The sequence below is a fragment of the Lolium rigidum genome, chromosome 3 (assembly GCF_022539505.1).
Source record: "Lolium rigidum isolate FL_2022 chromosome 3, APGP_CSIRO_Lrig_0.1, whole genome shotgun sequence".
Lineage (NCBI taxonomy): Eukaryota > Viridiplantae > Streptophyta > Magnoliopsida > Poales > Poaceae > Lolium > Lolium rigidum.
Genome location: NC_061510.1, coordinates 240,182,011 through 240,254,099, shown reverse-complemented (window position 1 = coordinate 240,254,099; position 72,089 = coordinate 240,182,011). Strand labels below are relative to the sequence as shown.

The 72,089-nt window shown below is 45.0% G+C and overlaps 2 protein-coding genes across 2 annotated transcripts; one reads left to right on the top strand and one right to left on the bottom strand.

Moving 5' to 3' along the window:
* Positions 1–13,573: 13,573 nt before the first annotated feature.
* On the top strand, positions 13,574–18,575 carry LOC124696247. Its single transcript, XM_047229000.1, has 4 exons — positions 13,574–13,903; positions 15,234–15,417; positions 15,507–15,699; positions 18,406–18,575. Coding segments are annotated over exons 1-4 (549 nt in total). The 5' UTR covers positions 13,574–13,901.
* Positions 18,576–57,473: 38,898 nt separating this feature from the next.
* Positions 57,474–62,739, bottom strand: LOC124696245 (ankyrin-3-like). The gene is made up of 9 exons (XM_047228998.1): positions 62,685–62,739; positions 62,411–62,596; positions 61,312–61,411; positions 60,425–60,545; positions 59,958–60,046; positions 58,255–58,354; positions 57,834–58,004; positions 57,663–57,742; positions 57,474–57,586 (listed from the first exon to the last, which is right to left on the bottom strand). Exons 1-9 carry the CDS (start codon positions 62,737–62,739, stop codon positions 57,538–57,540), a joined length of 951 nt encoding a protein of 316 aa, XP_047084954.1. The 3' UTR covers positions 57,474–57,537.
* Between the last annotated feature and the right edge of the window lie 9,350 nt (positions 62,740–72,089).

Genomic DNA, 72,089 nt, shown 5'->3' with positions numbered 1-72,089 from the left:
ATAGGCATCCGGACTTAAAAATCCGGTGTTGACAAAGTTGGTATCGAGCCATTGTTTGACCTTAGAAGACCTTAGTTAGAATGGGCGTTCTGAAAAATTTAATTTTTAAATCAAATGAAAGAAAATATTTGTGAAAAACTTACTATACTCTTGTCTTAAGACTTTGCCAAAATGTGATGAATCATGTTCTATCTTATTTGAATCAACTTAAAATTTTGCCACACTTTGCACTCTCTAACTTACTCATCCAATTCTCTTTCAGATGGCGTTGCCCCACAACACCAGGTTTTACCGGTTGGGGAATGGTGGCAACATGCGTTTCGAGCAGGACTTAGACGCTTTGTACGAGGTATCTCGGACGCCCGCACCGGAGTTCCTTGGAACTCAAATGGACCACCAGCCAGGAAGGAAGCTGCGGTGGGTCATCAGCTGCGGATCTCGAGAGGCAAGAAGGAGTCTCTTATTTCTATGAGGATCCGAGTTCTCTCGTCATGGAAAGCAAGCGGCTAGATGGACTAGCTAGAGCCATGCGAGAAGCACTTGCCCGTCCGTGTGGGCAGCATGTGATCTGCGCTTTATGGGACTCGCTTTGCTCATTTTGCAAGGCATGACTCCATTGGAGGACCCAGGGCACCGTCACCCCACCGGAGGCTGAAATATCACGTGGAGCACTCGGATACTATGCTACACGACACCCGAGAAGGAGCGCTGGACAACTATCGCGTCTACGCCAACCGGATTCGCGCCCACCTAGCGCGGAAGGCCGATACCGTCGGGACCCTTGCCTACGAGCGCAAGATACTTCGCCGACTAGCCGTGTCAAAAAGGACGCTATCATTGCGCACCTCCGCACAAAGATAGTCTCCTTGGAGGCCACCGTCGAGGCCCAAGAGGATCAGCCGAATGAGATGGAGAGAGGAAGATGAAGACCCTCGGGGAGAAGAAGCCTTCATGAGTGATGGCGAGGACTTTGATGACACGGATCCGGAAGACTACGAGTTTCGGAAGCCGGGGAAGATAACCACACCCGATAGAGGTGGATAGTGAGCAGTAGTTTCACTTGAGCACATGTGTAGGTGTGAGTTTGTATCAAGATCCCCTTGTATCATAGAGCGATGAATGGTTCTTAAAACCAACGGTGTGTTAGCTTTGTAATGTGTGATGTTTGGTATGAATGAAAAAGTGTTGTTGGTTTTACCCCTTCAACACTACTCAAATTTTCAAGTTTTAAACTTTTGAAACTTCTTGAACTTTAACTCAAACAAACCATAGAAATTTCCCTCTTACCTTATCATCCACCTCCGATACTCGAGATGGCCCCACCAACCGCTAGCGCCACCCAAGACGCCATGATGCGGATGCTAGAGATGATGAGGGCGGACCGAGAAGCCGAGAGAGCTGAACGCCAGAGCCAACCTTGCTGCACCTGCGGCTGATTGCTCGGAACAACAATGGCCATGGAAACCACGACCACCCCGGGTCAAAACTGAAGAACTTTCAAAACACCAACCCACCTATTTTCAGCAAAACCGAAGAGCCCCTCGATGCTTCGATGACTGGCTCCGGACAATGGAGAACAACCTCGAAGTTGCGCAAGTTGAAGCCACAGAGAAAGTCACTGTTCGCCACCCACTACTCCGTCGGGACCTGCACGAGCCATGGTGGACCGAGCGTCCGCGCAATGAATGCTTGGACGGATGATGACCCGGGAAGACTTCAAGCTGAAGATTTAGCAAGTATCATGTGCCCCAAGGATGATCAAGATGATGAGAGACGAGTTCCGCGAACTCAAGCAAGGCGGAATGTACGTGGTGGAATACCGCGACAGATTCCTTACTCTGTCAAGAGTACGCCCCGGACGAAACCGACACCAATGAGAAGAGGAAGGAAAGATTTCCGAACGGACTCCACGACGAGATGCGAGCTGTCTCTGGTCAACATTCCCCTTGCTCGACTTAGAATCCACGAGTGGACTCCGCCATCCGGATGGAAGGGAAGCTTCACCAAGCCAACGAGAACCGCAAACGCCGGATGATGAACCAGCATGGGTCCAGCAATGCCCGAAGTACCGCAACAACTCATCCGGAGGATTTACTCCCAAATACAACAAGCCCCATGCCCGGAATTACCGCCCAAACTACACCAACAACCAAGGAGGACCCCGAAGCCCGGAAACCACAACAACAACAATCACAACAACACCATCAACCCCAACAAGCAACCACACCAGCGGGAACAACAACAACAACAACAACAACAACAACGGCCCAAAGACTGGAAGCAACACCGTGCCCCTCAACCCCAAGGACAAGTCAACCATCACTTGTTATGAGTGTGGAGTGGTTGGGCATTACTCCAATGAGTGCCCCAAGAGACTCGCCAAGATTGCGTCGCAAGCACTTCGCTGCACCTGCTCAGAACCAACGCCGCTTTGCCGCAAGAAAGAACCGAACAACAACGGCCGCTACTACCACATGACTGCCACTGAAGCCCAAGAAGCACCTCGAGGCTATGCCAAGTATGTCTTCTGTTAAATCATATCACCCAATCTCTCTTAGGAACCTAACTTTTCTTAAAATCTCGGGACGAGATTTGTTTAAGGGGAAGGGTTTGTAACACCCCAAATTTCAAAACAAAGAGAAAATGAATTTCCTTTTTCCAAAAATGTGAACCAACAAAAACTTTTCTTACATGGAGTGCTATGTTTAGTGCTCATACCTTTTACTTGTGTTTTTGCCATGATGAGTGTAGTTATGCTTATGTGATAAACCCTAAAAACCTTAAAGTGATCAAGTGAAGATCACGAAACCCAATAAAATAGAAGAGAAAGAAATCAAATAAGAAAAACCCTAAACCCTAACCTTCTCAAAATCTTTTGGATCTATTTTGAGAAACCCAAAATAGAAGAAAAAGACATATGTGGGCATGTGGCCCTAATGAGTAAATTTTTAAACTCTACCTTTCTTACTTTGATAAATGGTGGTGAACCATTGCAAAACTTACTAAACCCTAAACCTCATCCCTCTTGTCATCAATCTTTGAAAAATAAAATCAAAAGAAAAGATCTTATTTAAGAAAAAGGCATATGCAAGCCTATGGCTACTTTTTAGAAATGATGAGCTTTGCTTTGTCTACTTTAAAGAGATGAATTGAAATACCTCCACACACTTAACCAAGCACTTACCAACCCTTTTCAAGTCAGAAACAAAAGAAAATCCAACATATGCATAGAGGCATATGTGGCACTTAGCCAATGTTGCAAATCTTGACCTAGACACCCCCATTGTCTCAAAATGGTTTGAACCTTTCATCCAACTCAATCTAGCACCAAATAAACCTCACCCTTGTCAAAGTGAAGCAAAGAAAAATAAAATAAATAAAAATTAGAAAGTCACAAAACCCTCACATAAGGCTTATGCCATTTTTATAAATTTTGACCCTAGCCCTATTTGGTCTTCACCATTAGTTGAATAATGTTATTAACACTTATTACCACTTTTGGGACTCAAAGAATCACCATTCAAATGAAATCCAAACACAAATTCCACTCACATATGATAATGGTCAATTTTGACAATTCTAGTCTGATCACCACTTTGAGCCCTTGCCATTCAATTTTCTCAAACCAATTCTTGCTAACTCTTTGCACCATTTCAAAGTCAACATCAAGGTGAACAACTTTGGTGAAGATCACACTGCCAAATTCATCCTTGATCAATAGCTATGCTCATCCAAAGTTGCAACATTTTAACAAGTGGAACAATCTCACACTTGTCAATTTTTGCAATTCTTGAATTCAAACTTTTTCACCACCACCTAAAATCATCTCTGGTCAATTACAACTTATCTAAACCCTCACATTTCAAAAACATTCACCATTTGAATTATTTCAAATTTGGACAATTTTGTGAATTCCAAAATTGGGCACTATTTGCAACTATTGCAAATAGTGATTCTACTCTAACTAACCTACCCCAACCTACACCAATTGGTCCCCTGGTTCCCTCTCTCACTAACACCAGCATAGAAACCCTAGGGAGAGAGAGAGAACAAGCTAGACATGGCCATACCGGCCATGCCACCACCTCGATCCACCTCCCCTCTCTCCATTGCTCCTCTGCCCGGACCGCCTCGCCACAGCCGCGCCACCACATCTCCTACGCCACCCTAGCACTACCCTCGGTCGACGAGGACGACGACAACGCCTGAACGACGCGCGCCCAGCACACGCCCTGGACGCCGCTCGCGTCGCGCCAGCACGTGCATGGACGCACACTGGCCACGCGCCGCGCCGCCACCCTGCACTCGCCCTGGCCCCGCTCGAGAGCCGTTGAGCATCACCTCGCCACCACGACGCCGCCAGACACGCCCTCGACCACGACCCGCACCCGCCGTCGCCGGAGAAGCCAACCCTGCTCCGCCGCGGGCGCGACAGACGTGGAAGCAAGGCGACCAAACCAGCCGCCTCCTACCCTACCTGTCGCCATCTAGAGGACCACCGTGACGCAAGGAACACCACCACGCCCTCGCCTAGCTCGACCAGCCGCCGGAGACGCCGCGCGCATGTCGACTCCGTCTCTGCCCCGCAGCACCCTCCCTCGCCTATAAAAAGAGACCTCTCCTTGTCGATCTGAGCACACCATCGCCTTCCCCTCTTCTCACTCGACCACCAGAACCACTCCACCGTCGACATTAGCCACTGACGCCGCCCAATTTCTACCTCACTGCCCGTGACCGCCGCCGAAGCTCGCCGTCGATTGGAGCCGCCCCAGGACGAGCCGCCGGTACCAGGAGAACCGCCGTCGTCCACATCTACCTCGCGCATATTGCCATCCCTTGCTGGAGCCGCCGTAAGCTCTCCCACCCCCTACCTGAGCCGCCGGTGAACTCCCCTCTCGCCGGCGGGACGATGAACCTCGGCCGTTAGATCTCAATCTAATCCTACGCTCCACGTCGCCCCATACCGTTTCGGGTTTTAAAGGAGGCTGACAGGCGGACCCCACCCTGTCAGGCAGCCCGCGCGGTACTGGACCGTGGCTGGGCTGGCTCGGGCCGTTTTTCAAATCTTCTGGCCCGTTAGCTTTTCCCGCCGGCCTTTTTATTCAAACTCAATTCAAATAATTCCCAAACATTTTCCTCACAGCACAAACTTTGAATTTCAATAGATTCAAATTGGCTAAACCAAATTTAGTGAATTTCATATTGTTAGAAAGCCACTGAAATTCTCTACAACATGCCACTGGCCTCATGGTCAGATTCTGTGTAGAATAAATGTGAGAAAAAGAACAAGACAGGGACTTTTCCCTATTCAAATAATTCTTAAAAATCAACCAAAATAGTTATTAAGTTAATTCCAACTCTAATAGCTCACATTTGACTTACACTAATTGTTTCTGCAAGAAAATGGTGTGGTCACTTTGCATGATCATGCCATAGTTAAATGAATGGATAATTTGACTAGTTTAACTAGTTGATATTGTCCAAAACTATTAAAGTAAATTGTGTGAAGTCTTATACTTCATTTAAGCTTGTCTCACATGCATTCATGGGATGTTTGTACCTCTGGTCCAAACTCTCTTATATGAATGGCTTGAGATTTAAATCATGTGTAGTAGTATTTAAATGGTATGAGGTGACCTACCTCATTTAAATCATTTTCTCAAATATTGATGATGAATGGTTGACCTAGGTCAATACCCATTTCATGTATAATTGTTTGAGAAATTAAATCTTAAGAAGATTTCAATGAGAGGAATTTATTTCTCAAGAACCCTAAGGAAACTATCATTTACATATAAAATACAAAGAAGTGAATTCCTTTTAAACCCCACAACCCATGCACTCTAGTTAATTTACTTGTGTGCATAGAGTAGTTTGTGTGATTATATGTGATGTATGGAATAGCCATTGAATTAGTGAGTAATTATACTCGTATTCAAATTTAGACGGTAGCATCGGAGAGTACGCCGAAGAAGAAGGATACTACCAAGAGGAGGAGGAGGAACAGTTTGAGAACTATCAAGGCAAGCTAATATTCTTGCAAAGTGCAAAGCCCCTTGGGGCAAGGCACCATGTCTCTTATCTTTTCTTACATGAACCCATCCCAAGTTTTTACTTTACAAGTTTTTACTTGATTTCTAAATGAGTTACTTTTATAGTTAACTTTGGTCAAAGTACAAGTTGGTTACTAGAGTAGTGAGTTAGTCTCTTCCAAGCAAAGCAAGATAGCACCCCTCATGGATTAGAGCTAGTGCTAATGAATTAAAAACTTGACTACTCTAGATGGGAACAATGTGAATTTGAAACGAATTTGAAACCTTGGAATGATGATGCATTCCATTGAAGGATTTTTGAAGGTGAATATGAACAAGAGAAGATGGTGATTTTTGATAAAACAATGATGTTGGTTTGAATGCGATACCTTTCCAATTATCAAGTACCCCCACAATACCTGATTATGGGTAGGGCTTAACTGGAAGTTTATGTGTCTTAGTATGGGTTCCCTCTAAACAAGCGTCATCGGGGTTATGCCGAAAGCTGCCTCTACCACAAAAGAAACGATACGATATGATGCGAAATGAGGTGAATGTCCGGCCCAAGCCCTGTGCAGTTCCCAGGCTGACTGTCTGTCTTCACTGGGAGGCCAAGCTCATGGGGAGAGGTGCTCATACTAGGATTCGTAAGTGAAAGGTTATGGTTGATGATCCGCGTCTGTGTTACGATGATTCGGGAAATCCCGACGGATGAAATCAAATGTTGTGGCACAAGTGTGCAACCTCTGCAGAGTGTAAACCTATTCGAATAGCGCGTCCACGGTTACGGACGGTTGGAAAGGCCATACAGTTTCCGATGTCATATTTTTGAAAATGATGTTGAAAGGTGATGGTGAAATGACTTGTGGTGAATTGAATTGAAATCACCACTTGAAGGGTGGGAATGACACTAATGTTCCCACTTGAGTTAGTTAGCACTTGAATAAGCTTTTCTCAAACTTTGTGAACTAAAACTAGCTTTACGCAAATAAACTAGAGCTTAGCAAACCATACTAGAATGTCTAGCACTTACTTTAGTATTAGTTTGCGAGTACTTAAAGTACTCACGGCTTTGTCCCTGGCTATTCAAATGGCCAGAGTATGAAGATGAACAAGGAGATGACCAGCAGGACGCCTACGACAACTAAGCGCCTTCCGACGTCAAGCGTTGGCCTGTGGACTAGAGAGTCCTTGTATCTTACGCTTCCGCTATGTTGAACTATGAACTTGTGTTGTTCGTTGATCGATAGATCAACTATTCGTGTAATATGGATCATGTGATTGTAAGACTTATGGTATGTAATGAATGATGACTGTGATACTTAACTATTATGCCTCGCAACAACAATATTCCTGGGATTGCGATGTATGACATAATAGGCATCCGGACTTAAAAATCCGGGTGTTGACAATTCAGCCACTGCTACCTCCTGATCTCCCATGGCACCTTCATCTTCGTCTGCATCAACCAGAGTCACCACCCGCTTGAATTTGTCCTGGTAAACATCTGGGTGGCGCTGTTCATATGCGGTCAGCTTCTGCACCATGTGCGCTAACGAAGGGTAGTCTGCTTGGGAGGCCACGTCCTTGATTGATGATGAGAGACCCACCACCGCCAACTCGACTGCTTCTTTTTCGCTTATACGAGCCGAAAAGCATCGGTTCCTAATGGTCCTGAAGCGCTGGACGTATTCCGCCACTGTCTCCCCGCGCTTCTGTCCTACTTGCGCTAGATCGGCAAAACCAACATCGGAAGCCTCTGAGTGATACTGCTCATGGAACTGTTCTTCCAACTGCTTCCAAGTCTGGATGGAGTTCGGTGGTAGCGATGTGTACCACCCGAAAGCCGATCCTGTGAGGGACTGTGCGAAAAACCTCACGCGCAACTCGTCTGACGCTGAGATCGTGCCCAGCTGCGCCAAATATCGGCTCACATGCTCGATGGAGCTGGAACCATCTGATCCACTAAACTTCGTGAAGTCCGGGAGCCGATATTTGGGTGGCAGCGGGATCAGTTCGTAGCTGTTGGGGTACGGCTTGGTGTAGCCGAACGCCTTCCTTTTCGGCATCATACCGAACTGATCTTTCAGAATTGCACAGATCTGATCCGCTGTGATGGCCGTAGGTGTCGAACCCTGAAGATTCGCCGGGGTGGCATACTTAACCAGCCATGCTTGTTTTTCCGGTTCTAAGCCAACTGCAGGAGCTGGGCCTTGGAGGTTCGTCGGGGTGGCGTACTTAGCCAGCCATGATTGCTTCTCAGGATCGGCTCCTGACGTTCCTCCCTGCCGTTCCAGAGGCCGCCGATATTGCAGCCTGGTTCGAGAGTGCCCAGGCGTTGCGGTCCGAGTATGTATGCGCACGTGTATCCGTGCGGGATCTCCTTAGGCGGCTCAGGTAGGAATTGGTAGTCCCTAGGATCACCACCATCCTTGTAGACGACATATGCCGATGAGTTCGGCAGTTCCGGTGCTACCCATGCGAACGGCTGGGGCTGGAGCGGCATCTCTCCTTTGAAAGTCCCCAGAGCCGGTCCCGACGGGGAGTACCGGTGACTCATGATTTCCTGGACGACGCGCAGAGCGACACGCTCCAAGGTGTTCACCAGGCTCTCAGAGTGGCGGTGCAGCGAATGAGCCACCATGTAGTTGATCTCCTGCCGCAGCGACCTGGTGCGTTCTTCTGACGGAGCGGATAGGTCCACTCCATCGAGTGCGCCTTCGGGTGTGAAACCCTTCCACCTGACGCCATGGGTGCGGGTTCGGTGGAAGGAGCCGATGAGTTCGGCTTCGAGGGTTGCCTTGATCTCGTCATGTTTCTTCTTGAGCTCATCAGGCAGATCCGCGTACGTGACCGGAGTGTCAGGCGATTGTGGGTTCGAGTCCCACCGGGCGTGCCAGAATGTGTTGACGTCAGAAACCCACTGGCGGGCAGAGACGGGCAACACCGTAGAGCCGGGAACAACTAGGGCTGCGGCTGGCCCTAGTCCCTCTGAGCGACGGCCCGCAAAGCCTCCTGGTCGCACGCACCGATGTTTATCACAAGGGCGTGCCACCTGACCTATACCTGGTCGGGAAGGTGTGGATGATGCCTCGCTTAGTTTCCTGCAGGGCACACACGTAAACGTTAAATACGAGCCTCGATCGGCTCTCGGGTTATCTCGTGAATCGGCTCAAAGAGCCGATCCACCCATGATTCGGACGGGGTGTCCGAATATATGGTGGTCCTGCTTGATCAATGTAAAGCTAATGAGATCTACGACGATTTAGGGTTTTCACCGCATAATCGGATCATCCTACTCAGGTTCGGGCCTCGCGCTCGCGCACGGTGACCGTAAGCCGATCCTAGACAGGGCCTAAACACCAACACGAGGTTGATCCCCGGAACATCCGTTCTAGGACTAGCAAACGTCACCCTACACGCCGCTGGATCCTCCGCCCCTTGTAAGGCCTAACTATTGCAGATATTAAACTAATCCTTGTAGAACAAGGAGCAATCGTAACGGATCAGATCTACTAAACTATGATCAAGCGGGGTGCCGCCCCTACACCTAAGATAGGTGTAAGGGCGGCTAGACACGCAAGGGTTGCACTACGAAAGCATGCAGCATGAAGAACAATGCTAACCCTAACATGTCTAAGATAACTACGTTGCTCGCCATCAAAAAGGCTTCAGCACGAGCAACGCATGAACAACGTAGGCAGGCTTGTGCTGCCTAGATCGCAAGATGCGATCTAGGCAGCATGATGCTTACCGGTAGAAACCCTCGAGACGAAGGAGTTGGCGATGCGCCGAGATTTGTTTGTGGTTGAACGTTGGTTGTTTTCTATTCCATAAACCCTAGGTACATATTTATAGTCCAGCGGACTTTCTAATGTGGGCGTGCACCAAACCGTGCACGAGTAAGATTCTAACTTCTAAACTAAGATGCGATCTAATATGTTACAGATACATGGGCAATTAAGCCCAACTTGGTATAAAAGGCCGATTCACGTATCTCTTCTATATATATATTCTTCAAGTCCATCTTGATCGCGGCCCACCTCTGACTTGGTCAAATTCTGGTGATAACAGGTCCGGAAGCATCCGGGCTGTGGATTTGCTCCGGGCAAGATTGTGAAGGTTTGGAGGCTACCTCAAAGTCTACCACAAGTGAGTGAGCTATTCCTTCGTGGGATAGGCTCCGGAGAATAGGGTGAGCCTTCGTGGCGTGGGGAATCCTTCGTGGGACCTCCACCCCTCCAAACGTGACGTACCTTCTTGCAAAGGAAGGGAACACGGGAATACATCCTCGTCTCCGCGTGCTATCGGTTATCTCTAACCGAACTCCTTACTTGTGATTTAACTGCCTGTGAGAGCCTTCGTGCTCGAGTTAGTTGTATCCTCATATAGGTTGTTTCACCTAGTTTGCATTAGGCTCACCTTTATATTCCGCAAAGCCTAATATTGCAAACAAAGAATAAAAATCTGTAGAAACCTATTCACCCCCCCTCTAGGTTTACCATCTCTATACTTTCATGCTTCGATAGAGCGGCATCAGCTCCACCAGGGCAGCCCAGTGTGCTCCGGCCTCCGCGCGTCTGCCGGCGGCCACGGGACCATTGATTTGTTTCCAAGCCCATGCAGCCTAGGGAGACTCGGCACCAGAGTGCAGCCTGTGAAGCAGCTTGACTTGGAGACATGTGTTCGACTCTTGACGCCCATGCCACCGTCTTCCTTCGATCGGCAGATGCTCGTCCAAGCGACCATGCATTTTGCACCGGAGGCACATCCCTCCACGTTCCAGAGGAAGGCGCGGCGGAGCGCGTCGATGGATTTGAGCAGGGCTGGGGGAAGCGCAAGGGACCCCATTGCATACGCATGGAGCACATCCAGCATAGCATTCAGCAGCACGAGCCGGCCACCGGCAGACAACAGGAGAGAGCACCAGCCAGAGAGATACTTGTCGACTTTCGCAATGAGCGGGACGAAGTGAGCCATCTTGAGCTTGTTGCAGGTCAACGGTAGGCCGAGATAAGTCTGTGGGAACCCCTCAACTCTGCAGCCAAGCGCCTTCTGCATATCATCGACAAGAGCAGCGCCGCAATGCATCGGGACCATGGTGCTTTTGGTGAAGTTGATCACCTCCCACTCTTTTAATGAGACACCAAAATATTAAATCTGGAATTTAAATCCTGGTGGCTAAAGGTACCACTTCCATGTAACCATCCAACCAGGTAATCTAAATAAATTTGATGGCTAACATCTTTACTATTAAACGCCAATGAGACCGTGGTACGTCGCTTTGAAATTGCACCTCGATTTGGGAAAAATTACGGTAGTATGCCACCGCCAAAACACATGACCGGTTCAAATTTTCTTCTTTCCCCTTCACCTCCATCGCGAATTTTTTTCTTTAACCCTCCTCTGCCTCACGCTGCTGCGAGACCGGTAATCCAATCTCCGTCGGGGCAGCAACAAGTTAAGCAACCGACGGGCTCGAGCTTCGGCGCCGACCACCGGAGAAAACGCGAATAACGCCGCTCTGTATCTCGCGTCCTGAGTCTGTTCCGAGGAGGTCGCTGTGTGACCCTCCGTCGGCTCGGAAGGGGAACAAGGAGGATAAGACGTGTCTGGACGGCCGGCTTAAGCTGCAGGGATGCCGTTGGGCTGACGGCCCAATTAGCCGCGGAGGAGCGAACGACGATGTCCGACAGCTGCGGGACTCCGTAGTCAGGGGCATCAGCGCAGTCACGCCGGCCGAACCCCAGCTCGCCGGAGACTGAGCGCGACCTGGCCAGATTCCCCGGTGGCCCTGCCACCGAGCTGGTCCTCGCTCACTCCTCAGATGCCGCCTCGGACATGTCGTCGGTGGTCAACGACAAGCAGATCAGTGCTGCAGTATTTTGGTACCGGTTGTTGGGTGAGCTCGTTGCGGGGTGCTTCGCTTTGGGCGAAGATGGTAGAGGTACGTGGGCGTGTAGTGAAGGCGGAAGTGGCAAGTGCTGCCTTGATTAATTTGATGGATAAAGTAGTCGTATTGATTGCTACAGAATTCCCGACGGTGAGGTGTTCCACTGCTTTCGCTGCTTGACCAAGATAAGATCGAGGGATGGAGGACACCGTCGAGTTGGAAGGAGATGAGATCGAGGGATAGAGGATGGAGGGCGCCGTCCGACCAAGCCGCTGCTGCGGTTAGCGACTTCACGGGAGGGGATAGCACCGCCGGCTTTCTGGGAGGAATTGATTGTGGTGGAATCAGGCCGCCGGCCGGTGCCTGCAGGTTCGGTCAAGTCACGAGAGCACACAGAGTCCTATTGATTTGGGGAAAGGGACCAGACAGAGGTGAGGTGGAAGACGAAGATGGGGGGCAGCAACACGTCGCGTGCGTGTGTGTGCACCCACGGGATGACACGCCCGGCACGGAACTAGGTTGTGGACGTGTGTCTGTGTGCGTGTGCTGCCAATCGTGTGAACGCCCGTACGATTTCTGTCATTTACAGCGGCCACCATCAGCTAATCGTGCATTTTCACTGAGCCCACACAAATTCGCTTGATCCAATTCCATGGTTTAAACCATTTGACAAACTAAAATGGAGTAGCATATTGGGTTGTGACTATCCCAAATATCTTTTCTTAGATTTAAACCAAACATTCTAAAAACCTTTAAATTATTTGGGATTTAATGTGACATGTTTTGCGCTCCCACCAAATCGCATAATATGCATATGCCACCACAATATCTGTTAGTTTAATTCTTTTTGTTTTATCTACCGAACCGGCCAAGCTCCTGCCACCGAAAAATTCAGCATGTATTATTTCTAAATTTTTTTTAGGTATGTATTATGCCTAAAGTTAGTAAACCGTAGCAACGCACGAGTATTCACCTAGTAGTACTAGGTTGGAGAGGTACGATCAAAGTGGTACGCGCGCGCCGTGCCTTCTCTGTTCCCCTCCCAACTCCAAAGCTCTCCACGAAGGAAGACCCCAATCCTCGCTCCGCTCCGCATCGCAATGCCAGCCCCTGGCGGTGGCGGACTCGGGCGTGGTGGCGGCAGCGCCACCTTCCGAGTTCCCTTCTCCCGCCGCCACCAAGCCGTCCACTTCAAAGCTCTCAACTCGCGCCGCGGTCGTGGTCGCGCTTCCAACTCCCGCCGCGGTCGCGCTCGCAACTCCCGCCGGGGTCGCTCCGGCCCGGGCCCTTCCGACTCCGAGGGTCGGCCGCAGTCTCCATCGTATGTCCATTTTATGTATGCTCCATCATACGCGTCCTGTTTCTGATATAGTTAACAGAAAGGGCGTTGATCGAATTGCTCTTCATCGACGGAGGATTCTCCTTTAGATATAGATTCGTTGCATTACGATTTTGTCTGGTAGATTGCAAGTTGCCGGTAGAAACCTATCAACTCGAATTTTTAGTTTATTTCCTCCATTGCACGGTCATAATAATTTTTTTGCGGGAATTTTTTTTATGACATTGATCTGTTAAGATAAGTTGCTCTTAATTCTGCTCATCGATACTGCTCAACCGTCTCACTTATACAATTCAGGTGTCAGGATCATGTCGCTGAACAAACACCTGTGTCGAGCTCGAGCAAGTTGCTTGGCACATTGAAGGAATCGTCCACCGCTACCACTTCCTCGTCCACTCCACAGGCTCTACTTCGTGACACCACAGAGACATCGGCATCATCAGGGCGCTGCCTTTCCTCATCTCCTGGTCCAACCATTCTGTTCCACCAACATCCTGATTGGTATTTGAAATTTTACATCAGGATCGATCGCTCACGATCTTTCCACACATATCCTGATGTGGGTGGACCATTCGAGAGCTTACAAGCAGCTGAAAATGCTATTGACTGCCATCTTCATGGCCTCCAGCATGAGACGATGTAAGTTTTCCCAACTTTTTTTTTGTATTTTTCATTAGTTCATTCCTTTCTCCTGTGCGCATTTGCATTAGCACTTGATTATTTTCAAACCGCGCTACAATCTACATACAAACATGCTTCCATGATCCACAATTCGCTTACAGTTTTTACAGCATATGGACCTGACTTAGACAATAGAAAAGCTGTCAAGTTGAAACTAGCCAAAATTTGCTCTTCTTTTGAAATTTCTGCGGTGGTACCCCTTAAAGTTAAATATACAGTTACCCTATTTGTAAGTGTTGTTGAAGTAGTGCATAAGTCACAAGCATACTCCCTCCGTCCACAAATAAGTGGACGCGCGCGGTTTTCAAGAGACCTTATACTTTTTGTAAAAAAAATTCCTCATTCCTTCAATCAATCAGCTCATTAATTAAAAAGATGCTTTGATTTAGGCACTAATAAATGTTATGCATGCTAGTAACCAATAAAACAATATTGAGAAACCAAAAATAATTAATGAAGGCTGAGATCAAGGCATGCACTAGGGGCCTAAACGTAAAAAACATACCAAGAAGTCTAGATGTACACTTATTTGTGGATTTTTTAGAAGGCTAGATGTCCACTTATTTGTGGACGGAGGGAATAGCTTACAACTAACAAAGTACATATAGATGCTGCCGCTTTATATGTAGTAGTATTATTATCTCAACTGTAATTTGTACAGTTGGATTGGTTAAACTATTAGCTCTGTTTCCCCAGGTACTAAAGAATAGTCCATCGCAATAAGTACCATTAACTAGTCAAAACAGTGCAGTAAAAGCACACTGCGCTGGGATCCAAAGATGAATTACGGATGCTTGTTAACAAGAATAGATAGTGTTGCATCTTGAACTTATATGCATGTAAGCAGTTCAGTTGAGTGCGTTGCATGTATTCATTACAGCATGTCATCTAGAGCCATCATTTGTAGTAAGGTAGGCTATACGGCTTTCTACTATTAGACTATTGCTATTTACAACCTTTTCTCTATCTTTTTTCTTCACATTTAATACATAGAGGCGGGCTCTTGCATGAGAGCACACTCCCCTCATTTTTCATGTTTCTCTCCTCCACATGTGCAAAAGTGCCACGTAAGCGGGCTATAAGCCCCTTATTATACTTGCTCTTACTATCATGTTTATTATGTTACTGCCTAGAGGTAACTTGGGGTCATTCACCCTAGCCCTATTTCAGGCTGAAAACGTGTCATCTCTTACTTCTTCTGATCCATAATACTTGTCACTGAATCACATGTATCTAGACACATTTGAAGAAGTACAGTATATGCTAATTATAGCTGTTGTGTAATTAGGCGCAAGGAATCATTAGACAAGCTTTCTCCAATGGATTGGCTTATACAGCGGTCTCTTTATTGGCCTGATGGCAGCAGGAGAAAATATTCAGATGCAGCTGCTTCTAAGAATACTCTTACACAAACGGGACATTTGCTTAAAGCTGTAGTGGACAAGTACAACGACGATCACAAACTTTCTGGGGTTTGCTCTCTCCCTCATTGCCTCCTTGGTTATATCTTATTTTTTAATCATTTAACAATTGCTGATCTTATGCATGTCTTTGGTTTTAGGATTGTGCGTATGAACTAAAAGATGTTCTGAACTATCAAACAATTCGGGAGGGGAATATTTGGTACAGTCATTTCAACTTCACTACAAAGGCAAAAGGAGCTGGTGTTGTCGACAATCTATTTTTTGCTGAAGTGGTGCAAGGAGATGAAATGGTGGTCACCTGTTTCTGCATGATCAATACTGATGCTAATGGTATTCTATGCGCATCTCTTACTTTAAGAGTTTAAATATCACAGGCTCATGGTGCATGTACACTTACTGTTTAAATGTCTCTGGCTGCAGTATTTTATTTTTTACTGTATTGTTTTGTTTATTCCTCATGTCATGTTTTCCTTCATCATGTCCATTAACCTTGAGCTTAACATTTATACAGTCTTTGATGAGCAATGACTGCATGCACATGATTTTTGAGCTTGATAATGATCTATGAACTAAAAGATGTTTTGAACTATCAATGTTAAGCTCAAGGTTAATGAACTATCAATGTTTGATGAGCAATGACTGCATGCACATGATTTTTGAGTTACAACTATTTATTAGCACTAGACTCGCAACAGCGAGAGTAAATTATGCTCTATATAACAGGGTCTAAAGTCACATAAAACAAATTATTTTGTCATATAAACTTATAGATGAGCTCAACTTTTCAAGAGGAGCTTTGGCAATTTTATCTTTCCATGTTATTATTAGTTCTGATGCAAGCCTAAAATAAAATATCAGCTGGGCTGCTGGAAGCAAACAATAAGAAGGCATTATACCTGGATCAAACAACATTACACTTATCTCATAAATTCTTTGTTGGAGACATGCAAAGTTTACTGAAGAAACTGAAATATTTTTTTGGTGAGTGTTATGTTAGGATTTGAACAGACATTATGTTTCTCTGATAATTATTCCTATCATTGTAAATAGAGAACAACTAATTAGTGTCTATAGTTCAAAACACGATTTGTTGTATGCAAACCAATACTGGGGCATCTTTGTGCGCACAATTTATGATAGAAGAAAAGATAAACCAATTTTGAGTCATGATGCAAACTTTTTTTGTAGCAGTAAAGCATACCAGATACCACAAGCACGTATGAATCAAATCATAGTAGTTAATGGAAATACGGCAACGTTAAGCATGATTTACCTTCGCCATGCACGTTTATCCAATGTATTTTTCATCAAATGATATCTATCTTCTCATAAATTCTTGTGAGTATCCAGTTTTATGAATCATACTATCATGATACAATGTATTACCACTTTTGGTGGTTTGTCATTTTTGCAAACACTTGGTGGGTATGCTGTTGCTGAATTACGTGCTCAAAAAGGTAACAGAAAAGGCATCTATGAACAATAAATCATATCATTTCAGAAACGAGTTAGTTAAAACTACAGAACCAATAGCACTGAAGTCATGGCACAGATCTACAAATACCAGAGAATGGTATTGGGATACTAAGAATTAAATCATTATCTGAGCTTTTCAATTTATATCACTGTTGATACTGCAAATATCGATACGTAGATAATGTTGTAGCCCATACCCATAGCAAGGGGACTGAAGCAAAAGGGGGTCAGTGGGAGCAGCCAGCGGAGGAGGAGGAGGACATGTGGACCGGGGGGTTTCGACGGTGCTAGATCAGTGGAGAAGGCGACCATGCTCTAGCAGAGAGTAACGTCGATAGGTTTTAGAGACGGCTGGCATGTGGTGGTGGTAGGGGGGGGGGGGTCGATGGTGCTAGATCAGTGGAGGAGAAGGCGACCATGCTCTAGTTGAGAGTAACGTGGATAGGTTGATAAGGGCATGTACAATGGTCTTGATGGCTACCGTCTATATTGCTCCTCCATGTCACCTCTAGGCAGCGATAAAGACAGGTTATACAGTGGTCTGTCTGTTTGAAGTCTATAAGGATTAGGAAGCAGTTACAGCAGCAAATAAACACTATGATCATTCATATGTGATTAGCAGGGTAATTGCTGCCGGGTGTGCATCTGCACCGAGACACCGATTGAAATTGAATGAGAGAACGATTCCAATCTGCCAAAGGCGCGTGATGTGCAGAGAGTCATGCGACCATAGGCGGCGACGGTGAGTGTTGCTTCACAGAGCGGCAACGAGAAGCTCTGCACCCCGTCCATGGCAACCATACAAAGGTGGATCGATTCTGATTCGTCACAAGCCATCAGGGATCAACAGTTTGTATCCATTCTTCAAATAGAAAAATCACGCAACACGACCACCGCGGCCTTGAAGTATCTGCGTGAGGGCTGGAAATCTTGGATAAACATTGTGCTCAACCGCGCACGTGGATCTCCGCCATGGCGCAGGGAATCATTGGAACTCCGGCGGTTCCTTGTCGGCAAAGCTGCTAGGATGGAGAAAATACGGAACTTGCAGACACCCTTCGTACAATGGTAAAAACCCGTCGATAGCGTCCAAAATTTTAGCGCTGCAGACCGTCTGTTATCTTGCTGACGGCCTTCTTCTCTCTCCATTTTCTCTTAGCGCCACATCATCAAAAATCCTAGATGTCAACCCTTACAGACAGCTGACTAGATATCACTGTACATGCCCTAAGGGTATCAATATAGCAGTTAATGGTTGTTAGTATGGTTTGTCTATACTTGATGTATAGATTTGTTTGGTTGATTTTCTGGTGGTAGTAATTTTTACTGCATTGTTTTGTTTGTTTGCTCATCATGCCATTTTTCCCTTTATCATGTTCGTTATCCACAAGCTTTTTCCCTTTATCATGTTCGTTATCCACAAGCTTAGCATTTATGATTACCTGTGTGCATGTGCATGATTTTTTTTTTGCCTTCAGTTACTCAACGATTATTATCATGTTTTTCTTTGTTCCTGGATGGTGAATGACAAGTTCCCTCTCCCCTCTATTTCTATTAAAGGTCGCTGCTATGGTTGTATAAATAATGGAAGTTTTGGTATGAAGCACCCCAAGGAAGCTAACACATACAATGCTGGTCACCCGGCCGCTTATTTGCTATCTGAATGTACTGGAGAGAGGGATGTCTCAAGTGATGATGATGATGAGGAGGAGGAGGAGGAAGATGTATGATCCTTTATTTTCCTTTATTTATTTGCTGACGAGCATTTCGGTTTTTTGTTTATTTCTTATTAATTACATGGGTATCCTCCCTTCTTTTTCAGGTGAAGGCTGAGGTGGATAGACTAAGACATATTTACAAGGTAAATATGTCTTGTATAGTATGATTTGTAGTGAATAATGCTTGTTATTGCATTGATTTTATTTTTTTGCTTGTGTATCTTCTTTAGGCTTGTAAATATGTTTTGTATAGTATGATTTGTAGTGAATAATGCTTGTTATTGCATTGATTTTAATTGTTGCTTGTGTATCTTCTTTAGGGCCTTGATGATCCACTTTACCTGAAGAAAATATCCACATCTCCGTATGCAACAGCTACTCTCATTGAAGACTAAGAGGGTGTGGCATAGTGGAACGTCATATCCCCTTGAAGTTTGATGTTAACTTTCTAATACATACTTGCTATTTTCTTTTGCTAAGCATTCACAAAAAAGACATCTTATATTGACATTCTGAGAAACCATTTGGTTTGGGCTGGACCTATTTGTAACAAGTAATTAGCCACTAGTTTCTGGTTTCCAGTTTGTGTTTTGTATTATTAAAAGCTGTGAATGAAGTGGGCCACACTTGATCCTTGCCTGTCAATGAAATTTGAAACTAAGGATTATTGAAGAAGTTTTACTTTATTGGTGAAAGAACCAGGAAAATATTACTCCTGGTTACGCTGAGGATTTGATGTTGTCTTGACAAAGATGGACCATGTGGGATAGGTACTCATGAAATTGAACGCTGGAACTGCAAAATTCGCCAAAAAAGAGTACATGAGCCCATCGGCGTTAAAAAGCATAAATATGTTCACACCCTCACTCATTCACATGCACAAATCAGTAGGGGCCCGATTGGTTGGCGGTAGCATTTTCCTGCATTGGGCAGAGCTATGTTTAACTGGGCTAAATTTATATATCTGAATGAAAGTTTGTTTGGTTCCTAACAAATTATTTTCAGCCCGTTTGTGCGTTTTGTTTGGTTACTAAATACTAACTAAGCTGCAATGTGCGTGTAAACTACACGTTGGCCTGATTGGTAATCTACTAGATCTAGTTCTAGTTACCATTCATTCCACATGAAAGTATTAAAGTTTCTATATATCAAACTATTATAAATTCATAATGGAAATGTTTCAAATTCCCCAACTATGTGTCAAAGTTGAATTACATTTGAAATGCCAATGTTTTGAAGTTTGCATGAAATCGAAATGATGTATGCGTCATATTTTACATCATCTGAAATTTATCGTGTCTTATTTTACATTGTTTGAAACTGATGCCTAAGAGCATCTCCAACAATATATGTATTTCACCATGCCGCCACGTCTTCCGCACAGCTTCGGCCCCACCACGCGTCTGTGCGCCCTCGCCACCACGCCATGCCGTCGCGCCGAGTGGGCTCGTCCGGCTTCCGCCGTGTCCACGGAAACGACACCTTCACCGTCGAGATCCGCACTGGAGGATACCGCGTGCCGCTCGGGAGTTGGCCGAGCGCGCACCTGACGGATCGAGCATACGATGCTGCGGCATGGCGCTTGTGCCGTCCCCTCTGTGACATGAACTTCGACGATGTTTCATGTTGCGAGGAGGTGGAAATGGTCGCTGGCGAGCCACAACTCGTGACGCGTGAGCAACGCCACCTCAACCGTCAAGCGTAGCGCCGCCTCACCGTCTCCAAGGACAGCGAGCGTGCCATGGAAGCCTAGAAGAAGGCTTTCCCCGAGGACATCATCACCGTGTTATCACCAGAATTTGACCAAGTCTGGAGATGGGCAGTGATTAAATGGGCTTAGAGAATTTACATGGAAAATATTCCCGAACCGGCCTTGTACAAGAAGTTTGGGCAAGATTGCCCGTGTATCTGTAAATTATGGTAGGATACGTGTCGGTTAGAATTAAGAGATAGAGTTTAGCTCGTACACGGTTGGGTTTATTCCCAAGTTAGAAAGTCTACGGACTAAAAATATGTATCTAGGGTTATTGAGAAGGAGGACGATCACGTTCACAACAAATCAATCTAGGCGCATCGCCACCCCTTGTTTCGAGGGTTTCTCCCGAGTAAGCAGCATGCTGCCTAGATCGCATCTTGCGATCTAGGCAGTATCAGTTTATTCGTTTTTGGTGTTGCTCGTGCTGCTGAAGCCTTTTTGATGGCGAGCAACACCCTTATCTTAGGTGTTTTGGGGTTGATCACAATGCTTTCACGATGCATTTGTTTAGCTATGCTTCCCCTCGATATCTAGCTGCCCTTACACCTATTTTAGGTGTAAGGGCAGCACCTTGCTTGTTCATTATTTAGTAGATCTAATCCGTTATAGTTGCTCCTTGTTCTTCAAGGATTGGTTTGATATCCGTATGATTAGGCCTTATAAACGGGTTGAAGGATCCGGTAGTGCGTAAGGTGTGGTTTACTAAGCTCTAGAGGGATTGTTCCGGGGATCAACTTCACGTTGGTTTTTAGGCCTCTTTAGTGCTGGTTTTCTATCATCTTACGTATCTGTTAGGCTCAGTTACGCATAGGATGTTCCGATTATACGGTGAAAACCCTAGACTATCGTAGATTAGCTTAGCTTGATATTGATAAAGCATAATCCCCATGTCCTTATAAATCTAACATGAACCATGGGGCAATCGGCTCTTTGAGCCGATCCACAGAACAACTTAAGAGCCGATCGGGGCACGTATTTAATGTTTACGTGTTTGCCATGCAGGAAACTAGTCGAAGCAATGCATCACCTTCCTGACCAGGTATAGGTCAGGTGGCACGCTGATACGTCTCCGACGTATCGATAATTTCTTATGTTCCATGCCACATTATTGATGATATCTACATGTTTTATGCACACTTTATGTCATATTCGTGCATTTTCTGGAACTAACCTATTAACAAGATGCCGAAGAGCCGATTGCTTGTTTTCTGCTGTTTTTGGTTTCAGAAATCCTAGTAACGAAATATTCTCGGAATTGGACGAAATCAACGCCCAGGGTCCTATTTTGCCACGAAGCTTCCAGAAGACCGAAGGGGAGTCGAAGTGGGGCCACGAGGCGCCGCCACACTAGGGCGGCGCGGCCCAGGCCCTGGCCGCGCCGACCTATGGTGTGGGGCCCTCGTGTGGCCCCCCGCGTTGCCCTTCCGCCTACTTAAAGCCTCCGTCGCGAAACCCCCAGTACCGAGAGCCACGATACGGAAAACCTTCCAGAGACGCCGCCGCCGCCAATCCCATCTCGGGGGATTATGGAGATCTCCTCCGGCACCCTGCCGGAGAGGGGATTCATCTCCCGGAGGACTCTTCACCGCCATGGTCGCCTCCGGAGTGATGAGTGAGTAGTTCACCCCTGGACTATGGGTCCATAGCAGTAGCTAGATGGTTGTCTTCTCCTCATTGTGCTTCATTGTTGGATCTTGTGAGCTGCCTAACATGATCAAGATCATCTATCTGTAATACTATATGTTGTGTTTGTCGGGATCCGATGGATAGAGAATACTATGTTATGTTAATTATCAAGTTATTACCTATGTGTTGTTTATGATCTTGCATGCTCTCCGTTATTAGTAGAGGCTCTGGTCAAGTTTTTGCTCTTAACTACAAGAGGGAGTATTTATGCTCGATAGTGGGTTCATGCCTCCATTGAATCTGAGACAGTGACAGAAAGTTCTAAGGTTGTGGATGTGCTGTTGTCACTAGGGATAAAACATTGATGCTATGTCTAAGGATGTAGTTGTTGATTACATTACGCACCATACTTAATGCAATTGTCTGTTGTTTTGCAACTTAATACTGGAAGGGGTTCGGATGATAATCTGAAGGTGGACTTTTTAGGCATAGATGCATACTCGGATAGCGGTCTATGTACTTTGTCGTAATGCCCAATTAAATCTCACTATATTTATCATGACATGTATGTGCATTGTTATGCCCTCTCTATTTGTCAATTGCCCGACTGTAATTTGTTCACCCAACATGCTTTTATCTTATGGGAGAGACACCTCTAGTGAACTGTGGACCCCGGTCCATTCTTTTATACTGAAATACAAATCTGCTGCAATACTTGTTCTTTACTCGTTTTCTCGCAAACAATCATCTTCCACACAATACGGTTAATCCTTTGTTACAGCAAGCCGGTGAGATTGACAACCTCACTGTTTCGTTGGGCAAAGTACTTTGGTTGTGTTGTGCAGGTTCCACGTTGGCGCCGGAATCTCTGGTGTTGCGCCGCACTACATCCCGCCGCCATCAACCTTCAACGTGCTTCTTGGCTCCTCCTGGTTCGATAAACCTTGGTTTCTTTCTCGAGGGAAAACTTGCTGCTGTGCGCATCATACCTTCCTCTTGGGGTTCCCAACGAACGTGTGAGTTACACGCCATCAAGCTCTTTTTCTGGCGCCGTTGCCGGGGAGATCAAGACACGCTGCAAGGGGAGTCTCAACTTCCCAATCTCTTTACTTTGTTTTTGTCTTGCTTTATTTTATTTACTACTTTGTTTGCTGCATTATATCAAAACACAAAAAAATTAGTTGCTAGCTTTGCTTTATTTACTATCTTGTTTGCTATATCAAAAATACAAAAAAATAAGTTACTTGCATTTACTTTATTTAGTTTGCTTTATTTACTACTGCTAAAATGAGTAATCCTGAAGTTGAAGTTCGTTCATTTAAGCAACAAGGGGGAGAATGTTTAAAAGATGCTTGGTATAGAATTAGTGATGCCCATAATAGGTGCACTAAGAAACACTCCACCACTATCTTACTCAGGAATTTTTATGTTGGTATCTCTAGTTGGAATAGATATGTTCTTGATTGTCTCGCGGGAGGTAACTTCCTAGGCGCTCCCGCTTTAGAAGCTAGTTGCATTATTGAGAGTTTATTTGGAACACCACCTGTTAATGAAGTTAAAATTGAAACCTCTCTTGAAGATGTTATGAAAAAATTGGAAACCATAGAGAAAAATTTCCCACGTGTTGAAACTAAATTGGAAATGTTACTTGATAAAACTGATGAACTTGATAAATCCTTAGGAGGAATTGATGAAAGAATTAGTGTCCTAGGAACCTGTGTTGACCATGATAATCAAATTAATAGGATTGGCGAACTTGAAAAAGCTATGGGAACCTTGGGTTCAACCTTTTCATCTTTAAAGTTTAGAGAGAAAGCTTATGTGGGAAAGGAGCAAAAGTTTATGTATGTCTCTAAAATGCCTAAACCAAAGAAATATTATTATAGGCCTAAAATTGACAAAGCCCTTAGTGCCACCTCAGATGGGGGAACTTATAATGCCGATGCTCCATCTCTCGATAACACTTGATATACACTTTCTGCGCCTAGCTGAAAGGCGTTAAAGAAAAGCGCTTATGGGAGACAACCCATGTTTTTACTACAGTATTTTTGTTTTATATTTGAGTCTTGGAAGTTGTTTACTACTGTAGCAACCTCTCCTTATCTTAGTTTTGAGTTTTGTTGTGCCAAGTAAAGTCTTTGATAGTAAAGTAAGTACTAGATTTGGATTACTGCGCAGTTTCAGATTTCTTTGCTGTCACGAATTTCGACCTGCCTCCCTGTAGGTAGCTCAGAAAATTAAGCCAATTTACGTGCATGATCCTCAGATATGTACGCAACTTTCATTCAATTTGGGCATTTTCATTTGAGCAAGTCTGGTGCCTCAATAAAATCCATCTTTACGGACTGTTCTGTTTTGACAGATTCTGCCTTTTATTTCGCATTGCCTCTTTTGCTATGTCGGATGAATTTCTTTGATCCATTAATGTCCAGTAGCTTTATGAAATGTCCAGAAGTGTTAAGAATGATTGTGTCACCTCTGAATATGTTAATTTTTATTGTCCACTAACCCTCTAATGAGTTGTTTCGAGTTTGGTGTGGAGGAAGTTTTCAAGGATCAAGAGAGGAGTATGATACAATATGATCAAGGAGAGTGAAAGCTCTAAGCTTGGGGATGCCCCGGTGGTTCACCCCTGCATATTCTAAGAAGACTCAAGCGTCTAAGCTTGGGGATGCCCAAGGCATCCCCTTCTTCATCGACAACATTATCAGGTTCCTCCCCGAAACTATATTTTTATTCGGCCACATCTTATGTGCTTTGCTTGGAGCGTCGGTTTGTTTTTGTTTTTGTTTTGTTTGAATAAAATGGATCCTAGCATTCACTGTATGGGAGAGAGACACGCTCCGCTGTAGCATATGGAAAAGTATGTCCTTAGGCTTTACTCATAGTATTCATGGCGAAGTTTCTTCTTCGTTAAATTGTTATATGGTTGGAATTGGAAAATGCTACATGTAGTAATTCTAAAATGTCTTGGATAATTTGATACTTGGCAATTGTTGTGCTCATGTTTAAGCTCTTGCATCATATACTTTGCACCCATTAATGAAGAAACACCTAGAGCTTGCTAATTTGGTTTGCATATTTGGTTTCTCTAGAGTCTAGATAATATCTAGTATTGAGTTTTGAACAACAAGGAAGACGGTGTAGAGTCTTATAATGTTTACAATATGTCTTTTATGTGAGTTTTGCTGCACCGTTCATCCTTGTGTTTGTTTCAAATAACCTTGCTAGCCTAAACCTTGTATCGAGAGGGAATACTTCTCATGCATCCAAAATCCTTGAGCCAACCAATATGCCATTTGTGTCCACCATACCTACCTACTACATGGTATTTCTCCGCCATTACAAAGTAAATTGCTTGAGTGCTACCTCTAAAATTCCATCATTCATCTTTGCAATATATAGCTCATGGGACAAATAGCTTAAAAACTATTGTGGTATTGAATATGTACTTATGCACTCCATCTCTTATTAAGTTGCTTGTTGTGCGATAACCATGTTTCTGGGGACGCCATCAACTACTCTTTGTTGAATATCATGTGAGTTGCTATGCATGTCCGTCTTGTCTGAAGTAAGAGAGATCTACCACCTTAATGGTTGGAGCATGCATATTGTTAGAGAAGAACATTGGGCCGCTAACTAAAGCATGAATCATGGTGGAAGTTTCAGTTTTGGACATATATCCTCAATCTCATATGAGAATAATAATTGTTGCCACATGCTTATGCATTTAAGAGGAGTCCATTATCTGTTGTCCATGTTGTCCCGGTATGGATGTCTAAGTTGAGAATAATCAAAAGCGAGAAATCCAAAATGCGAGCTTTCTCCTTAGACCTTTGTACAGGCGACATGGAGGTACCCTATTGTGACACTTGGTTAACACATGTGTATTGCGATGATCCGGTAGTCCAAGCTAATTAGGACAAGGTGCGGGCACTATTAGTATACTATGCATGAGGCTTGCAACTTGTAAGATATAATTTACATAACTCATATGCTTTATTACTACCGTTGACAAAATTGTTTCATGTTTTCAAAATAAAAGCTCTAGCACAAATATAGCAATCGATGCTTTCCTCTTTGAAGGACCATTCTTTTTACTTTTATGTTGAGTCAGTTCACCTATCTCTCTCCACCTCAAGAAGCAAACACTTGTGTGAACTGTGCATTGATTCCTACATACTTGCATATTGCACTTGTTATATTACTCTATGTTGACAATTATCCATGAGATATACATGTTACAAGTTGAAAGCAACCGCTGAAACTTAATCTTCTTTTGTGTTGCTTCAATACCTTTACTTTGATTTATTGCTTTATGAGTTAACTCTTATGCAAGACTTATTGATGCTTGTCTTGAAGTACTATTCATGAAAAGTCTTTGCTTTATGATTCACTTGTTTACTCATGTCATTACCATTGTTTTGATCGCTGCATTCATTACATATGTTTACAAATAGTATGATCAAGGTTATGATGGCATGTCACTTCAGAAATTATCTTTGTTATCGTTTTACCTGCTCGGGACGAGCGGAACTAAGCTTGGGGATGCTGATACGTCTCCGACGTATCGATAATTTCTTATGTTCCATGCCACATTATTGATGATATCTACATGTTTTATGCACACTTTATGTCATATTCGTGCATTTTCCGGAACTAACCTATTAACAAGATGCCGAAGAGCCGATTCTTGTTTTCTGCTGTTTTTGGTTTCAGAAATCCTAGTAACGAAATATTCTCGGAATTGGACGAAATCAACGCCCGGGGTCCTATTTTGCCACGAAGCTTCCGGAAGACCGAAGGGGAGTCGAAGTGGGGCCACGAGGCGCCGCCACACTAGGGCGGCGCGGCCCAGGCCCTGGCCGCGCCGACCTATGGTGTGGGGCCCTCGTGTGGCCCCCCGCGTTGCCCTTCCGCCTACTTAAAGCCTCCGTCGCGAAACCCCCAGTACCGAGAGCCACGATACGGAAAACCTTCCAGAGACGCCGCCGCCGCCAATCCCATCTCGGGGGATTCTGGAGATCTCCTCCGGCACCCTGCCGGAGAGGGGATTCATCTCCCGGAGGACTCTTCACCGCCATGGTCGCCTCCGGAGTGATGAGTGAGTAGTTCACCCCTGGACTATGGGTCCATAGCAGTAGCTAGATGGTTGTCTTCTCCTCATTGTGCTTCATTGTTGGATCTTGTGAGCTGCCTAACATGATCAAGATCATCTATCTGTAATACTATATGTTGTGTTTGTCGGGATCCGATGGATAGCGAATACTATGTTATGTTAATTATCAAGTTATTACCTATGTGTTGTTTATGATCTTGCATGCTCTCCGTTATTAGTAGAGGCTCTGGCCAAGTTTTTGCTCTTAACTACAAGAGGGAGTATTTATGCTCGATAGTGGGTTCATGCCTCCATTGAATCTGGGACAGTGACAGAAAGTTCTAAGGTTGTGGATGTGCTGTTGCCACTAGGGATAAAACATTGATGCTATGTCTAAGGATGTAGTTGTTGATTACATTACGCACCATACTTAATGCAATTGTCCGTTGTTTTGCAACTTAATACTGGAAGGGGTTCGGATGATAACCTCGAAGGTGGACTTTTTAGGCATAGATGCATGTCTGGATAGCGGTCTATGTACTTTGTCGTAATGCCCAATTAAATCTCACTATATTTATCATGACATGTATGTGCATTGTTATGCCCTCTCTATTTGTCAATTGCCCGACTGTAATTTGTTCACCCAACATGCTTTTATCTTATGGGAGAGACACCTCTAGTGAACTGTGGACCCCGGTCCATTCTTTTATACTTGAAATACAAATCTGTCTGCAATACTTGTTCTTTACTCGTTTTACGCAAACAATCATCTTCCACACAATACGGTTAATCCTTTGTTACAGCAAGCCGGTGAGATTGATAACCTCGCTGTTTCGTTGGGGCAAAGTACTTTGGTTGTGTTGTGCAAGTTCCACGTTGGCGCCGGAATCTCTGGTGTTGCGCCGCACTACATCCTGCCGCCATCAACCTTCAACGTGCTTCTTGGCTCCTCCTGGTTCGATAAACCTTGGTTTCTTTCTGAGGGAAAACTTGCTGCTGTGCGCATCATACCTTCCTCTTGGGGTTCCCAACGAACGTGTGAGTTACACGCCATCACACGCCCTCGTAAGCACCAGGACGCGTGTGCCAGAAGGCATTGCGGGCCGTCGCCCGAGGGACCAGGGTCAGCCGCAATCCTGGGAGCCTCCCGGCTCTACTGTGTTGCCCGTCGCTGCTCGCCGGTGGGTTTCTGACCGCAACACATTCTGGCACGCCCGGTGGACCTGTATACCCCTTCGGAGGAACGTAGCAGAGCTCTGCGCCAGGAAATCAATTACATGGCGGCTCATTCCCTACACCGCTATTCGGAAAGCCTGGTGAATACTCTCGAGCGCGTCGCGGTCGTGCCAGAATGTGTTGCGGTCAGAAACCCACCGGCGAGCAGCGACGGGCAACACAGTAGAGCCGGGAGGCTCCCAGGATTGCGGCTGACCCTGGTCCCTCGGGCGACGGCCCGCAATGCCTTCTGGCAGATCTGCGTACGTGACTGGTTCGCCAACCACCTCCTCCGCAGCTTTTGACATGGTTGCTGCAGACGTCGATGTTGTTGCAGAGTGTCCCACCGAGCGTGCCAGAATGTGTTGCGGTCAGAAACCCACCGGCGAGCAGCGACGGGCAACACAGTAGAGCCGGGAGGCTCCCAGGATTGCGGCTGACCCTGGTCCCTCGGGCGACGGCCCGCAATGCCTTCTGGCACACGCGTCCTGGTGCTTACGAGGGCGTGCCACCTGACCTATACCTGGTCAGGAAGGTGATGGATTGCTTCGACTAGTTTCCTGCATGGCAAACACGTAAACATTAAATACGAGCCCCGATCGGCTCTTAAGTTGTTTCGTGGATCGGCTCAAAGAGCCGATTGCCCCATGGTTCATGTTAGATTTATAAGGACATGGGGATTATGCTTTATCAATATCAAGCTAAGCTAATCTACGATAGTCTAGGGTTTTCACCGTATAATCGGAACATCCTATGCGTAATTGAGCCTAACAGACACGTAAGATAATAGAAAACAAGCACTAAAGAGGCCTAAAAACCAACGTGAAGTTGATCCCCGGAACAATCCCTCTAGAGCTTAGTAAACCACACCTTACGCACTACCGGATCCTTCAACCCGTTTATAAGGCCTAATCATACGGATGTCAAACCAATCCTTGAAGAATAAGGAGCAACTATAACGGATTAGATCTACTAAATAATGAACAAGCAAGGTGCTGCCCTTACACCTAAAATAGGTGTAAGGGCAGCTAGATATCGAGGGGAAGCATAGCTAAACAAATGCATCGTGAAAGCATTGTGATCAACCCCAAAACACCTAAGATAAGGGTGTTGCTCGCCATCAAAAAGGCTTCAGCACGAGCAACACCAAAAACGAATAAACTGATACTGCCTAGATCGCAAGATGCGATCTAGGCAGCATGCTGCTTACCCGGGAAAAACCCTCGAAACAAGGGGTGGCGATGCGCCTAGATTGATTTGTTGTGAACGTGATCGTCCTCCTTCTCAATAACCCTAGATACATATTTATAGTCCGTAGACTTTCTAACTTGGGAATAAACCCAACCGTGTACGAGCTAAACTCTATCTCTTAATTCTAACCGACACGTATCCTACCATAATTTATAGATACACGGGCAATCTTGCCCAAACTTCTTGTACAAGGCCGGTTCGGGAATATTTTCCATGCAAATCCTCTAAGCCCATTTAATCACGGCCCATCTCCAGACTTGGTCAAATTCTGGTGATAACACACCGACGCCGAGTTCTGGACGCAGAAGAAGGCCAAGCGCCAGCGCTACCGCGAGGATCATCGGCGGGGCAAGCAGTTTATCAACGACCAGCTGTACGTCAAGTGCACCATCGCCTACGATGATCCGTGCTGGGACGACCTGTGGACGGAGAGCGAAGACACCGCCTCAGGGACGACAACAAGTACTTCTTAGTTTTATTTGCTTCTGTTTGATCTTCGATTCCATCTGATTTTCACAAAATGTTGTTTTGCGAGCTGCATTATCACGGCGTCTGGTGCGTTGAACTTTCGCGCGTCCGGTGAAGTGTCCGCGCGCGAAACCGCGACGCCTGTTTGAGATGCTCTAATATTCGTGCTTAAAAAATAGTAAAGCACAAAAAAAAATTCTTACCTATATATGTCTGGCCGGTCATCCTTGATGAGCTCTCATCACATCCAGATCTTAGGAGAGATCAAGCGAGAGAAGATTGATTAATTACGTCTCCACTCTCCATACGTGACAGCCGAGGCGACCACGAGCCCCTTCGCAAGACAGGACAAAGGTAAGATTGACGTGCAGAGGTTGGTGAATCCATGTGCGTTGTGGCTGTTGGACAAGACTTGTTGCCTTCGACAATGAAGATGGATTAGTACCGACCACACGTAGCTTAAGATTGCCAAATTTATTCCGTTGATTCACGCCATGGAAATTGAGCAAGATATGTGGCCGCGCTAATTAAAGCTGCAGCGATTGATCCTACATGCTACTTCTGGTAAAGGACACCCTATGAAACCTTGTGTTATCTGTTGTCATGGTGTATCTACCATATATTAGTATCAAGACAGTGTACAGGTGGAGAGGAAAAGGGGCACAATACCAAGATATGATACGAATCTCAATATTACTAAAAGAAAAATCCGCTGCAACGCGCGGGCATCGTGCTAGTATATATAATTTAGATAAGTTCGATGCCTAAAATACATCTTATGTTGGAGAGGTATGATCAAAGGTTAGGCGCGCGCCGTGCCTTCTCTGTTCCCCTCCCAACTCGAAAGCTCTCCCTGAAGGAAAACCCGAATCCTCGTTCCGCACCGCAATGCCACCCCCTGGCGGTCGCGTACTCGGGCGTGGTGGCGGCAGCGCCACCTTCCGAGTTCCCTTCTCCCGCCGCCACCAAGCCGTCCACTTCAAAGCTCTCAACTTGCGCCGCGGTCGCGGTCGCGCTCGCAACTCCCGCCGGGGTCGCTCCGGCCCGGGCCCCTCCGAGGGTCGGCCGCAGTCTCCATCGTATGCCCCTTTTATGCTCTCCATTATACACTTTCTGTTTCTGATATAGTCAACAGAAAGGGCGTTGATCGAATAGCTGTTCATCGACGGAGGATTCTCCTTTAGATAGATTCGTTGCATTAGGATTTTGTCTGGTAGATTGCAAGTTACCGGTAGAAACCTATCAACTCGAATTTTCTACGTATTAAGCAACGGCAATAAATAGTTTACTTCCTCCATAGCACGGTCATAATATGGTTTACACATTGATCTGTTAAGATAAGTTGCTCTTAATTCTGTTCATCATCCTGCTCAATTGTGTCTCACTTATGTAATTCAGGTGTCAGGATCATGCTGCTGAACAAACTACCACTTCCTCGTCCACTCCGCAGGATCTACTTCGTGGCACCACAGAGATATCGGCATCATCAGGGCGCTGCCTTTCCTCATCTCCTGGTCCAAACATTTTGAGCCGCGGACATCCTGATTGGTATTTGAAATTTTACATCAGGATCGATCACTCAAAATCTTTCCACACATATCCTGATGTGGGTGGACCATTCCAGAGCTTACAAGCAGCTGAAAATGCTATTGACTGCCATCTTCATGGCCTCCAGCATGAAATGATGTAAGTTTTCCCAACATTTTTTTTGGTATTTTTTATTTTCAAACCCCGCTACATACAAACATGATTCCATTGTCCATAAGATGTTCACATTTTTTACAGCATATGGCCCTGAGTTGGACTATAGAAAAGCTGTGAAGTTGACCACAAAAACCCTAGCCTAAATTTGGTCTTCTTCTGCAATTCCTGTCGTGGAACCTTTTAAATTTTACTAAACAGTTACCGTATTTGTAACTTGTAAGTGTTGTTGAAGTAGTGCATAAGTCACAAGCATAGCTCAAAATTTTACATATAGATGCTGTCACTTTGTATTTATATTATCATCTGAATTGTAATTTGTTCAATTGGATTTGTTAAGTATTAGCTGGATACACCCACTTAGCTCTGTTTCCCCAGTTTCTAAACATTGGTCCACAGCAATAAGTACCATTAACTGGTCAAAAGTCAAAACAGTGCAGTAAACTGAGCTGGGGATCTGAAAATGAATTATGGATGCCTTGTAACAGTAATAGATAATGTTGCATCAGAAACTTATATGCATGTAAGCAGTCCAGTTCCGTGCCTTGCACGTGTTCATTAGTATCATGTGCTATGTTACAGCCTCTAGGTAACTTGGAGGCTGTTTCACCCTAACCCTATGCCTGGCTGATAACAGGGACAAATCACTTAATATGGCTGTGTATACTCCACCTTTGAGGAAGTACAGTATACTAATCATTGCTGTTGTGCAAGTAGGTCCAAGGAATCATTAGACAAGCTTTCTCCAATGGATCGGCTTATACGGCAGTCTCTTTACTGGCCTGATGGCACAAAAAGGAAATGTTCAGAAGCATTTGCATCTGAGAATACTCTTACAGATAAGGGCCATTTGCTTCAAGCTTTAGTGGACAAGTATAACGAGGATCACGATCTTTTGGGGGTTTGCTCTCTCCGTCACCCCCTCGGTGATTATATCTTTTTTTATTCCTTTAACAATTGCTGATCCTATGCATGCCTTTTATTTTAGGATCTTGCGTATGAACTAAAAGATGCTTTGCATTGTCAAATAATGTGGGAGGGCAAGAGGAATATTTGGTACTATCATTTCAATTTCATTACAAAGACAAAAGGAGCTGATGGCATTGACATTCTATTTTTCGCTGAAGTGACGTGTATAGAAGGAGATGAATTCGCGGTCAGCTGTTGCTGCATGATCAATACTGATGCTAATGGTACTCCATGCTCATCTCTTACTTTAAGAGTTTAACTATCACAGGCTCATGGTGCTGGTACACTTACTTTTTAAATGTCTTTTGTGCATGACGTTATTTTTTACAGTATTGTTTTGTTTGTTCCTCCTGTCATGTTTTCCTTCATAAATATTTTGTTGGACCTATGCAAAGTTCATGAAAAAAATGGAATACTTTTGGCGAGTGTTGTGTTAGGATTTGAGCATACATTATGTTTTGCCCTTTCTTAGGTTGCATTAATTATTTTTACTGTATTATTTTGTTTCTTTACCCATCATGTCATGTTTTTTGTGAGAAAATCTCCAATTTGGTCCATGAAGTTGCCCCGGATGTGCGCTTTGGTCACGAACTTGCAAATCATGAATTTTGCTCACGTGGCTAATTGTCTTTTTGCAAATTGCCCCCTAAAAAGTCAAACTGAGGACTGGAAATTAGAAAAATCAAAATTTTAGGGGCCAATTTGCAAAAAAATGATTGGCCACGTCAGCAAACTAATGCAATGACAGAGTGACCAAAACACTCGCGCGGGGTAACTTCGTGACCCAAAATTTACGATTTGCAAGTTCGTGACCAAAACGCACATCCGGGACAATTTCATAGACCAAATTGGGGGTTTTCTCTTTTTTTTTTTTTTTATCATGTTCGTTATCCACAAGCTTTACATTGATGCAGCCAGTGTGCATGTGCATGAATTTTTGCCTTCAGTTACTCAACTATTATTATCAAGTTTTTCTTTGTCCCTGGTTGGTATGCTGCAGTTAAATGACAACTTCCCCCTCCCCTCTCTTCCTTCTAAAGGTTGCTGCTATGGTTGTACAAATAATGGAAGTGTTGGTATGAAGCACCCGAACCAAGCTAATGCATACAATGCTGGTCACCCAGACGGTTATTTGCCATTTGGGCATAGTGGAGGGTGGGATGCCTCGGATGATGATGCTGAGGATGTATGATCATTTATTTTCCTTTACTTGCTGTTGAGCATTTAGGGTTTTTGTTTTTTTGTGTTAATTAAATGTGTACCCTCCTTTCTTTTTCAGTTTAAGGACGAGGAGGATAGAATAAGACATATTTACAAGGTAATGGCGTTGGGTACACTGTAATTTCTAGCGACATTATGCCAACTATCGCATTGATTTTATTCCTTGCTTGTGTATCTTCTCTAGGGCCTTGATGATCCAGATACCCTGAAGAAAATTTGCACACCCTCTCCGTATGCTACAGCTACGTTCTATTGAAGACTAAGAGGGTGGCGTAGTGGAACATCTTATGCCCTTGAACTTTCTTGTGACTGGACACCAGGTTTTTTTTCTCGAACGAATTTTCTGGTAACTGACCGAAAACTGGAAATTCCGGTTACCCCTGAGAAAATTCTGCCCATGGAGGCAGCAGATCGTCAGAAACTACAGCCTCCATGTCTACCACCTCATGCCCCAACGAGCAACAGCCTGGTGCCAGTACCGCCAGCGTGTGCAACCCCTTGCTCTACCATAGCAGCTTCTTCAAGCATTCTCATTTCTCCATCTACCATCTGTGTGCTTGTCTGTTCTCGTTTTTTTACAGGGCCACTTTTGCATCAAATCTGTTAGTTTTGTCAACTAATGTGGTCTTAAATCATCCAGAGTCTTGGAACGTAGTAGTCATTCTTGCAGAAATTGATCAACGGAGATTAGCATGGTAAAGGGAGGGACCGAGTGAGACAGCTAAGGCCCCTAATCCTGCAATCTCTTGTAAATGCACTCCTTTTCAATGTCAATACAAAGACATGCAGTCATTTGAATGTTCTCAAAAAAGGATCAATACTTTATGAATAAGAATATTGGCAACTTCTCTCTATCCAATAAAAAGTGAGACGCTCCCGTGGCGCTCCCCAGGGCGCCGCTGGGGAGCCGATCTCCCTCCTTCCACCGCCCCTCCCCCCGTTTCTCTCCCTCCACCGCTGCCGTCGGCGCTGGCCACGGTGGCGGCGGGCCCCGGCGCCAAAGTGCCTGGGGGTTTGTTGGAGGCGGCGACCGGCGATGGCAGCTGCGGCGGCGACCTCCGGCTTCAGCGTGCTCGGCGTCTAGGGCGGTGTCCCTGGATGTGCGGCGGGGGCTCCTCCACCACGGCCTCCGGCGATGGATGGTGGTGGCGGCGGCTGTTGGATCTTGTGCCCGCCGAGATCCATCGTCGGCTTCTACTGGCGGCGCGAGGAAGGGGGCGACGATGTGCGGGGAGAGGATGGTGTGGTTGCGGCTTCCGCCGTCCACCGAGTTCTCCTTCGTCACCGTTCATCAGTGGATGGCGGCGTGGGGGCCTATTCTTCTGCTTCGGGTTTGAAGGTGGTGGTCCTAGGGTTCTTCTGCAAAGATGAAGACCTACGGATGCTGATCCTTTTCATCTAGCCGGAGTGTTGAGTTCCGGAAGGCTCCGCCGGCGAATGCATCAGCGCATATTTTGCCTGTAGTTTGCTGGATCGGGTGGTATTCGGTCGCACGCACCCATGCTTTTATTTCGACCGTTTGGTTCTGGAGGGAGCGACGCGAAGCTCTTTTTCGGTGTTGACATCAAGTGACTATGGATCCATGATGAAAGTCGGAAGAAGAGAATTTCATGAAGGCTGGTTGGGAGGACTAGCTAAGGGAGGTTCAAGTCTCCGCGCTGTTGAGGGACTTGTTTGGTGTTCCGGGCTTCACAACAACAGTATGAAAGTGGAGGCGACAGCACAGGTGAAGTTCAGAGTCCTACCTTTCAGGGTGAAAACCCAATGTCTGGCCTTAACTGGTTGTGCCTGGCAATGACCTTGTTGGAGGCATTGTTTTGAGAGTGGAGACTATCTTCAGGGTGAAAACCTAAGATCAAAATCGGGCGACGCCGGTGTTAGAACATTGTTCTCTTCTTGAAGGCGTCGTTTTTGGAGAGTCTGTATTTCAGGTGTTGTCTTGGTGGTGGATGTATTGTTGCTGTTAGGCCCGAGATAATGTAGCGGGACTTTTGTGTTTCTTAGTTTTCTTTTCTATTTTTTGGTTGTGTGCATCCGTAGTGCCATTAGGGTGGTGCGTTGTTGCAGAGGCTGGGTGTAATTGGTATCTTTTGATATTAATATATTCCCTTTATCGAAAAAATATCCAAATTATTGAGGTGTGCTTTTAGTAGTGTGATTTCAGTAGCTTTGTTGTGTATTTAATAAATATTTCATGTCCATAGTAAACCAGGAGTTTTTTTTACCAATTTAATGCCTCTAATAGCAAATTACCTCTCTTGTTATAATTAAGGAGGTGCCATGGTTATTTCGTTTAGAATGTCTCTTTTTTGCATGACTTCTTAAGAAATAGGTTCCTAGCTTGGAATGCTCTTTTTGCATGGCAATGGCATATTTTTTATGCAAATTTGCGTGCAGCTTGGTCTGTTTAAACTATAGTTGGTAATCGGCTAAGGGGGATTCCTTCTAAACATAAATGTCATTTACTTTCCAGGCGTAGGCCATCTCGAAGAGCTTGCGCTTCCGCTGTCGTTACATCAATGACCCCCTCAATCGGTATCCTACATGCCGTCAAGAATTGGCCCGAGGAATTCCGAATGATGCAACCTGTCGATGCTTCTCTTAATTAAGGAGCTGGTGAGAGGATCGGGTGCAATAATATATAGGGATTTCTATTTTCCTGCCCCTGGCTCCTTAGTTGTACTCAGTTTTTCCCAGCTCCTTAGTTTTTCCTCAGTTTTCCCCAAGCCCTTGTTTGAAACCCGCAGAAGCAGCTCAGACGGCAGGATTCCCGTTTAATTGACCGTTCTGTCACGTGTGGGGCCGCGTCGTGTGGGGCCGCGTCGCGTGGGACGGGACGAGACCGTGTTTGGTTGCACGTGAGCAGGAGCTGGGTTCTGTCTCTCTCGGCCCCAAATTGGCATTATTAAGAGCACCTTTGTCCCCTCTTTCTCTCTGTCCTTTTCACCAAAATAGTATCAAATCTAGAGAAGCTTGCATTTCTGTATTTCTTCAATTATTTGTGTCTTTTGGCCCTCGTTGTTTGCCCAATATGGCAGCAAATCTAGTACTCCCTCCGGTCCATATGTATGTAGTTAAATCTAGAAGCAAATCTCCGGGGTAATGTACGATAAATTCACGAGTCATAGTAAATAGAGAAAACAAAGACCAACAAAATATAGTAGAATAGGGATAGATAATAGGGATCCCTCTCTAGATAATAAGCTGCATACACAGCAGCCAACATAGTAACAGGTTCGAGGTTCTTGACAGCACCATCATATTAACAACATAACAACAAGGGATCCCTAGCTAACAACAAAGGGATCCCAACAACAAAATGGGAGGCAGCAGCAGCACACGTCCAGGACTCCGCCTACCCCATCTGGCTCTCCCTCCACTTGTTGCTGCAGCTCCCCTTGGGAGCCTTGGGCTTGAGCGGAGGCATGCGCCCGGCGGAGATCTCCACCCGCTGCATGCTGCGGAGGTGCATGCCGAGCGCCCTGTGCTTGGCGCGGAAGGAGTAGACGTTCACCGTCGTGCCGACCTTGGGGAAGGTGTTGCTGATGTTCTCGGCATGCGTGACGAGGCAGTTGAAGTCCGTGGCGCCGAGTCTCCTGGTGCAGAAGGGGCACCTGTACACACCCTTGGCGAAGTAGGAGATGTACTGGCCGACCTGCAGCCTCCGCAGCACCTGGCGAGTCTTGACGTCCTCCTCCTCGTCGTCGCTGCCGACGTCGCTGCCAGACATCTGATCCATATCAACCAGAAACTATGAGTGAATGAGTTGCAACGATGACGAACGTGCATGATAATAAAGTTAGGAAAAACAGAGTCAGCCTCAGTTAGAGTGGGCATGATTATATATCTACAGGGAAGGTGTAAGCGAACCAAAGCTCTTGCACAACAGATTTGTACATAGCAATGGTTCGCTGAACCCTCCCTGTAAAAATTTGTGCCCAACGATTCATCATAGGCAAAGAAACAGATTCCAGATCTGAACTTGAACACATTCCAGATTATTTGCAAAATTAAACGGTTGATATCTTTTGATTAGTGCATAAAATAACTGATTGAGATCCCATGATTACTTGCATAAATTAACCGATTGAGATCCAATTATTACTTGCATAAATTAACCGAACGGCCGAACCCCAAATCTTAAAGGAAATCAAGAAGTGATCAAAACAAAATGGAATAAAATCGGCGCAAATATTAGCCCAATACTCATCCATCTACAGATCCATCTACACCAGCAAAAATAGGGTTCAAAAAGGAGTGGGGAAACAAAAAAGGAAGCAAACCGTAGTTACCTCGTTCCATGGGTCCTCCAGGAAGGTGTCGTAGGGGTTCGGGGGCCGGACGTACGGCACCGGCTCATAGGGGTCAAATCCCGGCGGGATCTGACTGCCACCGGCGGCAGCAGCCTCCGATGCACCGGCGGCGGCGGCGACGTCCGTTGAGGGGACGGCGTCGAAGAGGGAGGCGTCGCGCTTGGAGCTGACGGCACCGTCGATGATGGGATTGGCATTCTCCTTGTACATCTCGCCGGCAGAGGAGAGGGAGAGGGAGAGGGTTTTTTGCTTGGGAGCTTTGGAGAAGATAATGGGACGTGAGAGAGGCGTCGTTGCGTGGGCGAGTGAGAGTGACAGAGATAGTGGGAGGAGGCGTCTATAAAGGCGAGGGGTGGTTAATGCGACCCGCGTCCTACGCGTCCACCACTGCACGTCTGCACGACTTGGACTTCTGCAATGCGACACGCGTCCACGATTGCACGTCTTCGACTTCTGCACCGCGACCCGCGTCTACGCGTCAACAATTGCACGTCTTCCATTTCTGCACCGCAACACGCGTCCTCGAGTCTAACCCTGGAAATTTAGATATACTCAGATATAACCTCGAGTCATATACTAGCATTTTTTGTGTGCTCAGTTTTCCCCTTGAGTGCTAATACTGGCTAGTGCAATATGCTCAGTTTTACCCTCAAGTGGCTGGTCAACAGACAGTCAACAAATGGGATTAACTAGTTAAATGAGTCATTTAATGTGCAAAAAATTTCGAAAAATAGTGGCACATACTCATGCAGCCTTTACCACAAATTGCCAGTTCTCAAAACATAGATAAGTCATAGATAAATCAAGTTTTACCACAAATTGCCACTTCTCAAAGGCCTTCTCAAATCACCTAGTAGCTATGAAGGTGCATGGTTTTACACAATAAGCCCTTCCCAAAACAGCTTTCCCCAAAACATACTTTGTCTAAATGAGGCCACAATTCTCACACTCATGTATATTTGTATTGCAAATAGTTTGAGGTAGGCCAAGATGGGTTTCATTGTACAAAACACGCATTTTCCATTTTTTAAATCTCATATTTGAATTCCTTAGTCTGTTTATTATACAGGTGCCCTTGGTTTCTTGATACTACTCAGTTTTGCCCTCTCCCTCCACAAATTCTCGCAGACGTGCAACATTGCTCTGATTGGTCTAGCCCATGTCACGCGGATCGTGCCCGCCGACCGTTGATCATATGATTTAACGGGCAGGATAACCCCTCTCTCTCTCTCTGTCGGCGGTTACCTTCCACTCTCTAAGTATGCTAAAGGGCGGTTTTCTGTATTCATTTTCACGCGCTAAAAATTATAAACTCTTTTAGGCATTACTTTTCACGAAAAAAATAATAAACCATCACCGATTTGTTGTAGCCATTAATTTTCACGAAAAAAATAATAAACCATCACCGATTTGTTGTAGCCATTAATTTTCACGCAAAAAATAATAAACCATCACCGATTTGTTGTAGCCATTAATTTTCACGCAAAAAATGATAAACCATCACCGATTTGTTGTAGCCATTAATTTTTACGCAAAATGATAAACCATCACCGATTTGTTGTAGCCATTAATTTTCACGCAAAAAATGATAAACCATCACCGATTTGTTGTAGCCATTAATTTTCACGCAAAAAATGATAAACCATCACCGATTTGTTGTATCCATTACTTTTCACGCAAAAAAATTCCTTTTCAGAAGGTCGAAAAAACCTAACTTGTTACAAAAGCTGGTTTCAGTGAGACCTAACCAAATTTGGCATACATGATGCCATATCTATAACAACAAGGAATATCTAAAAGGGAAAGTTTCACAAAATTTCAAATTTAGGGCGAAAATGATGCCATACATTATGCCATAACTTGTTACCAAATCTGAAAATCTATTGGGGATTATAAAGGGAAATAAAAAGTTCGAAAAATGTAAAAACGAAACAATCTATCTATCTATGTATAGAAGATCAGCTGTATGAAATTTGAGGTCATTTAGAGAATGTAGAAAAAATCACCTTGTTAGAAAAGCTGGTTTCAGTGAGACGAAACGGCATGCGTTTAAGCAAAGTGATTTTTTCGAACATCTCCAAATGACCCCAAATTTGCCATACATGATGCCATACGTGTAACAACAAGGAACCCTATCTAAAAAGTGTCAAAAAAGTTTGCCCAACCGTATAACTCTATCAAAAAGAACCTCACCATGGCGCTAGTATAATTTTGGGCTTAGTTACAAGGGTCCCTAGTTACAAACTTTCGTTACCTAACCTTCAACATGAAACTTGTTTCAAATCACTTTTGGCGTACAAGAAACAAATCCCACCTTGATTCGAGCACCACAGCCTCCAAACGATGCCGATGCCGATATCGGCATGGTCAGAACGACTATGCTCGCCGCCACTGCTAGGTCACCGTCGGGATGCACCGTCAATCCCGTCCCCTCATTCGATCACTGACACACCAGAGATACCGCCAAGGCCAATGCCGAACGTACATGCTGATGCCAATGCCGAACATGCATGCACGCCGCTGTGGGCACGGCCACGCCGCCCCGCTATGCTGGACGCCACAGACCACCGCGAGGTCTTTCCCTCCGCCACCACACTCTTCTAGCACCCATCTATACGCGCCAGAAAGGAGAGACACTAGTTTTCTCTACATTGCTCGCCTTCGTGTCGGACATGGTCAGTCAAAGTTTTGAGGTAGTCGTCGATGTCGTCGACCATTTCTTCTCTTCTTTGCATGGTTAAACGCGTCTAGTTCATATCTATCTAATGCGTCTGGTCTCGCCTCATGCAGTTCTTTGTGGACGTCGATCTCATCTCGGCACCCCGCAGGCCACCTCCTCCGTGCCATCGCTGTAGAGCTCCGTTTAAAAATCTATTCCTACCCGTGTATTGCCCATTGTATCTGCGCCATGGCCCACTTGTCATTCGATATACCGAAGCCCCACTCGTGCGCGTTTTGGTCAGGGATACACCGATGCTTACGGTCAAACAAAGATGGATGGTCTGACGTGTCTTTGCGGGCTCTACGTGGCCCCACTAGTCAGAAGATAACGGTCAACCGTCGGGCAACCGGCCGTTACATCACGTGTGATGGTTTCAGACAAAGGCTTGGGTAAAACTGAGGAAAAACTAAGGAGCTGGGGAAAACTGAGCACAACTAAGGACCCGAGGGCACGAAAATAGAAATCCCTAATATTTATATTGAGACACATGCTCTAGAGGTTGTAGAAGCGGTGAAGGAGCCTGATTTGCATCGAATTGTGGGTATGCCCCTTCTTGATGAGTGTCGAGCGATTGTGGCAGGATTTGCGTCGACACGTCTGAATCATTGTCCACAGGAGGCAAACAAAGCAGCACACGTTTTAGCTAGATCAGTAGAGGATAATGAGCATAGTGTTTGGATAGATGATCCTCCCCTATTTCTGTATCCACAGCTGTGGACGATGTAACCATTCTCTGATGTAATCACTTTTTGTGGAGCAGCAGGTACCAGACGCACTCTTTTACTTCCAGGGTACCTACGGGACTGGAAGGTTTTTAATGAGGCGGTCTGCTGACTCAGTTATTAAAATATTTTTGTTCAAAAAATAAATGTCATTTACTTTTGGCGCAGCAGCCATATAATGTGCCTCGTGGCTTTGTAGGAATAGTGTTGTGTCTGACAAAAAAAAAATCCCTTCTACACTGGCAGGTTATTTACTTGTGCCTGCATTGTCCCGCTCTTGGTCCATCTGCAGCGATTAGAGTTTATCTCAAGAATCTTTTCATGGAAGCACATACCACGGGTGACGATGTAGTTTTTGCGGTTCCTACCTCAAGCACCTTAGGTTGTTTTATCTTTTGTCAAATAAATAAAAACCTCAATATATAATTTTATTTATTTACGACAGTGTGTATCTTAGAACGTCTTTTCAAAAATGTTGTGAAATGTACTCTATATGATTCTTTCTTGGTCCTACTCATAGATAATGGCAAGTTCTTTGACATCTTCACCATGCAAATGTTAAACTCCATAACTTTAATTTGTCTTTGCAAAGGTTTTCTAAACGTCTCACCAGCTCCTCCCCGACCCGCTCCTTGGTCGCCCCGCGCGACTTGGGGGCGGAAACCCTAGATCCCAGCCTCCACCTCCTCTCCCTCTCCCCACCCCCGGCCGCCGCCGGACAAAGCCCGCGGTGCCGGCGGCGGTGGGCCTTCCACTACCTGGCGCGAGGAGGACCGGTGCGGGACGGCGTCCTCCTTTGGCGGCAGTGCAGATCGGCGACGGTCGGCGGGGCCTAGCGTGGCGGTGGCTGGCGAGCTGCGCCAGGGGCGACCGGTCGCAAGTTGAGGCGGCAGTGAGGATGTGCTCGTGGCTCCGGCGACCCGGGAGGTCGCGGCGGAAAGGGGCCTCCTTGCCAGTGCTACATGTGTGTGCCCAGGGGGGCGGTGGCTGGCCGGACTTGCCGTGGGCGCCAGCGGTGGCTCGATCCTCCTCGACGACGGATCTGGAGGCGGTCCTTTGTCCTCGGATCTAGACGGGGTGGCTTGGCCGCGGCTGGAGAGGCCACCAAGGCCTGCAGGTTCGTCCTGGCGCTGATGGGAGGTTGGTCCGGCTGGTGAGGACCGGCGGTGGTGTTCTGGTGGATTCCAACGAGGTTTGGCGGCGCGGTTGTCTTCGATGTGTGTCGGTTTGGGTGGATTGGGAAGAAGGGTTTGTGCCAGCGCTGTCTAGGGTAACCTGCCGCCGCCGGGACGGGAGCAGGGGCTCTCACGGTTCCGCCCTTCTTTCTCCCATGAGTATTCTCACCGGCGCCACCCGAGCGACATCGCTGTCCCAACTGATACGTCCCAAACGTATCTATAATTTCTTATGTTCCATGCTTGTTTTATGACAATACCTACATGTTTTGTTCACACTTTATGATGATTTTATGCGTTTTCCGGAACTAACCTATTGACGAGATGCCGAAGGGCCAGTTGCTGTTTTCTGCTGTTTTTGGTTTCAGAAATCCTAGTAAGGAAATATTCTCGGAATCGGACGAAATCAACGCCCAGCATCTTAGAATTCCACGAAGCTTCCAGAACACCCGAGAGCAACCAGAGGGGGGCCACAGGCCCACAAGACGATAGGGCGGCGCGGCCCAGGGGGGGGGGGCTACTGTGTGGCGCCCCCGTCAGCCCTCCGACTCCACCTGTTCGCCTATTTAAGCCTCCTCGACCTAAAACTCGATACGGAAAAGCCACGGTATGAGAAACCTTCCAGAGCCGCCGCCATCGCGAAGCCAAGATCAGGGGGACAGGAGTCTCTGTTCCGGCACGCCGCCGGGACGGGGAAGTGCCCCCGGAAGGCATCTCCATCGACACCACCTCCATCTTCATCACCGCTGCTGTCTCCCATGAGGAGGGAGTAGTTCGCCCTCGAGGCTAAGGGCTGTACCGGTAGCTATGTGGTTAATCTCTCTCATATGTACTTCAATACAATGATCTCATGAGCTGCCTTACATGATTGAGATTCATATGAGTTTTGTATCACTATTCATCTATGTGTTACTCTAGTGATGTTATTAAAGTACTCTATTCCTCCTCCACGGTGTAATGGTGACAGTGTGTGCATCGTGTAGTACTTGGCGTAGGTTATGATTGTAATCTCTTGTAGATTGTGAAGTTAATTATTGATATGATAGTATTGATGTGATCTATTCCTCCTTCATAGTGTGATGGTGACAGTGTGCATGCTATGTTAGTACTTGGTGTAATTGCAATGATCTATCATGCACTCTAAGGTTATTTAAATATGAACATTGAATGTTGTGGAGCTTGTTAACTCCGGCATTGAGGTGCTCTTGTAGCCCTACACAATTAGTGGTGTTCATCATCCAACAAGAGAGTGTAGAGTGGTTTTATTATGTGATCAATGTTGAGAGTGTCCACTAGTGAAAGTATGATCCCTAGGCCTTGTTTCCAAACATCGAAACTCCGTTTATTTACTGTTCTGTTGCATGTTTACTCGCTGCCATATTTTATTCAGATTGTTATTACCACTCATATCCATCCATATTACTTGTATTTCACTATCTCTTCGCCGAACTAGTGCACCTATACATCTGACAAGTGTATTAGGTGTGTTGGGACACAAGAGACTTCTTGTATCGTGATTGCAGGGTTGCTTGAGAGGGATATCTTTGACCTCTTCCTCCCCGAGTTCGATAAACCTTGGGTGATCCACTTAAGGGAAACTTGCTCGCTGTTCTACAAACCTCTCGCTCTTGGAGGCCCAACACTGTCTACAAGAATAGAAGCACCCGTAGACATCAAGCACTTTTCTGGCGCCGTTGCCGGGGAGGAAAGGTAAAAGGCACTCATACTCCGGTCCCAGGTAACTAAGTACTTTTCTGGCGCCATTGTGTGAGTGTTCGAAGCTATTTCCTTTAGATCCTGCAATTGCATCTTTTTGTTTCTTGTTTACACTAGTTAGGCATAATGGACAACAATGAGCTTCTTATTCTATTTCCCGAGTTAAAACATGGATTGTTTGATGCGAAAATTAAAAAACCTATGGAATCTTATTTGCATGCTGGTAGTAATATTAGTATGAACGCTTTGAACACCATTGTTGATAATGATATAGAAAGTTCTAAGCTTGGGGAAGCTGGTTTGCATGATCTTTTTTAGTCCCCCAAGCATTGAGGAGAAAATTTTCTTTGATGATACTTTGCCTCCTATTTATGATGATTATAATGATAGTGGTCTTTTGGTGCCGCCTACTATGGAGAGTAAATTTTATTGTGATTATACTATGCCTCCTATATTTGATGATGAGAATAATAATGATAGCTACTTTGTTGAATTTTCTCCCACTACAATTAATAAGAATGACTATGCTTATGTTGGGAGTAGTAATTATTTTATGCATGAGACTCATGATAAGAATGTTTCATTTGATAGTTATATTGTTGAGTTTGTTCATGATGCCACTGTAAGTTATTATGAGAGAGGAAAATATGGTTGTAGAAATTTTCATGTTACTAAAACACCTCTCTTTTTGCTGAAAATCTTGAAGCTACACTTGTTTTATCTTTCTATGCTTGTTGCATTATGCTTCATGAATTTGTTTATTTACAAGATTCCTTTTCATAGGAAGCATGTTAGGCTTAAATTTGTTTTGAATTTGCTTCTTGATGCTCTCTTTTGCTTCAACTCTTATTTCTTGCGAGTGCATCATTAAAACTGCTGAGCCCATCTTAATGGCTATAAAGAAAGAACTTCTTGGGAGATAACCCATGTGTTTATTTTACTACAGTACTTTTGTTTTATATTTGAGTATTGGAAGTTGTTACTACTGTAGCAACCTCTCCTTATCTTTATTTTATTGCATTGTTGTGCCAAGTAAAGTCTTTGATAGTAAGGTTCATACTAGATTTGGATTACTCGCGTAGAAACATGCTTTCTTGCTCGTCACGAATTTGGGTATGATTCTCTGTAGGTAACTCAGAAAAATCTGCCAATTTACGTGCATGATCCTCGGATATGTACGCAACTTTCATTCAATTTGAGCATTTTCATCTGAGCAAGTCTGGTGCCTCTTTAAAATTCGTCTTTACGGACTGTTCTGTTTTGACAGATTCTGCCTTTTATTTCGCATTGCCTCTTTTGCTATGTTGAATGGATTTCTTTGTTCCATTAACTTTCAGAAGCTTTGTGCAATGTCCAGAAGTGTTAAGAATGATTGTGGCACCTCTGAATATGTGAATTTTTGATTATGCACTAACCCTCTAATGAGTTTGTTTTGAGTTTGGTGTGGAGGAAGTTTTCAAGGGTCAAGAGAGGAGGATGATACAATATGATCAAGAAGAGTGAAAAGTCTAAGCTTGGGGATGCCCCCGTGGTTCATCCCTGCATATTTTAAGAAGACTCAAGCATCGAAGCTTGGGGATGCCCAAGGCATCCCCTTCTTCATCGACAACTTATTAGGTCACCTCTAGTGAAACTATATTTTTATTCCGTCACATCTTATGTGCTTTACTTGGAGCGTCTGTGTGCTTTTATTTTCGTTTTGTTATTTTCATTTTCTGAATAAATTCTTGCTTTTGTGGGAGAGAGACACGCTCCGCTGTTGCATATGAACACTTGTGTTCTTCTCTTTATCTTTAATGTTCATGGCGAAGGTTGAAACTGCTTCGTTAATTGTTATATGGTTGGAAACGAAAAATGCTGCATGTGGTAAATGGTATAATGTCTTGAATAATTTGATAGTTGGTAATTGTTGTGCTCATATAGATCATGTTTAAGCTCTTGCATCATGTACTTTGCACCTATTAATGAAGAACTACATAGAGCTTGTTAAAATTTGGTTTGCATGATTAGTTTCTCTAGAGTCTAGATATTTTTTGGTTAAGGTGTTTGAACAACAAGGAGACGATGCAAAGTCTTATAATGCTTACAATATGTTCATATGTGAGTCTTGCTGCACCGTTTTATACTTGAGTTTGCTTCAAACAACCTTGCTAGCCTAGCCTTGTATTGAGAGGAATTCTTCTCGTGCATCCAAATCCTTGAGCCAAACACTATGCCATTTGTGTCCATCATACCTACCTACTACATGGTATTTCTCTCGCCATTCCAAAGTAAATTACTTGAGTGCTACCTTTAAAAATTCTATCCTTTGTCTTTGCAATATATAGCTCATGGGAAAATAGCCTTAAAAACTATTGTGGTGAAGAATATGTAGCTATGCATCTTATTTCTTATAAGTTGCTTGTTGAGCGGTAACCATGTTTCTGGAGACGCCATCAACTTTTACCTTTGTTGAATATCATGTGAGTTGCTATGCATGTTCGTCTTGTCTGAAGTAAGGGCGATTTTCATGATCAAATGGTTTGAGTATGCATATTGTTAGAGAAGAACATTGGGCCGCTAACTAAAGCCATGAATCATGGTGGAAGTTTCAGTTTGGACATCAATCCTCAATCTCTTATGAGAATATTAACTGTTGTTGAATGCTTATGCATTAAAGAGGAGTCCATTATCTGTTGTCTATGTTGTCCCGGCATGGATGTCTAAGTTGAGAATAATCAAAAGCGAGAAATCCAATGCGAACTTTCTCCTTAGACCTTTGTACAGGCGGCATAGAGGTGTACCCCTTTATGACACTTGGTTGAAACATATGCTATGCAATGATAATCCGTGTTAATCCAAGCTAATTAGGACAAGGTGCGAGCACTATTGGTATACTATGCATGAGGCTTGCAACTTATAGGATATCTTATACATAACACATATGCTTTATTACTACCGTTGACAAAATTGTTTCTTGTTTTCAAAATGAAAAGCTCTAACACCAATATAGTAATCCCTGCTTCCCTCTGCGAAGGGCCTATCTTCTACTTTATTGTTGAGTCAGTTTACCTACTTCTTTCTATCTTAGAAGCAAACACTTGTGTCAACTCTGTGCATTGATTCTTACATGTTTACCTATTGCACTTGTTATATTGCTTTGTGTTGACAATTATCCATGAGATATACATGTTACACGTTAAAAGCAACTGTTGAAACTTAATCTTCCTTTGTGTTGCTTCAATGCCTTTACTTTGAATCTATTGCTTTATGAGTAACTCTTATGCAAGTCTTATTGATGCTTGTCTTGAAAGTATTATTCATGAAAAGTCTTTGCTATATGATTCATTTGTTTACTCATTATCTTCATCATTGCTTCGAATCGCTGCATTCATCTCATATGCTTTACAATAGTATTGATCAAGATTATGATAGCATGTCACTTCGAAATTATCCTTGTTATCGTTTACCTACTCGAGGGCGAGTAGGAACTAAGCTTGGGGATGCTTGATACGTCCCAAACGTATCTATAATTTCTTATGTTCCATGCTTGTTTTATGACAATACCTACATGTTTTGTTCACACTTTATGATGATTTTATGCGTTTTCCGGAACTAACCTATTGACGAGATGCCGAAGGGCCAGTTGCTGTTTTCTGCTGTTTTTGATTTCAGAAATCCTAGTAAAGAAATATTCTCGGAATTGGACGAAATCAACGCCCATCACCTTATTTTTCCCGGAAGGTTCCAGAGCATCGAAGAAGTACCGGAGAGGAGCCAGGGGGGCCCCACACGCAAGGGCGGCGCGGCCAAGGGGTGGGGCGCGCCCCCCTAGTGTGTGGGCCCACCAGGGCCCCTCCGAGGCTACCCTTCCGCCTACTTAAGGTCTCCGTCGCGAAAACCCTACCACGATTGACGAAACCCGAGAAAACCTTCCAGAGCCGCCGCCATCGCGAAACTCCAATTCGGGGGACAGAAGTCTCTGTTCCGGCACCCTGCCGGGACGGGGAATTGCCCCCGGAGTCGTCTCCACCGCCATCTCCATCGCCATCTTCACCGCCATCGCTGTCTCCATGATGAGGAGGGAGTAATTCACCCCCGGGGCTGAGGGCTCTGCTGTAGCTATGTGGTTCATCTCTCTCTCTATGTGATCTAGTTGAATATCATCTATGTGCTACTCTAGTGATGTTATTAAAGTAGACTATTCCTCCTCCATGGTGTAAAGGTGACAGTGTGTGCATCGTGTAGTACTTGGCGTAGTTTATGATTGTGATCTCTTGTAGATTATGAAGTTAACTATTACTATGATGGTATTGATGCAATTTATTCCCCCTTTCATAGTCTCGTCGGTGACGGTGTGCATGCTATGTTAGTTCTCGGTGTGATTGCGTTGGTCTATCATGCACTCTAAGGTTATTTAAATATGAACATTGAATGTTGTGGAGCTTGTTAACTCCGGCATTGAGGTGCTCTTGTAGCCCTACACAATTAGTGGTGTTCATCATCCAACAAGAGAGTGTAGAGTGGTTTTATTATGTGATCAAAGTTGAGAGTGTCCACTAGTGAAAGTATGATCCCTAGGCCTTGTTTCCAAACATCGAAACTCCGTTTGTTTACTCTTCTGTTGCATGTTTACTCGCTGCCATATTTATTTCAGATTGCTATTACCACTCATATACATCCATACTACTTGTATTTCACTATCTCTTCGCCGAACTAGTGCACCTATACATCTGACAAGTGTATTAGGTGTGTTGGGGACACAAGAGACTTCTTGTATCGTGATTGCAGGGTTGCTTGAGAGGGATATCTTTGACCTCTTCCTCCCCGAGTTCGATAAACCTTGGGTGATCCACTTAAGGGAAACTTGCTGCTGTTCTACAAACCTCTGCTCTTGGAGGCCCAACACTGTCTACAAGAATAGAAGCACCCGTAGACATCAAGCACTTTTCTGGCGCCGTTGCCGGGGAGGAAAGGTAAAAGGCACTCATACTCCGGTCCCAGGTAACTAAGTACTTTTCTGTTGCCGTTATAGTCATTAAGATGGGCTCAGCAGTTTTAATGATGCACTCGCAAGAAATAGGAGTTGAAGCAAAAGAGAGCATCAAGAAGCAAATTCAAAACAAATTTAAGTCTAACCCACTTCCTATGAAAAGGAATCTTGTAAATAAACAAGTCATGTAGGCATAATGCAACAAGCATAGAAAGATAAAACAAGTGCAACTTCAAGATTTTAAGCAAAAAGAGAGGTGTTTTAGTAACATGAAAATTTCTACAACCATATTTTCCTCTCTCATAATAACTTTCAGTAGCATCATGAGCAAACTCAACAATATAACTATCACATAAAGCATTCTTATCATGAGTCTCATGCATAAAATTATTACTCTCCACATAAGCATAGTCATTCTTATTAATTGTAGTGGGAGCAAATTCAACAAAGTAGCTATCATCAAATATAGGAGGCATATTGTAATCATAATTAAATTTATCCTCCATAGTAGGCGGCACCAAAAGACCACTATCATTATAATCATCATATATGGGAGGAATATCATAATCAACATAAACTTTCTCCTCAATACCCGGAGGGCTAAAGAGATCATTTTCATCAAAACAGACCTCCCCAAGCTTAGAATTTTCCATAGCATTAGCAACAATAGTGTTCAAAGCATTCATATTAATAACATTCTCATTAGCATGCATATAAAGTTCTATGGGTTTTTTAATTCTCTCTTCAAACACATCATGTCCTAATTCAAGATAAAGTTCATAAAGATCTCTCATATTTTTGTTGTTTTCCATTATGCCTAACTAGTGTAAACAAGAAACAAAAAGATGCAATTGCAGGATCTAAAGGAAATAGCTTCGAACACACACACAACGGCAACAGAAAAGTACTTAGTTACCTGGGACCGGAGTATGACAATACCTACATGTTTTGTTCACACTTTATGATGATTTTATGCGTTTTCCGGAACTAACCTATTGACGAGATGCCGAAGGGCCAGTTGCTGTTTTCTGCTGTTTTTGGTTTCAGAAATCCTAGTAAGGAAATATTCTCGGAATCGGACGAAATCAACGCCCAGCATCTTAGAATTCCACGAAGCTTCCAGAACACCCGAGAGCAACCAGAGGGGGGGGGCCACAGGCCCACCAGACGATAGGGCGGCGCGGCCCAGGGGGGGCACCCCCCTACTGTGTGGCGCCCCCGTCAGCCCTCCGACTCCGCCTCTTCGCCTATTTAAGCTTCCTCGACCTAAAATCTCGATACGGAAAAGCCACGGTACGAGAAACCTTCCAGAGCCGCCGCCATCGCGAAGCCAAGATCAGGGGGATAGGAGTCTCTGTTCCGGCACGCCGCCGGGACGGGGAAGTGCCCCCGGAAGGCATCTCCATCGACACCACCGCCATCTTCATCACCGCTGCTGTCTCCCATGAGGAGGGAGTAGTTCTCCCTCGAGGCTAAGGGCTGTACCGGTAGCTATGTGGTTAATCTCTCTCCTATGTACTTCAATACAATGATCTCATGAGCTGCCTTACATGATTGAGATTCATATGAGTTTTGTATCACTATTCATCTATGTGTTACTCTAGTGATGTTATTAAAGTACTCTATTCCTCCTCCACGGTGTAATGGTGACGAGTGTGTGCATCGTGTAGTACTTGGCGTAGGTTATGATTGTAATCTCTTGTAGATTATGAAGTTAATTATTGCTATGATAGTATTGATGTGATCTATTCCTCCTTCATAGTGTGATGGTGACAGTGTGCATGCTATGTTAGTACTTGGTGTAATTGCAATGATCTATCATGCACTCTAAGGTTATTTAAATATGAACATTGAATGTTGTGGAGCTTGTTAACTTCAGCATTGAGGTGCTCTTGTAGCCCTACACAATTAGTGGTGTTCATCATCCAACAAGAGAGTGTAGAGTGGTTTTATTATGTGATCAATGTTGAGAGTGTCCACTAGTGAAAGTATGATCCCTAGGCCTTGTTTCCAAACATCGAAACTCCGTTTATTTATCGTTCGTTGCATGTTTACTCGCTGCCATATTTTATTCAGATTGTTATTACCACTCATATCCATCCATATTACTTGTATTTCACTATCTCTTCGCCGAACTAGTGCACCTATACATCCGACAAGTGTATTAGGTGTGTTGGGGACACAAGAGACTTCTTGTATCGTGATTGCAGGGTTGCTTGAGACGGATATCTTTGACCTCTTCCTCCCTGAGTTCGATAAACCTTGGGTGATCCACTTAAGGGAAACTTGCTGCTGTTCTACAAACCTCTGCTCTTGGAGGCCCAACACTGTCTACAAGAATAGAAGCACCCGTAGACATCACCAACCTCTTCCTGGCCCTACCCGACCGCCCCGGTCCTGCGAGGAAAAGGTCCCTGCTTGCTGATCTCTCAGGGCTCCACCGGTGTCGTGGTCGTATCACGGCGAGTGCTCCCGAATGTCGATGCAGTCCCCACTCGTGGAGTGGTTGTTGTTGGGTGGTTGTCGACGGCTCGGGCGAAAGCCATGGCCGGGTTGTCCGGAGCCGATGACGGTGACGCTCTTGGGCGCCATTCTCCTCCTTGGAGGCGTCTTCGTTGAGCCTCGGCGCTGCCCCTTCATGGTCGGATGTCTCTAGGTGAAAACCTTGGCCCTTGTTGGGTCGAGCAACGTCGTCACCTTGGTGTCGCTCCCCTTCTTGGAGGCGTTGCTTTTGAGACCTCGACGTTCTATTGCTTCTCGTTCCATGGTCACTTGCGCCCGGCGGTTGCTCGTGTGTAGTCGGCTGGTAGGGATTCCGTCGACGGTCTGCCGGCGACACCCTTCGTTCTTCATTTGCTCGAGACGAAGACCTCAAGTTTTCATTATCTTAGTTGGTGGTAGTCGTTTGCTGTTGTTTTTGGGTGCCGTTTTCGCTCGGATATGTGCTTGTATTGTAAGCTGGTAACCCCATCGGTGTCGGTGTGTGTTGTTGGAGCTGTGTTGTTTTCCTGACCGGTTGATGGCTTTGTTAATTTAAAGTCGGGCTCTTTATGCCTACTGTCGACGGAAACGTCGCCTCCCACTGAAAGAATATTCCGCCTTTATGAGACACACAGATGTCAAACCTGGGGTTTGAACTCTGGTGGACTGGGGGTACAACCACCCTCCTAACCACCCAACCTCAGGTTGGTTCTCATGCAGACTCGCTGTTGCTTTGTGCAACCCATACGTTTTTTCAGTGTCAATGTATCGGGTAGGTATGCTCGCTAGTCGCGACTTCCTTTCCCCCGGGGCGTGCCCCGTGGGTTGCTGGCCCCTGGTTTGCCGTGACTAGTGGGCTTTGTGGGTATGTGGCCTTTTTTTTTTTGCTTTCTTTTGCATTTTCTTATTTATTATTATACTTGCACCCTGTATGTATTGAAACTGATATGTTCTGTCATGCGTTTTTAACAAATTTGATGTCAGAGCTCACGTATCATGCGTTATATGTAAAATGATTTTGTTGATTCTCATCTAACTGATATTTAAGTTAGATCTTGGTTAACTCTTCGACCGTTTGACTATGCCGTGATGCATATTGGGTTGCAAATAATATTTCTCCAGTTGTACATGGGCTCTAAGCGTGATTTTCTCCAGCTGCACATAGATTGTAACTACGATTCTCTCGGTTGAGCATGGATTCTAAATATGATTTCTCCAGTTATATATGGGTTGCAACTGACATTTTCGAGTTGCACATGGTTTGCAACCAAAATTTCTCCTAAGTTGCAGATGGGACTTTATAGTTGTGCGTGGGTTGCAACTAATATTTTTTGAGTTGCTCTTGGGTTGCAATTAAGATTCTTCTAGTTACACATAGGTTGCAATGTGAGTTGCAACTTGGATTTTCTGCAGTTGCATATGGGTTGCAACTGATTTTTTTTTTTTTTGAGATTCACGTGGATTGCAATTGAGATATATTGAGTTGCATGCTGGATGCCACTGGATTTTATGAGTTGCATGCAGGATGCAACTGTGATTTTCTCGGGTTGCACATTTGTTGCAATTGAGATTTTTTGAGTTGCACGAGGATTGCAATTGAGATATATTGGATTTGCATGAGGGATGAAACTGAGATTTTTTGAGTGCATGTGGGATGCAACCGAGATTTTCTAGTTGCACGTAGGTTGTAAATGAGATTTTCTCTAGTTACATATAGGTTGCAATTGAGTTTTTTTGGTTGCACGTGAATTGCATCTGAGATATACTCCCTCCGTTCCTTTCTATAATGCCTATAGATTTTTGGCATTTGTTTCAGAATTTAAGGTTGTGGATTGGCTCTTTTTCAATTACCCCCACTACATGCGTGAAAAAAATCCATAAAAAAGGAAACAATTAACTGAGATTCCTAATGTATGACCCCAACGATTTCTTAGATTTAGGAAGAAATGTTTTTATTTCCTTAATATAACCTGGCTGCACATATATGGAGAGTCATCCAGAGAGATTTGTGGGATTTGTTATGTTAATTTAGGAAGTTACCGATTTTCCTCATTTTACTCTCATCTCAAATCGTTAATCTAGGGGGTCTTGTGTAAAGAACACTCTTGTGCTAATTTCCGTGCCAAAAAACTATAGGCACTATAGAATGAAACGGAGGGAGTATTAAGTTGCATGAATGATGCAACTGAGATTTTAGAGTGGCACATAGATTGTAGCTGAGATTCTAGTTGCATGATAGTAATGACTTGAAGATTTTCTAGTTTGCCTCCGTGCAAAGGTTACACTATGTGTAAGGGCATCTCCAGCAGCGCGACACAAACGGTCGCTCAGCGACCGTTTTCGTCCGCCGTAACCGGAAATGCGTCTGGGGCCTGCTCCAGCGGGGCGACGCAAAGTGACCGGCCCGTCCGCGGAGACGCAAACCTGGCCCAAATATGCACCAGGTTTGCGTCTCCGCGGACGCTCGGCAGTCGCGCGGAGTGTCCGCCGAAAAAGACGTAGGACCCACGCGTCAGTGGCAGGAGTCCGATATTATTCCCGCCACTGGCCATTCCCCGCGCGAAATATCAAACTAGACCGGCGCGAGCAGTCCAGAAGCGATGGACGTCCTCGCCGCCGCAGCCACCGCCATGGATGCGGAGCAAATCCTCGCACTCGCCGCCGCCCCACACTCCCCCGTAGCCACGACCATAGCCACAATGGAGGCTGCAGCTCCGGCGGAAGCAAAGCGGGCCGCCACCGGCGGCGGCCGGGAGGCAAAGCCGAAGGCGGCAAAGAAGGTGCTCTCCCCGGAGGAGAAAATCATCGAGGCCGCGAAGCGTCGCGGCTGGCGCAAGAACCAAAAGATCAAGAATGCCGCGGCCGCCAACCAGCAGGCCTGGCAGATGCAGATCAAAGCAGGCGTCGCGCAAGTAGCCCTCCATCCGAGCTTAGCGGAGGGCTACATGCTCATCAAGAAAGAGGGGATGGCCGGCGTCGCGCCTCCGGCCTCGTCGGTGAGCTCGGTAAGTTCCCAGCTGCGTCCTGGAACTCCCGCTCCCTTGCAGGGCCACACGGCGTCGCGGTTCGCCTCCGGCCTGCCGCCGGTGAAGTTGACCGGGGCGGCGGTTCCCGGCCTCAGCCGGACGCCTAGAAGCGGTGACTCCTGCCCGGGCGCGACACAGAAGACGCGCCAGGTGCCGGAGGAGAGCATGTCGCAGCCCCGCATCCTGTTCGACGAAATGGCGCCGCCTGCCCCGACGATGGACGACCCGGTACGTGAGCTCTGTCAATGTGTGCGAGTGCCGTGTATCATGCGTCTGACGTTCGGTTGTTCGTAGGACTATTGGAAGGACCGCCATGATTCAGACATCCAGGAAATTATCTACGGCGGCGGCTTCATTCGCGATGATCGGGCCGGGACGCAAGATGACTGGGCAGCAACGCAAGATGCGGACGACATCGAAACCGCACAGCTGTCCACGAGGCCATAAGGCTACCAAGACCGATCTTGTCCGGGAGGCGCAGGCCATTGCGTTCACCCAGAGCATGGAGAATATAATGTCCGACAACCGTGCCGCCATGGCTGCTAGGGACGAGAAGAGGCGTCTGGAAAAAGAGGCCGCAGCTGCCATCTGCCAGAACCTCGTGAAGGAGGTCATTGAGGTCCAAAGGCTGGACGTCGAGGCCAAAAAGGCAGACGCCGAGGCCAAATTGCGTGCAGAAGACACAAGGATCATGCTTGCCGACTTGAGCGGCGTCGACAACGACACCAGAGCATGGTTCGTGAAGAGGCGTGCCGAAATCCGCGCGCGAGACGCCTGATCGCCGGCGCCATGCGCCTAGCACCTTGGCCTCCTTTTGGACTTTTTATTGCTCTTCAGGTCTTGTTGTGCCCCTTTTGGACTCCACTTTGCGCCGTGACATGTGCAAAGTGTGATGAACTTGTTTCAGCCCTCAATTTGCGGCTGTAAATTTCGTGAAACTTGTTTCAGTCCTCTTTTTTGAATTCTGGCCTGCGCCGAATATGCGTCGCCTCGCTGGAGCCAGCCCCAGACGCAAACGGACGCACGACCATTTCCGCGTCCGCCAGACGACGCAAACGGACATCCGCAGACATTTTAAGTGTCCGAAATGCGTCGCGCCGCTGGAGATGCCTAAGTAGTATGCAACTGGAGAAACGCCGGGTCACATTGGTGCACCTGAAAAAAAAGTAGGTATACATGGTGTACAACTAAGAGCGGGTCGACCCATAAAAATTTCATCATGCTTAGGTAATATTTCTCCTACTTTTAGATCTACTAGTAAGTGTGCATGTGCAGTGCTCATCTTTCAAGTAAAACTTGTGTATTTTGAATTCTATGTGTTCTTTACCAAATTTATATTCATGTACTTTTCACTACAATATGTATAACCATGTAAGTGCAATGTACAATTCACAGACACTACAATGAAAATCGACAAAGCAAAACAATATGTTTCTATTTGTTTCCAGAATATTACAATTAATCGTAGTTCGAAGCAATATCTTAAAAACAACTACTACATCCAATCCCTTTTATGTGACTCGGATTTAGTACAGGGAGTATTAAGCAACATTATCCACCTTTTCTCTCTGATAAATGTTTAACTCTTTACGGGATCAAGCATGACCTCAATTGCGATTTTCAAGAAAAGAACACATTAAGCTGATTGTCATAGTTTCGTGTCCTGCTACGTGTTTGTGGGCAGGCCATATGGCTAGAAGCCCAAGCTAACCAACCCGACATAGCCTAAACACATATGCATGCCGAGAATTTAACGGAACAAGAAAAATGCAAGCAAAATTTTACTTGGACAGAAAAACAAAAAAAGAAAAGCTGGACAGATCAGCCTCTGTGGTCAGGCGCTCAGTCATGAGAGATGTAGACGCGCCCATATTCTTAAGGATTACAACTCATGACTAACACGAATCACGGTGCAAATTAAATGGGGTAAGATTTGACTGAGCACGAAGAGCAAATCCCTATTTTTAATGTATTTCTGTTCGGGGAAGTGTATCATACATTCCCTAGATAGTTCTGCCTAGCCGTCCACAAGAAATCTGCTAGATGATGACGTGGTTGAGCCAACCGGCTATTATTTCAGGTTGGGATCGATCTGATGCCACAAACATGCAATCCGAGATTAATGTCCAGGAAATGATCCGAAGCTTCGAAATGGAATACGGAAGGACTCCTTGGATATCGGAAATGTGGTGATCGTCCGGAGATAGCGAATGCCAGAAAAGAGCAACTATGAATGAATTGTTTGGTCTGAGAAGTACAAATGGTGAACCTGATCGCCTATCCAGCGCTTAGCGTCAGGGGTAATACTTCTCCAAACCTAACCAGCTTACCTGATTAGAGAAATGACCGTGTGATCCCACAAAAATATCCATGGAATGACCACAACCGTCAAGTATCAGCAGGTCAACTAGTCATGTCAAACATACGCCACTAACACTTCCCAGAAAGTGCTTGTAAATGCTACAGCACACATCTGTTGACTTACACAAGGAGGATATATATCGACCCACCAAAACCATGTAAACTTCGTACAAAATGTAGGTCATTCCGCCTTTGTGCTTCGAGACACCTTCAAGGATGCCATAGCATTCCTGCACATTTCATCAACTTATAAGTAACACGATGGTGTCTGCAACAGGAAATCATTATTCAGAGGTGGAAGACTACCGCAGCCCATCCTCGATCTCATCATTCCCTGGGTCCAGTTTCAGTGCATCCAAAAACGCTTCGCACGCACCTTTGTAGTCCTGATGAAAATACACAAGCAGCAAACGTTCGTAAACAATTTGCACAACAACAGCCAAAGTCCCGAGAAAACTGTATCTTCAACGACCCAACCTTGAGTGACATTAGCGCTTTGCTCTGCCTGTACAGGGCCTTTGGCCAGCTTGGTCGCCTGCTCTTGCATTCAAGAGCATCCAGCAGACCCAGCAAAGGCTTGCCCAACTGAAGCCAGCAGAGGCTCCTATTTGAGAACAAGGTTGCATCGTTAGGGTCAAGCTCCATTGCCTGTACATCCAGAAAGTTATTAACTGATTAGCTTAGTACCCTGAAAGAGGAACATGCACATTGTTGCGCATAGACACATAACAGTATTTAGTACACAATGTTAACTAAATAGAGGATCTTTAGCACACTATATTTATGCATGAACCTTGCCTCCTTCATTCAGAGAGTGTGAAAGGCACTACAAGTTATTAGGCAATACATAATTTCGAGGTTGCAAAAGTATGAGCGGGTTTATGGTACTGTAACGTACCATACTGTAGAGTTCTGCGGCAGATAGAAAATCTCTTCTCCCAACTGCCTTACTCCCTTTTGACTTCAACTCCTGTATTTTCCTTTTATCCACAGGCTCACTCTGAAACATCAAGAATATCAAATAAACATGGGTTTGATGAATGTATGAAAGACAATCATTCTTTTTTCGATAAAGGGAATATATTAATATCAAAAGATATATTAATATCGAAAGACAATCATTCTAAAGCAACAATCGAAATTATCATGTAAAAGATTCAAGGAATAGACGGCTTTTTATTTCACATGGTCTTTCTGCTCATCACTTCTATGATTGCACAAGAAAAATGTTTCAACTTTCAAGAATTCTTAAGCGATACCAAAAATACACTTTTCCATACCGACGCAAGAAATTCACTCATATACACCTTCAAGTCAAGAAAAGTACCACTGCAAGATGCATGTAGTCAAACAACATAAACACTGACCAAAGATATTTTCCAGAATTATATAGGCTAGACTTTAAAAGTGAGATGTGCAAAATTTGCAGAAAATATATTTTCATAATGTTGTGCTTCTATAATTTTCATAATGCAATTAAAACAAAATCTAGATGTCAAAAGCAGGCAGCAGCATTTTTATGATTTCTAAAAGAGGAAATAAGTTTTTCTGACTTAATAAGGAGTACAAAGACTCCCCAAACAGCAAAACAAAGTGCAACTCGAGTGGAGTTAACCACATAGTGAATCATTACATGATGAGAAAGCTTCAGAGTTCCATCTGAAGCTTAACAGTTACTCCCTCTGTTTGACCAATTGACCCAAAACTTTAAGAGCTATGGTGTTCAGATCTCTCTATAATTCCATCAAATGTCACATAGCAGTTGCACGGTTCAATGTGCATGCGTATAGTAGGAAAGAGTAAGATTAAACAACCCTGCTTAAAGCTTAAAGAGATTAAATGTTCAGTTTGCACTAGAATACCGTTAGGTGTCAACAACAGTTGCGTGGTTCAATTGAATGTTTATATAGCAGCGCAGAGGTAAACTTACATCATTACGAGGATGCCAGTCATCGCCAATCCCCAGTACACACATCAAGCACCCACTTGAGGCACTCTTCGGTGCATCGCGTAAAGCGGTTAAGAAATAATCTCCATTTGCAACAGCACCAGCCTATCATGGAAGTCAGAGATCTTATTTTGCTGTAATGAACCCAATCGGGCTTCTCTTCTCTTTATACAATAGAAGGAGTGCAGTACATGGCAAGGTACAATCAAAAACCGATCCTTACCATAAATATAGGATATGGAAATCCCTATACAATAGCTAACTGAATCAAAACCGATCCTAGCGTTAATAATGGAAACAAGGTTAAAGGTTGCACCAAGACAAGTGGCTCTCACTGTGCTAAAAAAATGTAACGTGCCACACGGTCACCTACAATGCATACATTATATGGGTATAGCAGTACTGTGACAAGGCATGTCCTCCAAATCACCATTATGTCGAGCAGTGTGTATTATTGGAGTTCTATAAGTACTGCGATCAGGATATTGGATACACATTATATGCCACAGTATAGCAAATCGGCGGAGTATCGGCGCATGGTAGCTCATAGACCAAATAAAGAAAAAGTTTGCTAACTTCATAAATTGTATGATAGAACAAAGCAAACAGCCTCATAGTAATTTTAGGGACTGGAAATAGTAAGTTGAAGTTACAGTACCTCAACCAAGAGCTTCACACATTTCACTGAGGTAGCATTTATAGCAAAATAGAGAGACGTCATACCATTTACCATCTTGTTGTACTGGAATGAAACATCAAGATATCAGGTTCTTCAAAGTGGTTGACTGATACATTTTATAAAAATATACAGAGTCCGATGGCATCACAAAAGAATTAAGCACATTGTCAAGACATCAACATATAGTAATGGGACACCATGTATACAGTTTAGGTCAAGTGTTGACTAGTATACTTTATTCAACCGAAGCATAATTTTTTTCAAAAATCCACAATACTGTTCAAGTTAGCTGCAAGTATCACAACTAATATCAATGTTCTTGTGATCTTTAACAGGTAGAAGGAAGCAAAGCACTGAAACAGCGTCAATCAACCAAAGTATGTGCCCTTTTAGCAGTCCAAATAGAAAGTTAAGGCAGAATCAGTATGCTGATAAACTTACATCTGCATTGTGGTCCAATAAAATCTTCATAGAACGATCATCACATTCTGCCGCCACAATATGAAGTGGTGTCCCGCAACCATTTACAGGGTCAGGGTAAGCACCTCTTTCAAGCAATTGTCTGACGATTTTATAAAATCCTGGATAAATGAAATAATCCAGGTTTTTACTATCCCCTCTTGGTCGATATAACTGACACTTACGTCATGAGATGGAAAAAAACCATGAGAATGTGAATGCCCTCCTCTCAGTTCATCACTTGTTTCCCTTATCATGTGCTTGCATGTCTGTAGTTAGTGCAATGGGACTGGATAGGGGTTGTTGACAAGAAAAGGGGCACATTTATGTTTAAGTAGATTAAATGCCCTGGGTTACGAAACATGCATTTTACATAAGTTAGGTTGTATGGTTCATGTAGGTTAACCACTTGCCGCACAATTAGGTTTTACTAGATTAAACTGCACTACTCATTAAACCTACATCTTGCAATTATAGTTCAATTAGGCAAGAAAAGCTTCTGTATCCGACAAGAACCTCTTTTTGTACTTCATTGATCCACATATACAACTTTTGGAGCCAAACCATCAAATTTATAGAATATCTTGGAAGCAATTGTGTGTCAATGAAAGAACCTGATCATGGAATTTACTTTTGTTAAATGACTATATGAAAACCACCTAAATACTCAAATGCTGCACCACGTCTCATACAGTGATCCATTTTACTACTCTTAAATTAGATCATGGAAAGAGACCTATATCACGAAACAGAAGACAAATCGATCCTAGTAAGGAAGTAAAACCACCACAGAATAACAATATACTATAGTTAGAAAAGCCATCGTAGTGGGGAGACCTAATCCAGCAGCACAATGCAGGGGAGTAAACCCATCGTCGCTGGTTTTGTCTTGATTGGCGCCCTGATCAAGAAGATACTTGGCAGTATTCACTTTCTCATTGTATATTGCTTGAATCAGAGGTGTTCTACCTGTCAAGAAGGCATATAATGAAGCTTATTAGGCAATTCATTCCTGGGTTTGGCAAGGAGATCTATTTCCATCTCACTTTGGGCAAAGAAAAAAAAAGTTCAGTACCAATACAGAGGGCCTCGAAATTTACATCCTTCATCATAGAGGATCAAAATGTCTGAGATTACATTGGACACATGCGTCCACATGTGGTGTGAAATTCAGTTGTTCTGGCCCGGAAACTTCACATGCGAGGGAGGTGCCGGTCCGGGCAGTTCCGGGAGGAGTGGCCGGCCGGAGACGAGGCAATGCAGGCACCTATAGTACGATTGGGGCAGCCGGCGACTCTGTGGTTTGCTTCGAAGCACCGAAAGCACCTGCCGTGGAGCTCAGCCTTAAAGGCCAAGGAAAGGACGCATCAAAGCGAGGTTGTTGGCGCGCGGCCGCAGTAATTCCGGCGTCCGAGGATGGCAAAGGGTTGCGGCCTCTTCCGCCCCTACATCTGACTAGCTGCCACTCCTGCATTCGCGGCGCCCATGCCACCATGCTACGAAGCATGGGACGCGGGGTGGGGGCAGGCGCAGATATCCGGGCGCAGGCGCACAGCAGTTTGCCCGTCGGGCGGAGGCGGGCTCTCTGGCTGCATTGAAGCCGCGGCGCCTGCAATCTGCGCGAAGGTTGGTGGTGATAGCGACACATCATGCTGAAAGCTCGCCGTGGATGCATCAGAGAGACATACCCTCAGATCCCGGCGACTCGCAAGCTTGACCTTGCACGCGCGGTGGGAGCTCGCCTTGGAGTGAGCGACGAGACGGTCATGGCGCAGGAGTAGGGGTGGGTTAACCGGTGGAGGCCGCAGAGCCGGAGTGGCAAACGGCACCGTCACGCCGTGGCCGAGGTGGCCACCGGCGCGGGAGGAGGATGGCTCTCACGCGCTCCGGGGTTTGGAGAATCATAACGCCAACTATGTTTTAGGATTTTGGTGGGAAGGGGAAGAAGACCGAAAGAGAGATAACAACCTCCGTGGTCGACGGCGTCCACATCAACCCCCAACACCTCTACCAGGTAGCGGCACATGTCCAGCTTCCCGCTGCCGGCGGCGAGGTGCAGCGCCCCGAGGCCCCTCGTATCCTCGTCTTCCGTCCTCACCCCCTCCACCGTATCCCTGAGGTGGCCGCTGCCCTTATGCAGAGCCCTCGCAAACCCTGCCACCAAAAACATCGGCAAGAATCAGCGAGACTCGACCAGGATCGGAGCCTGGATATATAGATTGAGAGAATTCGAGGCGCATACTCTTGAAGGAGCCGATGTCGCCGTCGATCGCCGCGTCGAGGAGCTGGCTCCGCATCTTCCCGCCGGCTGCGGTACGGTTTGGGTGAGGAGCAGAGTTAGGGTTCGTTGCTGCGTTAGGGCGGAGGGGAGGAGGGAGGTGGCCAGATGCTTACCGAAGAACGTGCGAGCAGCGGGGGAGCGACGCGACGGCGCCATGGCGCGCGAGCGGTTTGGTGGGGTGGTGGAGATTGGAGAACGTGGTAGGGTTTTTGGACCGGGTAGAAAGGACGGGATCGTGGCGGCAGGATGAGGCTAACGCGGGAAGGGTAAAAACGTTGGCCCGCAATTGATGGAAATGGGGCCGGAGCGGCGTGCCAATTCTTCCTATAAATGTTCTAACACTACTCGGCCATACAAGGGCTCTGAGAGGGGCAAATGCATCCAGATCGCTCGTTTCCACCACGACAGTAAAAGATGCCCCCGCTTTTCACCAGGACCGTTCGATGCGGTCATTTTTTGTTTACCCGTAGCTGCTCCTTCACAGACAATGACATCTGGGCCCATTTTCGTGCGGGACCGGTGGCCAGAGGCAGCTGCAGGCGCTCATCGTTGTCGCTCGTTTTAGTGGTTGTTTGCTGGAGGCGTGAAAACCCTAGATCGGCATTGGCTCTCCTCCCACAAATCCCTGTCTGGTGTCTGCTCTCTCGCCTCCTCTCACCTCCTCTCTCCCGCCCGTCGACTCCGCCAGCCGCCGCGTCGCCGCCGTCGACTTTTCGCGCCGCCGGCGGACGGCGACCCCGAGCAGCCGCCGTCGCGCCTCGGCCAGCTCTTGCCTTGCATCGGGAGGAGCTGGGCCGAGGACCTCGGCCGCGCCATGCGCTCGAGGGCGCCGCTGCGAAGAGCGCCAGGAAGCGCCGGCCGCCGCCAGTCGCGTTCGACGACGCCGTTGCAGGTACGACCACCTTTTGTCCTCTTCCTTTTTTCCTTCCCGGGGAGGAGCCTCGTTTTCCCTTGATTCTCCCCAATCCTGAGCAGAGGAGGCGGGTGATGTGCACATGAGTGGGGGATGGAGGAGGCGCAGGGGGTGCAGAGGAGGTGCGGGACAGAGGTGGCTGGAGACCGAGGGTGGCACGAGCCGGTGGCAACTCGGGATCAATCGTGGGCATCACCGAGATTCGTCCAGGTTTGCATCTCCTTCCCCTTTCTATCTCTTCCTCTCTGTCTCCCTCTCTTTGCTTTGGCTCTTTTTTCTCCTGGCTGCAAGTAACGGAGGAGGAGGAGATGATGTGAGTGGAGGAGCCTGCTCGTTATGGCCGTTCTGAAAGCTATCCTTTTCTCCCCATATCTTCCTCCATCGCCGTCGCCGCCCACCATATTCAACCAGGCTGGCATCCTTCTCTCCCTCCTAGGCCGCCGACGAATCAAAGCACGTTGTGGGGTGGACAAGCTCGGCTCAATCCTCTCCTCCTAGCCACCGAGCAATCCAAGGACGTTGTGCGGTGGAGGAGCAATCCAAGGACCATGGCGGCGCGAGGAGGATCTCAGGGCGCCCTTCTCCCTAACCCCCGCCCCCCGAGATGTTCTATGGTGCCGGCGGCAGCGCGCTCGCCGCTGCGCACGGTGATGAAGAGGACAGAGAGGCGGGAGCCGGATGGACGCGTCTTTGCCGGAAGCTTACCTGCAGCGCGAGTGGTTGCCGTCGCCCAACAGTTCTTTTCGACGATGACGACGGCGTCGACGCAACAGGTGGTGGAGCGGTACATCTTGATTGAGGCAGCAGGGGTAAGAGGCCAGGGCGAAGAGGCGGCGCGGGCATCGGTCCAACAGCTCACAGGTACAACGACGTCAACTTCGCCACGGCATCGGCCGCTGAGAATCTCATGTTTTTCTTTCAATTTAGTAGCGACCATAGGAATCAGGTGTACATCTGGTTTGATTTGGGGATTTTTGGTTTGCTTCGATAGCTTCGTATTCAGTGTCCTACGGGTGCTACCGCTGCGGCTTCTTTAGAGCAATTCCAATAGTATAGCCAACTGTTGGCTATAACAAGATGTCATATCATTTATAGTCATCATATAGCTAACATGTACAATAGTTGGCTATAAGAATGTAGTACTTTACTAATATATGGCCCACCTTTCACTCTCACAAGGTGCCTAGGAGCACGTGTAAGAGCTGGCTATTGCATAGTAGCCCACCTCCCTTCTCTCTCCTCTTCTCTCTCCTCCAACTCATCTAAAATATGTTATTTAATGTCTTATAGTCAGCTGACCGGACTCTATTGTACTTGCTCTTAGCCGGCCTCCATCCTTACAAAGGTCGGGGAGACAGAGTACGGTCGGACTTGTTGATTTTGGTGCCGCAGTTGCCAAAGTCTAGCTTCGTTCCTTAGGTATGGCTGTCCGCCCTCGCGGCCCTCTCTTACTGCACAACTCCATGTGCAATCATGATATTGGATAGTTGTTGTTGTATATTCTAGAGAGCGAGAGCGTGAATATGGTTTAGTGGTAGGCTGGTAGAGTGTTGATTTAGTAAATTGGGCTGCCCTTAATTTGCATGATTAGGCCACCCAATGTGCATACGAATTGATGTTCAGACAATTCTTAGTGTTCATCTGCCCCACAAGTCAAGATCCGTGTAATAAAAAAGAAGATATTAACATTTTTTTGGTTTGCTCGAAATTTACCTGTCCAAAAAATCTTGATATTCGTATTCTAAGCAGAAACAAATATGTTTTCCAGGCCAAATGCAGCCTAAAATTGGTACTATGAGCTAGGCAGTAAATGGAGAAGTGCTTCTCGAATAGTTTGTTGAATAGCCTGGGTGATGACAAAATTATATAGAGAAGACTGCTTTGCTTATATTGTATTCACTTTAAATGTTTAACATGCAACTTAAGAGTCAGTATATTGGGTGAATCTGGTTATGTTCATCCATTTTGATACTTTGATCATAAGCGTACATATCTTACCTGTGCATTTCAGAGTGTCATGAAGAATCTCTTCCTGGGACTGAAGCTTTTTTGCTTGGACAAGAAGGAAATTCTGGTGTTGGTTTTATTGCTAGATATGGTAAGAAGAAAATGGTAAGCTTAAAACTATTTGTTGTCGCATGTAAAATACTCAGGCATTTAGAACTCTACACTGCCAGTCCAGATGTATTAGTATACAATGCCATGCATGGCGCACAAATTGCATTTACTTGCATTATCATAATTTATTGAAATGGTGTGTATTTTTTACTCTTTGTGACCCTCGAAAGGAGACTTATTGCCATATTTGATTGATGGTAAGAATTATTCACTAATTTTTCGAAAGATAAATATTCAAATAGATCAATCAATTGAATTGTCACCAAATAAAATCTTGTCATTCTTGAAAATCCAACTGGTCTTTTCTCTCAGCCTGCAAAACAATTCCTCTTGGATTGTTCTTTATGCTATCATATACCTCACACTGGCCCAGTTTCTTTTGTTGCATCAGACAAAGATGTAAAAGGTACATAATTTCTCTTCATGTTAACTTGATGTTCAATAGATTATTATCATATTTAGGCTCCTAGAACTTTTCATTTCCTGTAGTAATTGCTATTGCTATTTCGCATAAAACTGAAATTTCTATCAAAATATTTTGCCTAGGTCCTTAGAGAGTGTTACTTTTATTCATATTTTAATCTTGATATTGGAGCAACTCAAATGTTGCATACACAGTTTTAGTTAAAATATTTCTCTTCTGTACTTGAATATACAGACCGCCAAGTAGTCACTGTTTTAGTGCATTAGTGGTCATTTTCCCCTCACTTTGGTCTGGTGTGGAGCGACCATCAGCGCCATGTCCCGATGCGCGGCTATGACCGTCGTTGCCTGCTGCTAATGCAGTCGCTGCGTGTGCCGCGCCCGAGCCGCATGGCCGCTGCGTTGCTTCCTCGCTTTCGTCGAACAGGCAGATCCGCTGTTAGCAGCTTCGTGCCGTGCCACCGACAGGCGAGCCTTCAAGTACGAAGGTAACTTACAGGTGTCAACAAAGGGTAAACACAATGCGGATAGATCCATTTGTCCGACAATGATGTAACTTTTCCCTTTCCTCCTTGGTAAGAGAGTGATCTTAGCTGGAGTACTGGACACGATGTAGTGAAACAATATGCCAATGTCACTGAGCTGTCAAAATAGTATCTTTACGATACATACGGAAGCACTGAGTTTACATTATAGCACAATTTGTTCTCAATCTTGCCCTGCACATTTATTCTTATATAGCTTATTACATTCTTCGATTGGATTTTGTAGTTAAAGAAATACAAAGTCACACGGTCGCGCATACAAATAGTACATCTTCCATGAGAAAACATTCTGCCTATTTCTTTCAGCTATTTCATTCCGAAGTTTTGAGAGACAATTGGTCCTTCCATAGGTCCTATTTTCTTTTTAGAGCTTACTTGAGGATTTAATTATTTATTTGTCTTGATTAATGTCTTTAATTATGTAATATCATATTGGTCATTACAGATTTCTGGGGATCATCTGGGAAAGAGGAGCCTGAAAGACTGCCTCCACGCCATGTATCAGACAAAAATCCAGAGAAATTTGTCCTTATTGCAATTAAATTGTCACAGATCAGAAAGGACAGAAAATTGTAAGCATGTCAATGATTTTATAGTTGAAGGTTTAGCCCTCTCTATCATACCAGTACATTATAATGATATTTTGTTCTTTTTACTGTTTAGCAGGCCATTTTCTGTACAACTTTATCTTCATGGATGGTTCTTGTTACGGGCTTGGCTCACAGGCCCAGGTGAAGAGCTTATCAGTATCTTAATAATGCTCGCTACCTCAACATCTGCTGGTATTCAGCGTGCCTTCCTTACTACATCGTTGAGATGAGCTCACCGCCTTGACGCATGCTACTACTTCATGTGGGTTCTCTGCTAAGCTGTCAAGCTGATGTGATGTCTTTACTACCTGCCTATAAACTGCTGTTGGACTTGTATTCTCTGCTGCAGCAGCGACCTGATGTGTAGCTGTGTAAATAGCTATGTAGAAAGCTATTTTGTGTAAGTGCACGCTGCTCTATAAGCATGCTTTTATAAGTAGATCCTTTGTGACCATCGTTCAGCCAGATCCTATGCCAAGAATATGGGCTGAACTTCATCTGCACTTTATCAACTTCTATGGATGGCATGAATTATTGCCCAGGAAGACTTTGTGTCGATATGCTTTGATTTCCATCAGTTTCTCCTCTACAATAGTGGTATTGCTTATTTTGGTATTTTGTAGTAATTGTGATAAATCATACATGTCTTAGGCTTACATTTTGGACATGTGCCCTGCTGCTAGAACATGCTTATTTATTTGTAGAACCTTGCCCATGTATGGGGTGCACATGGTATTGGATATACGATCGGTTTCAGAGTTCTAATAATATGCTAATATCATTAGAATTTGTATTTGTGCTTTTTTTTTGCCATGGAATCTGAACTGTAAGAAGAGAAAAGGGAATCATCAGAAGCATGCTTCCCTGTAACAACGCAAACTCATTAATCCATAGATGCGTACAATATTTCATGAGATTTCTCAAGGCCTCTATGGCATGCTTCAGCCCACCTGATACAATAAAAATTGATTAGTATGTGGAACTCGAGAGACAGATTGTAATTTACTGAAGAGAAATTATGCTGCCCGTGAGTCTCACTCTGTTACATGCCAGTTAAGCACTTAGTTAATTGTCAGTGGAAGCGATCCTGTGGAACCTACTTCCAGTCTAAAATAGAAGTACAAAATACCAGATTAAACAAACATCCCAAGTAGAACGAGTCGTAATAAAAACGGCAAGAAACTATTTATGTAACGTGTGTTCCACGATCATTGTTACATGTAAGAATTATGACAACCTAATTACATACACCTATAGATTCTTCGCATACTATCTCTTGGACTGCTTCGTCGAGGGTCTTTCGTGTCGTAAATGAAACACTGCCGAGAAAGGTTAACATCAGAATTCAAGTGTTGGTGCCATAATTTTATACTCCTAAAGTGCTTGAACACCTATTTAGCTTTTTCGGTATGTTTAAGGTTACCATTTAGGAACATCAACCGACATCAAGAAGTATGAGCGTTATATCGACTTGCAAAATAGGAGTGTCCATCGATTATTATCATGTATACAACATGAACATTTTGTGAAACCGCAATGGATCCGGAGCAAGGAAAAATTATGCCATTCAGAGTGATGGACTGCTATAACTGGAAGCACGCGATTAGAAAATTTCCACGAAATCATTAGAGAGCTTTCAACCATTCCTAATATACTTATGACAATATTAGTCTTAGATGAGCCTATACCTATTTCTATCTATCTATGTTGGAATTTATGTTATGGGTAGCTAACCAGGGACCAATCATGAGACTCACGGTATAGTCAATAAATCTCAATCCAAAATTTACAATTATAATATTGTCTCGCTTTTGACTTGCGTCGGGGCGCAACGAAATGAAGCGCAAAGGTTCTTTGCAATTTTCAAAAAAAAAAAAAAACAGAATCCTGTAAACCATGTGATGTATGATTGGATGTAGTAATGTGACGTATATTCAAATGTAAAGTTCACTTTTCATAGATTGTATAGATCTCTGCAAGATATTAAAGCAGTTAAATTTTGGGCAAATTCTTAATACTAAAATAGGCTAAAATTTATAGTTTAAATTCTGACTTGATTCTGTCGTTTGCGCGATAGCGCAACAGGTCATCTAGTGAAAGAGTGATGGGACAAATTTATGTTCTGTAGTTCAAATGCACCTTAATTTTGAGAAAAGGGGTATCCCCGGTTCCATTTTTTATTAAAAAAAATGCAACCGCGATGTCACATAAACATCATCCAAAGCTCAGCAAGACAAACCAGAACTAAAGCCAACACATTTTTTCGATAAAGGATGTTTTATTACTTTGGCAAGCAATTACATCCAGCCTCTGCATAACCAGGATGCACACAGCTGTTTCAAATGTCCAGAACGAGCAATAAAAGTAAAAAGGCAAAATACATATCGAGACGATAAACTATATAACGCCTAAGACGAGTGTGGAGCTTCAATCCTTAGACTATGCTGCCACCCATGTCGGGAAAAAGTATCCCTCGCCGTAGCCTCCAACCGTGTACGGACCTCCGTAAATAGGTCTCGGTTCTCCGCCCGCTGAAGAGGTAACCACGAACGGAGAATACCTGTACATCTGTAGATGACCTGCAACAAAGAACAGTTTTTATCGTTAAAAATCTTGTCATTTCTACATAGCCATAGCGCCCAGATAACTGCAAGCGCCCCCACCCTAACAAGCAATTTAAACCTTGAATCAACACCATGAAGCCAATTGCCAAAGACATTTGCCACACTAGTCGGGGGATACAGGGTAGACGCTACTTGGATGACTGACCATATAGATTTCGCAAAACTGCACCTGGAAGAATAGGTGTTTGATGGTTTCGTCATGATGACGAGAAAACACACCGTGAATTTCCATGCCAATTCCGCTTAACAAGATTATCTTTAGTAAGAATAACTCCTCGACGAAGGTACCATCCAAAAATCTTGATTTTTAATGGTATCTTCATCTTCCAAATTTTCTTATTATTATCAACTCGGTAAATCAGAATGGAGGATTGCATTGTATAAAGATTTAACCGAGAAAGAGCCATCTACATGAAGATTCCATCTAAATTCATCCGGTTCAGGGGATAATTGAATATCACCCAACCGTTGAACTAGAGTATTCCATGCTCGTTAGCCTTTGTCCAAGTAAAACCCGTCCGAACGTCACATTCGGAGGTGAGGTAGCCATGACGGTAGCAATGGTATCACCTTTGCGACGAACAATACTATACAAAGCAGGATATTGTTCACTCAGGGAAGCATTGTCCAACCAAACATCTTCCCAGAAACGTATCGGTGCTCCATTCTTAATAGAAAAAGTACCATGACGAAAGAAAATGTTTTTCGTTGCCATGAGACCAGCCCAGAAGTGAGAGTCCCCGGGTTTCCAAACCACTTGGGAGAGCGTCTTCGAGCCAATATACTTTCTCCGGAGAATAGTTTGCCAAGTCCCATTCTCGGTAAGAAGCTTAAAAAGCCATTTACCTAGCAGAGCAGAATTCTTAACCTCCAGGTCATGAATTCCAAGTCCGCCTTGATCTTTGGGACTACACACTATACTCCATTTAACCAATCGATATTTCTTTTTCTCGCTGTCCCCTTGCCAAAAGAATCTGGATCGATAATAATCGAGTTTATGCAGAATTCCTTTCGGCGGAAGAAAGAATGATAACATATACGAGTACCATATTTGTTTGTACCGAGTTAATGAGTACCAGTCTTCCTCCTAGAGACAGACAATTTGCCTTTCCAACTACTAAGGCGTTTCTGTAATCTTTCTTCCACAATCTTCCATTCAGCCAGGGTAAGTCTCCGATAGTGAATCGGGATACCCAAATACCGAATAGGGAAATGGCCTTGCCCACAACCAAACAACTCTGTATACTGAGTCATATCGTTTTGGGCATCGACAGAACAATTCACTCTTATGGAAGTTAATTTTCAATCCCGACAATTGCTCGAAGGCTGCTAAAATTAATTTGAGATTACGAGCTTTTTCGAGATTATGATCCATAAAAAGAATTGTGTCGTCGGCATATTGAAGGATAGATAAACCCCCATCAACCAAATGTGGGATCACACCTTCAATTTGACCATCAGACTTGGCACGCTCTATGAGTATTGCCAGCATATCCGCTACAATGTTGAATAACATTGGTGATAGCGGATCGCCTTGGCGTAACCCCTTTCGTGTCTGGAAATAGTGGCCGGACAACCCTGAAGGGGAGTAGAAGCTAAAACTAACAGGACTGAGGCAGCTATTCGATCAAGGCGGCTCCCAGACAATCCCCCAACAGCTCCCCTCTTGTGCGCTCCATCTCCAAGATCTTCTGATTGAGCACCTCCAGTCGAGCATCCGAGTAAAGCATCTTCCAGCGTCTAAGACATGCAATTACCTTGTTCCAAGCCATCTCCAATCCTAGCCAACTTCTTCCCTAAAAGCAAATTTCATTTCTTAAGGACCAGATAGACCACAAAATAGCAGCATTGGCAGTATTGAGCACAAAATTTCTATTATTGCTAATCCACCAACGTGCAACGGATTCAAAATCTGAACCCACAAAAACATAAAGCAAGGTAGAAATGGTTTTGTTTAGCAACAACACATTTGAAAAAGAGATGATCCACCGACTCCAACTCCGAACAAAATAAGCAAGTTCTATCCTCCACATGAAAACGCTTGTTCAGGTTATCTCTGGTGAGTGTCTTATTGTTTGCAAGCAACCACAGAAAATTATGGATCCTGGGGGCACAACCAGCCTCCAAACCGATGGTTTGTGCACAGGCACAAC

What these genes read in the sequence shown, in the direction of transcription:
- LOC124696247 (XM_047229000.1), top strand. An exon ending in ACGATCACAAACTTTCTGGG is followed by an intron (nt 15,418 to 15,506) that starts GTTTGCTCTCTC and finishes CTTTGGTTTTAG; the next exon opens with GATTGTGCGTATGAACTAAA. An exon ending in GATCAATACTGATGCTAATG is followed by an intron (nt 15,700 to 18,405) that starts GTATTCTATGCG and finishes TTTCTATTAAAG; the next exon opens with GTCGCTGCTATGGTTGTATA.
- LOC124696245 (XM_047228998.1), bottom strand. Translation starts at nt 62,739, where the DNA reads ATGCGGAGCCAGCTCCTCGACGCGGCGATCGACGGCGACATCGGCTCC. An exon ending in CGACATCGGCTCCTTCAAGA is followed by an intron (nt 62,597 to 62,684) that starts GTATGCGCCTCG and finishes TTTTGGTGGCAG; the next exon opens with GGTTTGCGAGGGCTCTGCAT. An exon ending in GAGATCGAGGATGGGCTGCG is followed by an intron (nt 57,587 to 57,662) that starts GTAGTCTTCCAC and finishes TGAAATGTGCAG; the next exon opens with GAATGCTATGGCATCCTTGA.